This window comes from Cajanus cajan, chromosome 10 (assembly GCF_000230855.2).
Source record: "Cajanus cajan strain Asha chromosome 10, NIPB_CcT2T_4, whole genome shotgun sequence".
Lineage (NCBI taxonomy): Eukaryota > Viridiplantae > Streptophyta > Magnoliopsida > Fabales > Fabaceae > Cajanus > Cajanus cajan.
In genome coordinates this window covers 51,031,262-51,096,927 of record NC_138526.1, presented here as the reverse complement: position 1 = coordinate 51,096,927, position 65,666 = coordinate 51,031,262, and the positions used below count along the sequence as shown (strand labels likewise).

The window sequence follows — 65,666 nt, the reverse complement described above, 5'->3', positions numbered from 1 at the left end:
AAAAATATAATTTTTTTATATTAGTCTAATGAGGTACTGTTTTGTTAAATAAATTATAAATCATGCAACTTTATCTCATCTAAAAATAAACGTTATTTTTAATATATACACCGCGATAAATAAAATAACTCATAAAGTTGTATTTTAATTAAAAATTCTAACAATTAACTTGGATGCAATTTTTTTTGAGACTATCATTATGGATATATTTTTTTTATCAATATTTATATATAATTTTTTAAAAAAAATTTGTGTATATAATTTTTAAACTATTATATTTTTATAAGTTATAATCATTTCTAATTCACTCCAAACATTCTCTTTTAATTATTTACTCTATTTTTTTTATTTTTTAAATATAGAAAAAATATCTTTTATACACTAGTTATTTATAAAAATTATAAAATAAAAAATACTTCCAATATTATTAAACCGAACATCAATAATATATTTGGACTGTCAATAAAAACTCATATAGAATATTACTGCACAAACTTGAATGCCAAGATGTTTTACTCATTTGTACAAAAGGATCTCCTTGGATAATTGAGATGATATGATTTTGTTGTTGTAAAAAAAACTCAAGTAAGGCAAACAATTTATTGCTTAAAAAAATTAATACAAAAAAATATAAAAAAAATTATTTAGTTGATGAATAACAAGTTGACACTAAGATAATAACAAAGTTTTATAAAGTCTTACAAAAATTACTGATAAATTATTATTTAAAAAGTTTAGGTTATTTTATTTTTCTAGAGTTTTTTTATTAACTTTAAAAAATATTCTCTTATCAAAAAATTTATAATTTTCATTTTTAAAATTAAATTTTAACACACAAACACACATATATATATATATATAATAGTTAAGAATATTTTTGTATCATAATAAAAAATATTTATCATGATGTAAAATATAATTTATATATTAAAATTTGTTATAAATTTTAGTTATATAAAATTGTTATTTATCTCATATATTACACAAATTAAAATATTAGTATATATATATATATTAAAGTTTAATTATACTTTTCATGTAAAAAAACTACATTATTAACTAATTAAAAAATTAATGATTATATGATTTTTACAATAACTATAATAAAAATCAATTAACTTGTTACACGTGAAAATCTATACTTACACAAAAAAGAAAAATCTTTATATTAATTTTACATATCTTATTTGTAATGTATGCATCTCCATTGCTAATCGCTAGTGCAAATTTTTTACTGGAATAATATTTTTTTTTAAAAAAATTACAAGAATGATCACTGTGCAGGATTATTTACCAAGATAGAACTATTTACTGTTCAAGCTCAGAATTCGGTTCCCGGGAACCGAATTCTGAGCATCAAAATGTAATTTTTTTTGTTTTTTCAACTCAGAATTCGGTTCCCGGGGAACCGAATTCTAAGTTGGTTTTAATTTTTTTTTTTTCGTGTCTGGGGCAAATGTGGGCTGATGTGGGAAGCGGAACGGCCCGTTCCAAAAGCAGAACGGGCCGTTCTGCTTAAAGAAACAGAGTGCAAATTCTGAATGTGAAACGGCCCGTTCTGCTTAAAGAATTTGCACTCTGTTTCTTTAAGCAGAACGGCCCGTTCTGCTTTTGGAACGGGCCGTTCCGCTTCCCACATCAGCCCAAATTTGCCCCATACACGAAAAAAAAAAAAAAAATTAAAACCAACTCAGAATTCGGTTCCCCGGAAACTGAATTCTGAGTTGAAAAAATAAAAAAAATTACATTTTGATGCTTAGAATTCGGTTCCCCGGGAACCGAATTCTGAGCTTGAACAGTAAATGGTTCTATCTTGGTAAATAATCCTGCACAGTGATCATTCTTGTAATTTAAAAAAAAAAAAATATTATTCCAGTAAAAAATTCTCGCTTGTGCTGTATCTTAATAATAATTAATTATACTTACTAACAACTCTTATTAAAATTGGTGGAAAAAAATAACTCTCATTATAATATGTTGATATAACTTAAATAATTGTTTAAAAATAATAACAACTTTTTAAATAAGAAACAAAAAAAAAATTATGTTTGAGTCTTTCAATGAACACTACAAAAGAACGACAAACTACTTTATAATTTTTCTTTCCCCAACAACATCATTTACATTTGGAGATGACTACTGCATAATAGCATGGAGATGACTGCTGCATAATAGCATGGAGGGAACTAGAAAAAATTTATTAGAGTGAGAAAAATTTTATGACATGATAAATAAAAATAATAAAATATTAGTTTAATAAATATAATAACTTAATATATTTTTAATTTTATAAAATGAGTAAGTTTTGATTTCGAACTTTATATTTTTACTTTGTTGCTTGTTGAGTTGTCATATTTTTTATTTTTGAAAAAAAGTTTTGGTGAATGAAAAAGGAAAAATGTTTATAAATTAATTTTAGTTTTGATTTTTAAGTGATGTGAGACTTTTATAAGAACAAAACTTCTAGTCAAGACTAAAGAACAAGAGTGACATGAACTTTCTTTTTAACGTCAATATTTTAGTCACAAATATATTGACATCGTTAAGTCATTATGTCTAAGATATTGTTTACTTTGACACTCAACATAATTCTATTATTGAAAAAACATTTTGATAAGTTGAGTTCAAAAAATATTTATAAATTATTTTTAATTTAATTTAGTAAGATTTTTATACATATTTAAACATAAAATAACATGTAAAAAGTTTTTAAATTTAAAATAATTGAAACAATCTCTCAACACAAATGGTATTATTTTTTTAAAATTAAAAAACATATTATAACTTTAATATATGTGGTTGGATAGTTATGCAAGATGGGTGACCAAATTTATTTATTTTTTTAATTTGTTGTAGACTGAAAGGAGGAGGTGGGGAGGGGACAAATTATATTTGTTTCATATGTATAGGCATAATATAATATATATGCATAAAACAAGATCACTAGTATTAGTCGTTTCAATTTGAAAATTATGAAAATAAAAACTAGTTATTATCATCCAAGAAAAATTATTAGGCATTTTGATATTTAATATTTTAGATGCATTAAAATAATTGTATGAGTTTCATTTAATTTTTTTATTCATATTAAAATATTATTTATTATATATTTAACTAAATTAAAATTTATTTAATTTATAAGTCATATAAAATGAAATACAAATAAAAAATTATAAAAATATGTATTACTTATAAGATTTGGCTATTGAATTAAAAATTGTAAAAATGTAGTGTAGATTGTTTAGAAGTAATGAGATATAATGAGTCTCATTTAAAATAAAATAAAATTTTGATAAATTACTTAAAATAACTAGCATGAGGTGTTTCAATTTTTTAAAGCAAATAAATTTGTCTATCAGTTATAACTTATAAACAGTTAAAATTGAGCCTTTAAATAAACTTTTGTTCTCCAAAAATGATTTTTTTTTCAATAATCACGTATATAGTGTGAAATTAGCTGAATGAATGTTGGTAATAACTTTCATTAATTAAAATAAATTAATCTATTGTGATATTGAACATTCACATTGGGCAGATAGATAGCTTCCTTGTTTAGGTTATTTTGGGAGCAAAATAAAAACAAAAGGAAAGGACAAATGAAGAAAGGTGGGAGGTTCTAAAAGTAACTTACCAACATCCACAAATTTACATTTTGTGTGGGTCCAATTAACCACGTAATCATGACTATGGGCCCACAAAGGATAATGACAAGGTCAAATTTTATTAGGAAAATGCTGCACTCTCTGAAAGAACACCTTGAAATTTTTTCCGAATTATAAAAAAATTAATTTAAAAAATAAAATATTAAATTAAAAAATTATTTTATAATTAATTTAGTAAAAGATAATAATATTTTAATAATTCGGATGATAATTCAGAATATGTTTCGGCTTACAGTAGTACAAATGACATTTGGATTTAGAATTTGGTGTAAAAATTCTGAGATTCCGATTTAGAATTTTGACGTAAAAATTCTAATAATCTATTTAATGGTTTTCTCGTATGGTTTTTTTTTTATAATTAATTAATTAATTTATTTATTTATAATTTTTAATAAATTTTAACAATTAAAAAAGTATGCATTAAAGAGTGTATTGATATTACTCCTTGATACTTAAATTAATAAACATGAATTTGATTTTGTGGTATAAGTAAAAAATACTTAATTTGAAGAATTCATTCCAATTTTTTAATTAGATATCCTCTATTTAATTATGTATATTTTTCTTTTTATCTCTTTGGAATTTATATTTCAAACACTTTTCACATGTAATAATTTTTTCTTAATTCAATCATCTTAAATTATCCTCATTATTTATATGTTTTATCTTTTTTCCCCTTATATATCCCTTATCATAATTTTTTATGTTTAAAATTTTTACATATCTTTTAAAAATTATTGAATATTAATATGTCAAGTCTAACAAAATACTCTCATTTAATATCATGAAATATGTAGAATAAAAATAATTATAATTATGGAATAGAAATGTTAGTTGTCAAATAAAGGTATACATGAAAATAAAAAAGGTAATTAATATTCTCTATATACCTATATATAAGCATATATGAAATCAATTTCATACATATTAAGAAGGTTCTTTAAATGTATTTTTTTTTTTACAATTTCACATAAAATATACACCACATTTTCTAAAATATCATTAATCATATTTATGGTAGATAATGCTCTTATTTATTATCATAAGAATATTTTTAGTTAAAAAATATTAAATAAAGTTAACTTCAATAAAATTTACTTATATTTTAATAAAAAAATTAAGTAATTTTTTTTTACTTATATATAAGTTTAGAGGAGTATCAGTTATAATATGTAACATAAAAAAATTAAAATAAAAAAAATCTAAAACATAAAAAAATCATTTTCTTTTGCATTTTTATTTATCTTAAAAATAAATAATTTTAAAAAAATTATCAATAATTGAAAATAATCTTATATCATATGTTAAATTATTTATTATAAATTTAAAATATAAATAAACATGGTTTTTATTTATTTATAAAAGAAATGGAGTTAATATATTGTAAAGTGGTTTGAAGAAAGGGCAGTGGTGAAAAACATATACCATCATCACCTACCTTCATGATTTTGCGGGTCCGTTTCTGTCCCACCCGTGTTTCAAATCTTGGACCAGAGTTTTGCCCTACAAAAATCGAGGAAATAAAAAATGCATTTTTAATCGGAAAGAAATAAAGAAAATACAGATTTTTTTTTTCCTTTTATAAAAGATTAATGGAAAAAAGCACTTCATGATAATTTCTTTTAAATACACATATATCAATAGAGGTGGTGTATAATTATAGATAATTTCAAAAATAAATTTTTTATAAAAAAGATATTTATACCTTTATAAGTTATTATCATACAATTTATATTATTTTTATAAAAAAATATTTTTTTTACAAATAATGTGTATACCAAAATAAAGAATTTACTTTATATATAAAAATACAGATACTATCATAAATTTGCTTTTTACACTCAAAATATGCATAAATAAACTAAGTATTGGACACTTACAAAAGAGAGAAGAGAAACATATAAATAAAATAAATAGTAAAATATTATAAGAAAATATTGATAAAGAGAATAATAGCCAATAGGTGTTACTGTGTTGTTTTCTTAAAAAAGTGTTACTGTGTTAAAGAGGTATATAAAATAACGGGATGTCTAAATATTACCGCTTTTTATTTTATGTATTACAAAAGAAAAATGCTGTATTCTCCGAAAATAAAAGTTGAAAAACGTTCTAAATATTTAAAAAATTATTTATTTTTTAATATTAAGAGCGTTTTTCAGCCTGCATTTTCGGAGGCTGTAACAATGCTCATTACAAAATTGTAGTACTAGTGAATACGATTTACAAATACAAAAGTCAAACTAAAAATAAAATTATTAAGACATTAAGTAAAATTAAAAATAAAAGTATACAATTAAAAAAATATTTTACATAAAAGTAATATTGAGAGACTATTCTTTAGCGAAAATATTTTTAATGTTAAATAAAAAATACTTTTAAAAGTTGTTATTACTCTTATATTTTTTAGTTTCTTAATTGTTTATTCCTTTAAATTTATCCTTTTCCATATTTTTATATTAAATATTAATATTTTACAAAAAAATTGTCAAATAATTAACAATAATCTTATATAAAAAAATAAATTATTTACTATAAATCTAAAACATATGTTCAAAATATTTATTTTTGTACATTTAAATTATAATATAATATATATTTAATAATATATATATATATATATAATTTTAGTAAAATAGAAAACAAATAATTATATTATGCATTGTACGTACTAAACTACAAATTCTAATTTATATACACAGAAAATTATTGCCTTCAGAAGTCAAAAGCCACTACAGTCCATAAAAAAGTGTCATAATTCATAATAAAAAAAGAGAGATTAAATTGGAATTATAGAAAGAGACAAATGACTAAATTAATAATAAAAGATAAAATTAAACTAATATTTTGAATAAAAATAAAATACAAAATGAATTATTTTTATACATTTTACTTTTTTCTCAAATATTATTAATTTTGACACATTATATGAAATTAATAAACATACAAATAATATTTCTTAATACAAATTATTTAATTTCAAAATATTATTTATTTAATTTATTAAAATTTTTGGTATTAATTTACAACTTAATATCAATCACTTATCACTCCTTCCGTCTTTCAGTGATCGTAATTTACGCATTTGAAAAATGTATTTTTTTTTTCATTTTAAATATAATATTAACTATATCATTACTTAATTTATCTTTTCATAAATTATTTAATCATTATAATTAAAACAATATATTTATTAATAAAATGATTTATTTTAGTAAAATTATATAAAAGTAATATATTTATTATATAAAAACCTTAAAATGGCTGTTGAGAGTTAGACTGGGAAATAGTATTTTATTTAAAAATTTAGTGAAATGATGGAGGAAATATGACGTAACTATTGTGTTGCAGATTGGATCGAGATCTTGGTTTTAACAATGCGTCCACGTGTAATAAAAATGAAATAAATTATGACACTGACACCTCGGCTCACGTTAGCAAGAAGCACCTTCTATCTCTGTGGAACTTCTGATGATGCTTTGCCTATTCACAGTCTCTTTGCAATTCCACACTTTTCATTTCCCCCAAATTCCTCTCTTAGGTAATTAACACTCTTCATTTCATCCTATTGCTTTTATCTCATGAAATTCATTGGGAATTGGACTTTCATGTTTCAATTATTTGTCCTAAATTCATTTTATTCCATGCATACAAGAAAGATATTTGTGAATTAATCCAGGACCATGCAATTCGTTTCAATTGGAATAGAATATATTATACACAAAGAGGGTTGTTGATTTGTTTGTTGGTTAAGGGAGATAGCGATAGTACTAGTTGTTCTTTAGCTTTATTTTCTTTGCAAATTCTGTTTCTGAATGGATGGCATTGAGGATGATGCGAGGTATCCCCCTAACCCCTATCGTATCATCACTCACCACCGAGGTTATGGTTATCAAAATTCTCCATATTCCCCCCCTGTTGATGCTGAATATGCCCAACATGATAGTGATCAAAATGAAGAACGAGAGAAGTTAGAAGGGGAAGATGAGGTTTACCAAAGTAACAGCCTTCAGATTCCCCAAAAGGATCCTGATGAAGAAGATGGCATGGATGGGGGTGGTGATGAAAATCATGATGACCATTATGATTATAACCATGATGATGATGATGATGATGAGGAGGAGGAGGAGGAGGAGGAGGAGGAGGGGGAAAATAAGCAGATTAGTTATGATGCCACCAAAATTGAAGATGATTTAGAGTCGCACCCTAAAAAGCAAAAGCTGAAGAGTTTGATTTTGGCCTATGAACTCGCGCCTCGAGTGCCAGCACCATCCGAAGCTCCCTCAGTTCCTAAACCATCTTCTGGGGGTAGGAATTCACTTACTGACTGGACTGAGCAGGAGACATTTGTTCTTCTTGATGCATGGGGTGATAAGTTTCTACAACATGGAAGGAAGAGTCTTAGATGTGACGAATGGCAAGAAGTTGCAAAAATGGTGTCACAAGTTTCAAAAATTGAAAGGACTGAGACTCAGTGTAGAAATCGCCTAGATACATTGAAAAAGAAATACAAGAAGGAGAAGGCTAAATTTCCAGATAGTGATGGTGGAGCTTTCAAATGGGTTTATTTCAAGAGGATGGATGAGCTAATGTCTTCTCCTCCTCAACAAGCTCGTCTCTCTTGTGGTTTGGACTCAGGAGAGTATGTTTTTATGAACCCTGGAGTTTATTTGAACCATGCAAATGGGTTGGATGAAATGAGGGATAGTCCTGAGAATACTGAATCCACTGGTGAAGAAGGTTCTGATGGACCTCAAGCCAAGAAAAGAAGGAAAGGAAGGGGAAGTGGTGAAGCTTCTTCCTTCAGGTTACTTGCTGATTCCATTCAAAAAATCAGTAAGATATATGAGAAGATAGAAAATAATAAAAGGCAGCAGATGATGGAACTGGAAAAGATGAGGATGGATTTCCATAGGGAATTGGAAACACAGAAGAGGCAGATTTTAGAGAATTTGCAGTGCGAGATTTCAAAACTAGAGCAGAGAAATGATCAGAACGATGATTCTTCTGAGAATGGTACGTGAAGTCTTGTGCATTGTAGTTCCCATTGTTGTGTAAGATACAATGTAGACACTAGACTGCTAGTTGTACCATATTTGAGGCATTTTGCCCCCTTCTTGCCAGCAATGTTCCATTTTACTAGTATTAGAACTGGATAACCCAACCATGTTGTTGTTCCGTGCATGTTCAGAATTGTGCTCAATGCCTGTTTAGTCTATTTATGAATAATGTTAGATGATATGAATTACTTCTTACCAAATGAGTTGAAATTTATTTTATTTTTGGTTTTTGTTTATATTTAAAAAACACAGATCACTCATGCATGGTTATTTAACATGTGATTGGTCACAGTTCATTTGGTAACGACTTCTGTGGAAAATCTGGTTCATATATATTCGTTCCCAATTTGTTGCCAAGTTTACACCAAGTTTAGATAGATAATGTTTCTGTAGTTTTGGTAATCTCCGTGGGGCTCTTGTCAAACCCTCCATCACTGTAATGGTCATGTGCAAGGGGGTCAAATTCCCGTTTAATTTGAAAGTCACCAACAATCTATTGGCCATAGAGGAAGGATTCTATGTTCTGATAATTTCTTATGTTTCTTACATCTTTCTGTCACATGACATCAAATCACTCTTCCATACCCCATAATTCGAATTCAAATTGAAAAAAAATGTTTTCTTTTTTCACTTTTTTAAGATGGAGAAGTAAATTGATATATCTAGTTCAAGGTTTGACTTGAAGTAACTTTCGGACCCAAAAAAAAGGATTTAAAGTAACGTTAATGCAAAACAAAGAATTATCATCTTTAAATTTCAACCTATCCAACCGAGAGCACATGCCAAACCTATCCATGGTTTGACATATGCTGATATGCATACAGATACCTTTTAGTTGAGGGAGCATCCTTAGGACAGGGAAAAGACAGCTACTATCAAATGATAAAGAAGAGTGATAAATTAACTTAAAACATCGACAAAAGCTTTTGTCCACCATTTCTTCAATAGATGTGTGATATATGTTAATTTAGGACCCTATAAAAGGTGGGATGAGAACATGACTTGCAAAGAAGAATAATTGATTTGGCCTAGTGACAAGGACCCCCTAACTTATATTGTCTGTTTAGATTGAAACCCCTAAACGGAGAGCTTTTGTCTCCTCCCTCCTAATAACATACAAAGAAAAGCACGTTCTGAAATGTATAATTGACATTTAGACAAGCTTACTCTGGAGGATTATTATATAGGTAGTTCAGAATACTTTTGGACCACCGGCAGTGTCAATAAGCATTGCCATGAGATATATGGTAAATTTAGACTAAATTATTCTTAGTCTCATTTTTTTTTTAATTTAATTGGTAATTTCTCGTATTGTTATTTGTTAGTCCAAATTAGAGAGAAAGAGTAATATTGCATTACTTTTTTAAAATTAATAGATCAAATTGAATATTTTAATAATGAAACGACCAAACTAAATCAGTTAAAAAAATAGAGTAAAAGAGTAATTTAGCCTATTTTATGATTAATAAGATGTTAATAAGCATAAACTTTTTTCTTTATTAATTGTTATCCAATCTATTCTGTAAATTTTGGTTTTCACCAGTTGATTATCTCTGTCACTGTGTGAGGTGTTTTCATGGATTCCTCTGATTGACAATGTACACAATAGTGGTAACCAAAATGTAAACTACTTTCCTTTTCCATATCCTCCATCCCTATTAATAGTGAACACAAAGGGAAAATAATCCTAGTGTTTTAATTTGTAGTCCATATCCAAGAGGACGAGGGAAGAAAAGGACCAACGCCTTACTCTGGAAAATACAAAGTTGGTGTTGCGTGCTTGGAAGCTTTAAACACCTGAATTTCTGGTGTGTTGAAAAAATGTCTTCGCTACCTATCTTTTACTTATCGAAACCCTGGACTCAACTTTGCTTACGTGCTTTTCTCATCTTTTGGTAAGGCAGACTTGGAATGTAATTTTATAAAGTTTAACTCTTTACATGTAAATTTTCAAAAGCTTAAAAATAAATTTTAAAATATTAATTTTGGTGAACCAGTGATGGTCCCAAAAATACAGCTATATCTGCAGTATTCGACAAAAATCATTTCCCGAGTTATTTTGTAAACATTAAACACAATGAGGCTGAGAGTCAGAAAACGCCTCGAATTTGTGCATGTTCCTATTCTTGAGGTAAAGAATATAATAAATTTTGATAATCGAAACAAATAATCTGTCTCGTAGCATATTTCTAAGCTCTAAATATGAATTTGATACTCTGCAATCATAAATGTATTAACAAGTCTCATTGACTACATGAAGCCTTTCCTCAATGGCTCAATATTAAAACAAACCAAAAATGATGTAGAAGCTGAAAAACTGTGGCAGAAACAGAAAGGATACTTATAATGATAGTTGCACGAGTACAGGTAGAAATTTTGCAAAGTTTGAGCTAATAAAAAAGTTAAGCGGAATTTAATTGTTCTTCAATCGCCCATAAAACGGATGTGTAAATAAACAGTGATTCCGTTTGTATCATTACTCAAATTAAAAGGATATGTAAATAACCTGATGTACAATTACTCAAAATAAAGAGTTATACTTTTCACGCAACAATTTCCTATAACACTTTTTATAATATTACTTCTTTTTTTTTCTCTATTTCTCTTCATTACATCGTTCATCTTATCTTATATTTCTTTCTCTTCCCTTTTCATCTATCATAGTTGTAAAATAAATTGCAAGGCGTTAATGTAAAATAAAATGAGCTCTGTGACGCATCCGACATAGCTTGAAGGGCTGGATGATTAATTAATATCATCAAACTTTTCCTTATTCATATTGAGATCAACTGCATTTTTCATGGTTTCTAAACAATAATATATGGGACATTTATTTATATGTAGTTTCTGAAACAGATTATACAGAAAATTGGTTTTTTCCATAGTTTGTTCATAAACCTCACCTACAAAAAAATTCGGTTCCTTCCTCCAAAAGCATTAATGCAATTCAAGGGTATTGATTAATAAGCATTGACAGGGTCACTCAAAAAGGTAATACCAGACGGTTCTCATTAGTTACTCTCCAATTTTACAGTCATCAACCTTACCGACTGCCTCAAGTATTGAAGAGTAGGTGATGAGGTCATACTGGAATCCTTCTGAACTCATTTCTCGCATTAGTTTTGCAGCCTCTTCAAACATACCTGCTCGGCTAAGACAACCTAGAATGGTGTTGTAAGAAACTGCATCTGGCTTAGTAGTAGAGTGCTTCATTTTTGTAAACATTTCCAAAGCACGCTTTGGGCCACCTGTTCTAGCCAAGCCATTTAGGATAATGTTATGAGAATTTATGTCTGGAGTGCAACCATTTTCTTCCATGGTTCTAAACAAGGAGAAAGCTTCATCCACCTTTTCTGCCCTTACCATTCCAGTCATGAGAGCATTATAAGCATAAACATCAGGGGTGCATCCAAGTTTTTTCATCTCATTAAAAAGGTTGATAGCTTCGTTGAGTCGTCCACATTTTCCAAAATGCTTGATCATTACAGCATACACTCGAGCACTAGAGCATCCACAGTTCTCTTTCAATTCCTGGAATAGCTCATTTGCAACCTCATAGCGTTTTGCTACTCCAAGGCTATTGATCAGGCTGCAGTAGGCAGCAGGACAAGGTGGAAAGCCTTTTTCATCCATCTCCTCTAGAAGCAACAAAGCCTTTTCAACTCGATTTGTTTTGCAGAAACCATCAATGAGAATTGAATAAGTAAATGAGCTGGGGACTATTCCCTCTTTTTTCATCCTCTCATACCAAGAGGAAGCTTCAGAAGGCGGAGCTTTAGCCTCAAATAAAGATTTAATAATGGTATTATATGTCACAACATTAGGTTCACAGTTCAGCAATTTCATTTCATCAAAAAGCTTAATAGCGTCTTTTAAGCGATCTGATCTTCCCAAAATGTTAATCAAATTATTCATCAGAACGACATCAGGTTTACAACCATCTTTCAACATATTCTTGTATATTATGTATGCTTCTTCAACCCTCCCAGATTTCCCCAGTCCCCTTATCAACTCTGTATAAGTAAAGACAGTTGGGAGACACCGCCGCGCTCTCATCTCTTTCACTAGGCCCAAAGCTTCTTCAACCCTACCCAACTTAAAATGTATTCCCATTAAGGTTGTATAAATTTTTGCGGTCGGCTGCAATCCATTCTCCTTCATCTCATGAAATAATCTAATAGCAGAGTCATCACGATTCAGTTTTGCAAATGCTGAAATGAGTGCACTATATGTAACAGTGTCAGGTAAACAATGGCCTTCACAGCACATTTCATTATACAGCTCATGGACTTTCTCATGATGCCCTTCTTGCATCAGCATCAAGATGACAGAGTTGTAAGTGCCTGCAGTAGGTCTGCACTTGCGACCCTTAACCTGATAAAAGACAGATAATGCCCTGTTGACCATCTTAGACTTGCCCAAGATTTTCACAATTTCAGACAATTCAGCAGGGCCCATAGGGCATGAACCTTTAACCATGTCTTGTATTGTCTTCCACAATTCACCAAACATCCTGTGTTCATCCAAGCAGCGTATCAAGGCCATATAAGTGGTTGAATCATGCTCAAAATTCCTCCTCTTCCCAGCCCACCTAAAAAACTGAATCTTAACATTAACCTCAACATCTATCTTTAGAATCTCGCGAACCAAGCGAGCATCGACCTTCAGCTTCAGCACTTCCAAGGCCTTTTCTGCATCAGGTCCCCATTTAAATATTTTCAAGATCCTAATGAACCTTTCATCCAATGTCCGAGAATAAGGGTTCTTCCTCAACGCATATCCTCCTTTCATGGGAATGTCATGGTGGTTTCCTTCATGGGAATTAGGCAACCGAAACATTTGGACAATCTCATTTTCTGTTAGTTTAATTTAAACAACACAATCAGATAAGTTGCATTGCGTGCGTAAATGCAAATCAAACAAATTCATATAAATAATAATGATAAAAGTGGAAATTAAAGTCATTAAAATTGATGAGTGAAACCTGTTTGTTTTAATCTCTGAGAGAAAGGAGGAAAAGTTGATATCCTCCTCGTCGTTGCAGCAAGCATTGTTGGATTCGCCAGGTGAATTGAAAAAACCTTGCTTAAGTGCAACTGAACATAACCATTTTTTGTCACTCTCTCATTTTATTGATATTAACTACAACTTAAAGTAACAAAGCATGAACTGCAAAATTCAACAGATGTCGTAGATTTGGAACTCCACGACAACGAAGCAAACCTATTTATTAATTGATGGTATTCGCAACGCAACGAAACGAAACTTTCTCTTTCTTTTTTCAGTTTTCACATTTGACACCGTCGACCTCGCAAATAAAGCCAACCTAACTGGGCTTATGAATTTCATCAGCTGGGCTGGGCTGGGCTTCTTATAAGATTTATGAAAGAAAATAGTTTTATCATATCAAATTAACAAACAAAAAAATATGATTTTTATTTTAGTTTAAATAACTTCTTTTTTAATAATTTTCTACTCATCCAACAATTTATCCCTTAAACATGTGGTGAGAAGTTCAATCCCATCAATGCATTTCAAAAAAACATTTGTTAAGAAAATTCAATTCTTTAAATAAATTTCAATATTCTGAAATTAGTTTATAAAATAAATATTGCTCCTATTTAGTTTATTTTATATCTTTTTTTATTTTTCATAAATATCTACAATAAAAGACAATTCTACTTAAGGTGTGATTGAATAATAAATGAAGTGGCTCTCATAAAAGATTCAAACTGTGTTGGTACCTTTTAAAAGACTAATTGTGTGTTTAGATGAATGTTTGTAAAAGTAATTTTAAATGAAATTTATGTTATAAACTGATTTAGTTAACTAGATAAAATATAAACAACATAAAATTCACGTGAGACTAAAATATAAACAAATTTTAATTAACTTTTTATGATATTTAATGATATCATTTTTAAAATACTATTCATTTGATTAAAATTTTAATAATTTTTAATATCAAATTCTAATAAAAGACATTATTTTTTTAATATGATTAATAAAATCAAATAATATTAGTTAATTTTTCTAAATAAATGCTATTAGTTTTCTGATATTTCAGTCTAGATAAAATTCAACATATTTATAATGACAATATGTAATTAAATAACTTTGTAAAAGAAATAATAAGTATGTTTAAATTAAATTCGTAAATAATCATGAAATTAAATTTATTATTTAAACACATTTTTCTCTCTCTCTTATTCCCTAAAAATTAGAAAGAAAAATTTAATAAGTCTCATCAAAATCGTTCTTTCTTTTATATTGTTATGAGTATAATGACAAAGAAGAAGATAATACTCACATGACTACTAGTTAGGAAGTTAATGGCATGCTAGATCAAATATTACTGTTTATAATTTCTTTTTGTAAGTCAAAACCATGTAAAGAACTGAGCTTCGAAGCCACAGAAAGAACACAAACTTCTTTCTTCTATATTTTCTGACAGGAGAGGAAGGTTTCTTTATTTCTCTAAAATTTCTTTACCAAATACAAGGTAATTCGTTGGTCACCGATTACTTCGTCGCGGTAGACTTTCCAAATGAACTCGCCAATATTAATAAAAGAAACATATGCTATATATATCTTAATTTAAAAAATCACACTTGAATAAATAGCATAACACTGCAGCAGCTAATAGACTTGATATTTCACACAATTATTTCATAGTTACAAAACTTTATATTAGAAAGAAATTAAAATAAACTGAAAATACTTCCGTGATGGTAGCATCTTAACGCCAAATATAATTAAATGATAATATACAACAAAGCTTTATATCAGAAGGAAATCTAAATAAACTGAAAATATTCCCATTATAATATCCATCTTAACGCCAAAAATAATCAGTACATTGCACAACTACTTTGTACCCACACCGGATAATACTCATTATTTAAATTTTTGGTTGAAAACCTTTTTTTATCAGAAGTGCAACATAAATGCCTAATTTCACTGTATGCATGGATTATTAACGACTGATACACCGTAGGCTTACTTCTAAACCCCATTGCAAAATGATAAAACCACAATATGGGGCATTAACACGAGATGGAACAAGATGGAAAAGTATAATGCCTCGCAAAAGGAATATCTGAGCATTTAACTCAAGAAAACAAGTATTGTAATTCCACTTGTAGAAATAGAAAATAGAAAATGGTACACAAATAATCTAAACCTAGAAACGTAGCTTTGAAAGGAAAAAAAAAAAATCTGGATCACAAGGACCATAATTCACCCATTACCTATTTTTCCAGCAAGAATCTCGGCATAACTCATCCATCCATATCTATTTTTGCAACCACAGTTCATGTTATACAAAACATAAGAGACCAGGCAAAATCAACAACAAAAATTATGCAGATCCGGTGTTCTCTGATTTGTCAGTCTCCATTGGTTCAGCAGATGCTGGTGGTGGCGCTGGATTACCATTGTCCCCAGCATTTTCATTAGTGCTAGCATTAGGATTCTCTTGAGATGGTGGTTGTTGCTGCTCACCACCCTGAGGAGGTGGGGTTGCTGGCGCTTCTGGAGTGGTTGGCTTTGGTGCTGGCTTTGGTTTTGTCATAATAGGCTTACAGAACCTATGTTGAAATAGATGGAACAATGAGCAAGGATAAACAAGCCATTCAGCCAAAAGTGCAACCTAAATCAAAGATCAGAACAAATACCTGTCAACAGCTTCAGCTTTCTTTCTTATGTCAGCTGACAAAAGTACAGGAGTGGTATATTTTGGAAGTGAGTCCTGTTGCTGTTTCTTCTCCCTGAGCCAGTTCTCTGCTTCCACACACTCATTTAAGACCTGAAAACATAAAATGGAGAACACTTTCAGATCAAATGGCAACAAAGGGAAAAATAAACAGTGGGAAAATTGGCAATGACCAATTACCTTCTGTTTCTCGTTGATGTCAATGTGATCGAATTTGGGATCATTTGACATTGCAGCTTCTCTGTAACTATTTATGCAATATTTGAGCTGATCAATTACTGTACCCCTCTCCATGTATTCTTTGTATCGCTCTTCAATTGGATCACCTTGCTGCAATCGTGCATATATCCATTAAGAATACAAAAACTAAAACTGAAATATATCCTTTTTGCCCATGTTTATGCATAGTACCACAAAAAACAACACATATTGCCTCCGTAATCATTCAATCTTTGAAAAGTTTTATCTATGGGGACAAAAGTATTCTCTACAACAACCAAGCCTTAAATTTCTAACCTTCTGGAGCTCTTCTAGTTTGGCAATGTATACACCTTTAGTTTCATCTTCACCATCCTCATATAGCCAGTCTTCCACCTCCTGAAGTTTAGCAGTTAATGCTTCCCTGTCTGAATCAGTGACAAACTCTTGGTATTTGTCATTAAGCTGAAACGATAGCAAGAAATTAGTTATAATAATAATCAAATATTTGACCTAAAATAACAAGAAAACCATGACAATCCTCACCTTATTTCTCATGTCATAAACATAAGCCTCTACTGCATTTTTCTTGTCTTTTGTTTCCTCCATCACTCGATCTTGCAAAGCCATTTCAAATTCCCTCTCTACAGCTTTCTGGACATCCACGGTTACCATTGCTCCATAAACTAACTCTGCAACAGGAATGTTTATTTTCTTCACCTTCTTCTTTGGAGCCTCAACCTGTTATCAGTCAAGTCAGTCAAATTACAAACTATTCAACAGACCAAGCTTGACATCTTAATTGACTCACAAAATCCAACAAGCACATAATATTAAACACGTGATCATACTTTACAATACATTTATAAGGGGAGGATTTGAATCACCCTTGGTTTATTTTCTTGTTTTCAAAATTTTATTATCATCTCATTGACAAAAATTGGAAAATAGGAACAACATAAATACAAGTTGGCCTTATTGTAATTATAATGGAAAAATCAAAATATAAATGGCGAGCACAAAACAAACTAAACAAGCTGATGCCTTAAAATAAGGGGGAAAAATCAATTAAATACATATTCATGACAATTAAACACAAGGAGATACCACAACAAACCTAAACAATGAGGCTACATTTACTAGTTTTCAGACAAGTGTGTAAATAATTTAAGCTGTCAAACCACTGTAGTTGAATAAGGTTTAAATTGTGAATTGTAAGACCTATTTTTTTGGAATCATGAATCGAATTGTCAGATTTATGATCAATAATAAAACAAACATGCAATTAACAAAGATGTATTAAAACACAATCACGATCAGAGTTCTATTAAAAATTGTTACAATAAAATAATATTAAAATTATAATAAATATTCTGTCATTGACATTATTATATATAATACATTAAAACTTATAATAAATATTCTGCTATTACTTTTAATATATATTAATTACATATTAGTATTTGAAACACTAACCAAATTTATCTATTTCGTTTTATAATAGATTTTATGAAAAAGATATTGAAAATAAACAATTATTGATCAAATATTTTTTATTTGATATTAGACAAACCTTAAATATCATATCAATATTTAAAACTGAAGGTCAACAATGGTATGTGTTACAATTAAAAAAAAACAAAAGTTCTTTATAAAACACTGACGTTGGAATTAGGGTTGGGAATACCCACTTAAGCAAAAACACACCCACAAACAGAAGTCGTGGGACGCAACTTGTCCACTTCAATGCCATTTTCTGTGATTTAGGCCGTGAGATGCATTGCTTCAGATGCAATAGCCAGGCACATCGGAGGAGCAGAGTGCCACAACTCCTACCGGCCTCACAGAAGCTACTCATTTTGAACCAGAATTCTACCGGCCATGGAGGAGCGGAGGATTGTGACTCTGACTGGCCTCTCAAAAACTACCCTTTTCGAACCAGAATCGCCCAATTCAGATACAAATTACGACTCATGCAATTCAAGAACAAAAACGATACGCAGCACAATTCGCATCGTTTTCCTTCTGTATTGAATCGAATCACATGAATCATATTGAGATTCATGCAATACTAACTACTATGTGTCACACTATCATCTTAGTCATCAAAATCTACTAGTTATAATCTAAGATCTTAAAAAAAAAACATTAATTGCAATAACCTAGCAACACTATCTAATTCATGTGCATACCACTCATAACAATGTTAAGATATCATAACAAGTTCTAAATAACAAAAATAGAAAAATCATATTATAAAATTAATCAATGACCACAAAAACATTCCACCTATGTGCTTAAATTTTCCTTTCACAATTTACCTTGGTATCAGTATCCATTTGCACAGGCTTATCTCCTGTCTCAGGGATACCATTTTCGGCCCCAGGGGCTTCAGCAGTTGCTTTGGCATTAGCATCTTGCATGTTAACATCATTGTCATTGGTGCTAGGAGGTGCGGCAGCATCAGCAGGAGCTTGATCAGTTTCCATCATGGTATTTTCTGCTGCAGATTCTTTGGAAACTGGAACCTCAATCTCTTCCTCTTCCACGAGCTTAAGGAAAATAAGAAAATAAGTAAGAGCATAGATTCTATAGTTTATTTCAATTACACCACAGGTATAACAGAATAATAAAAACAATCACCAAGCCCAAAGAGACTTACAGTTGCAGATTCGACTGATACAACTCCATGCAAATTCAACCGAACTTTGACTTTAATTTTTGCCTTTTCATTATGTGAAGATTGGAAAGGGCCAATCTGCATACATTTAAGTACAACCGACAGTCAAATGAGTGCCAAAAAAAAGTACCATGTGCATGTGTGCTCTCAGACACGGGTAAATGAAAACTGACTTACAGTATAGGTGCTGATCTTTGCAGGTGTTTGCAAACCACTCACATCATCATATTGAACATCAATAGAAAAGGTTCCTGACCTGTAGAATGTCAGTGCCTTGACACTTGGTATGGGATTGCCCTTGGCAAATACAAGGGTACTTTGCTTATTATCTGGTCCACTTTCCTGTGTATCAGGACTGGAACCTTTCCACGAGAGAGAAATTGAGAAAGGAAAGCTTTCATTGACCTTTGCAACAATTCACCAAAACAAAATAGTAATTAACATGCACAATTTACAATGAAACTCAAATAAAGAGATACCAGAGAGGCAGAGACAGGTAATTCAAAGCACATAACATATACCCAAAAAAACAAAATAAATGCTGAAATCCAGGATTCTTAAATATCTGAACAGTATTTATATTGAACAAGTTTAAAACAGAGTGTAATACAGTGGGGAAATTTTTTACCTGAAATTCCCGCACTTTAAAAGTTGGACTGAGAATTGCACATTGCAATGCACAACCCCTGGCAACACATTCACTTGCATTCATTGTCCGCCTAGGCTCTTTTTTGAAGAACTCAGTCAATATTTTGTTAATAGCTGGTACACGAGAACCAGAACCAACCACCTCAACCATGTGCACATCCTCAACGGTAAGACCTGCCTCTGCAAGTGCCTTCTCCAAAGGTCCCTTCACTCGTTCCAATATTGGAAGACTTAGTTGCTCAAACTCATCACGCTTGATAAAGCCTCTAACGTCCTTCTCATCCATTAAGCACTCAATGTTCAAAGGTGCCTCTGGATTAGCACTAAGCACTTTCTTCAGCTTCTCACAAGCAGCCCTCAACCTTATACAAGCCCTAGCATTCTGGAATACATCAATCTTGTACTCTTCCTTAAACTTTGCAGCAAAATGATTGAAAAGAACCTCGTCAAAGTCCCTCCCACCTAGGGACCTATCATATGAATGGGCCAGCACTTTCAGCTGACCCTTTTTATATCCAGCAACGCACACTTGCATGCTAGCGTGTCCAATATCAACAAAGGCAACATTTAGCTGATCATTTTCAGGAAGATCCGTCTTATAAATTCCATAAGCCAATGCAGTTGCTGTCGTTTCATGAAACAGGCGCAGTGGGTGCAAACCTGCAATAGTGGCAGCATCCAAGACTGCTCTTCTCTGAAGATCAGTAAAATAAACTGGAATTCCAATGCAGCAATCAACAACAGCAGCATTCAGATTTTTCTGAGCTATTTCTTTAAGGTTTGATAGCATCATTCCGAATACTTGGGTAGGTGTAAATGTTTTAGTTTCACCCAAGTACCGGGCATGAATTAATGGATATCCATCGGGTCCTTCAGTTACAACAAAAGGCAATGACTTCAGATCTCGCTGTAATTCAGGATCAGCAAATTGTCTACCAATTAACCTCTTTATCTGTGAGATCGAGTTCTTTGGGTTCATCATAGTAGACGAAGCCCCAGCTGTCCCAAGGAACCGTTGTTTGTCACCAAAGCATACAACTGCAGGAGTTTCACGCTTGGACTCATCATTGAGCACGACATCAATCCCCCTTTGCCTCGCAACAGCAACAATGCAGCTCTCGTTACCAAAATCAAAACCAACCACGCTCATCTTCGGTTGATCTCAGTCAAAAAGAATATCTAAAAAAGAAACAAAATATGTCAGGTTCATTTCTGACACAGACTTTAATTTGCATAGATTTTAATAATGTCACAAATAATGACTTGAAAAAAAAATGGAAGCCACAAGTAGAAACATCAATTTTGCAATGCCTTGAAGCTCAACTGAACTATCAAATACAACAGTTATTCAACTAAATTCAACCCTGATAACATAACACTCAGGACTAGTAAAAAGACCTAAAAACGAAATCTAAACATCTTCTTTAATTAAAAAAAAAAATGCCGTGTATAGTCCATATAAATCCAGCATCAGAGTCTAGAAATCAAATTTTCCAATCATTTCTATGAAGACTGTATTTCAGCCTAAATATATAGCTAAGACTTCCTAATAAGCACGAGCAAGTAAAAGAATTGAAGACAAAATGTATAACACCAAAAACACACAGATCTATGATGAGAAGGAGCAAAGACTACATAAATCTAAAGAAAGAAGAAATAGGGTTTACCAGAAAAAGCGATCGAAGAAGGAGGAAAGGGTTTAGGGGTTCTGGAACAATCTGAAAGGTTGAAGAGGCGCAGCGTATTAACGGACTAGTGAAGAGAGAGACCTTAATAAAGAGCTAGACCCTTGAGTTTGCTTTGCCTGGGGGCCGAAATACAATTTTAGATTTCTTTTATAATTTCTTTTGTGACCTTTTTACTTGTTAAATTGCCAGTTTTGAACCAGTTTTCAAGGAAACAAAAGATAGGTCCCAGAGATGTCTGGAGAATCCTCCCAAGTTCTAGAAACATCTATCACTTATACTTGGATCTCGAGTAGGGAACCCCCACTGTCTTGTTGTTTCGTTTTTTTTTTTTTTTTCTGAGACTAGAAAGTTGGGCTTGTTGTGGATCTAAGTTGAAACATAAACTCTACTTATTATGGGCTTCTCCATCCTTTTGTTTTGTTTCTGTGATTTCTACTAAATCAAATGTAAAATAATAAGAAGGAAAAAAATGTGTTTTTAATCATTATTATTTAGATCAAGCATGGACAATGTATTTTTTATGTCGATTAATATAGTCTTCAGAAAGTTGCGTAGATTTAGTATCATCTAACTTAAAAAATATATGATGAATTCTTGTAAAAATAAATAAATTCACATAAATTTTAAATTTTGAAAACTAAAGTATAAAACTACAAATATATGATCAAAGTATGAAAACTACAAACATATTTTTTTTAATAATAATAAGTGGAAATTTTGTGCACATGGACTTTTTTTATTTAATTTGTATGTATCAAACCAGATATTAAAGAGTTACAACAATTGGTGTACATTTATGCACTATTTTAGTAACATATATTTTTATAAAATCTAACACTGTTTCAGTTCATTTTCAAATAAGAAAATGATACATTTTTTTATAAAAAAAATAATTCAAAAAATATATATGAGAGTAAAGTAAATTCTAAAACAAATAATTCACAAAATTTTTAAAACCAAAAATATAATTTAGTATGTTAGTTATTATGGTTTTTTTAATAAATATTTTCTATATTTTTCATTAGAGATTCTTAATGACATAAAATTACTATTAAACTCACTAGAAATTAAACTAGTATATAGGCATGGCAATCTAACCCGCCCTCGTGGGTACCCGCCCGAGCCCGTCCCGATTTGGATGGGGAAAACTCGTGTTTATCGAGTTCGGGTTTGGGTTCAGGTTTTCCCCGATTGATAAAATCGGGGGCGGGGGCGGGGGCGGGGGCGGGGATGTTAATACCCACTCCGCCCCCGCCCCCATACCCACCCCCGCCCCCGCCCCGCTTAATAATATAATTAAAAAATTATTTTTATATATATATAAACCAAAATTATAAATATTTATATGTAAAAATTTATATTATTTTACTTTTCTTTTATTTTTTTTAAATTTTTAATATTTATTTAAAAGAAAAAAGAAGAAAAAAAATAGGAGCGGGGGCGGGGGCGGGGCGGGGAAACTCGAACCCCGCCGGGGGTGGGGATGGGGACCCAGATTTTATCCCCGACGAGTATCGGGGACGGTGGCGGGAACAGTTTAAATTTGTGGGGGCGGGAGCGGAGAACGTAAAACTCGCCCCCGTCCCGCTCCGTTGCCATGCCTACTAGTATACATATGAAACTATACGTAGATTCTACTTAAGTGTGGAAAATGAGTAAATACATGAAAATTTGTTCAATTTTCAAGTTTTCTCATTATAATATTTCATATATTTTCTATTGATAAAAAACTATCATACACATATAATTTGCATTTAAATATAATAATATTATTTTTTAATTATAAAAAATTACAATAATAATAATGAAAATCAAACTTAAATTATTACTTATTTAGCCTAATCCTATCATGGATAAATCATAATAGTTGTATTTCAATGGTTAGATGTATATTATTAACACTAACATACAAAAGATGTTTCATGTCTTATTATTTCCGTATATTTTGTTAAAAAAAAATTAAAGTTGATATGAGAACATAATTAATAGAGTGTAATAGAATCGAGGTAATTAATTAAATAGTATAATAAGTATTAAATGAATCTTTCTTTAAAAATTAAAAAGTTAAAATGGTTAATTGTTAACAAAGTGTATAAAAAAGATATCACCTGTATAGTTTATACATTAACTATCGAAAAAAACACCCTATTTCCATTTAAATATGTACACAATAGTGAAATAGTGAATAATAATTATATTTAATAACAATTTTAAGAATAAAATTTGGATTTTTTTTTAATTTTTATTATGATGTCTTTTCTTTATTCTTACTTGTGAAAGTGAGACATTTATGTGTTATAAAAGAATGAAAAAAATAGAATAATAAAATTTAGAAAATGTGTGATTAACTTTAGAATAGTGAAATAGTTAAATAAATAAATTAAAATGTAAAAAAATAGTTTAATTAATTAATTAATAGATAAAAGAGTAAAAAATAATACATAAACATCAAAATAAAAAAAAATATTTATTAATATTATAGATTATGCATTGAAAGAGTTGAAATTATAAAAAAATAATATTCAGATAAAAACAGGAAAACCCTTATATATATAGGTAGAGGTATCTTTTTGATATTAGTTGTTTTTTTCTTAAATAATTTTAAAATCCTAATTAATTGAAATAGTGTAAAGGCACTTCAGTACGACATCGTTCAGCTGGTCTTGGTTGTCTTGGCGGGAAAATTATCTGAGTCTGATTGGTCAGTGGCTTCTCATTAGGGTTCATTCGTGTTAAAAGTTCAAACAAACTTTGCCAAGAACTGATAATCCTGACAGTATTGAGAAAAAACGAAGAAATGCCTACGTACAAGATCAGGGGAATCGACGTAGATTTCCCGTTTGAAGCCTATGATTCCCAGATTGTTTACATGGACAAAGTAATTCAATCACTTCAGGAGGTAACAATTTTTAATCTTTTTTTATTTAGCTTTCTACATGTATTTTCTCTTAGAGACAATAATGTTAGAGATTCAGCCCAGTATTAAATTTAAGCAAAATTTTTAACCTTGGTTCACCATGTTGGACTTATTCCTTTGAGACCCAACTTTCTTCAGTAACAATTTAGAATCTACGTCAGTGAGTTGTATTCTCTTTTCAAATGCACAAACTCGATATAGAGTTGTTTCAAACTTCAATCGTCAATTAGTTAGAGTTGCAGATGCCACAATGTTTGTGTTCTTGACATTGCAATTATAATCTTGCTTTTGGATCAACAGAAAGTGATACCACAACATTATTAAGTAATTTGATGATGACGTGATTCTGTCCTAGATGAATATTTCTTCACTAAGCTAGGAAGTACAGCATGTGAGGTATGTATATGATACAATAAATTTAAATATGATTCACACGTAGACATTAATATAACAAATTTCAAAATTTATAGGACACAGCACAATTAAGATACAATATATAAAATTGGTATGAAGTTAAAATAAAAAAAATATAATTCACAAGAGAGAATTCATGTTTAAAAGATGAGTACAAATTATAAATCATTGTAAATATAACAAAATGCAAAAAATTATCTAATTATTGCAGTGTTCTAATCAGTATTGGTATAAAAAAATTTTAAAAAAAAAAAGTATAAAAATTATAAAAATACAATTAAAAATATTTAAAGTGTCTATGCCATATTTGACATGGTTATGTATCTAGCACAGTTATGACCACACTGCCAGTATTTAGAATTACAAGTGTTTGTGCATTTCAGATTTGAAGTCATTATCTATGGTTGTTTACTTTGGTTTTGTTTTCGAATGCTCAATGTCCTTATTATTGTCCTCGGAAACAAAGATTCAACTATAACATCTATTTTTTATTGGTTGTTTACCATTTAAGTTGTTAATGATTATTAGTGATATTCAATGTATTGTGCTATGGATATTCATTGTGCACTTCTGTATATGTTTTGGCATGAAAGAAATGTAATGCACTATTGGAGAGTCCCACAGGAACTGGGAAAACACTATGTCTTCTCTGTGCTACCTTAGCATGGCGGAAAAGTTTGGGTAGTTTCACAACTGGTGTGAGCTTGCAGACTGGTGACAAGTCAGAGGATAAAAATGAGATTTCACTGTCACAATCTGAGTTGTCAGGATTTTCTACAATTGTATATGCTTCACGCACTCACAGCCAGATCCGTCAAGTAATTCAAGAATTGAAAAGAACTTCTTACAGGTCATTTTATATTTTCTGGAAGATCCTTTTTATACTGAAGTTTGCAGATGATTGATCTATCATCTCACTGATTATTGGCTTGTCAGTGTTCATTGTAATTGATATTTGATATTGTCAATGCCATGTAAATTTACCATCCACTTGCACTTCCTCTGAGTTTTTGTTTCCTATCAAGTTTGTAATTGTGATCCAGAGACAGAAAATGAATTTTGCAGACTGTCCTGGTTGATATTTACTGTCCACTAGACTTATGCTGAACCAAACCAATATTATAGTCTGAAGTTTTTATGATGATAGTATCTTGGGCCTAAGCTTACCTGATATTTATCAGTATGCAGGCCTAAGATGGTAGTCCTGGGATCTCGGGAGCAACTTTGCATTCATGATGAAGTGAAGTTACTTCAGGGTAAAACACAATCAAATGCTTGCCGAGTACTCTGTCGAAGGCGTGGGAAGCGCCACTGTAGCCATTTTCAACAAGTTACTGGTAATTTTGTAAATAATGTTCTATACATACAATATGAGTGTTTGTATTTTACATGTGGACCTTGTTTGTCATTATGCATTTAAGTGTATAACTCATACTTAACAATTGACATGCATTTTATTTCAATGGATGAATGCTCTCATATATTATCCATGATCACTAGCCCCATAATTATGAAATAACAATTTGATGTTGTTATTATTATTATTATTATTATTATGATACTGCACTTGTAGCTTTGGTGTGCTATTTGTGGCTAGTCATTTCATACAAACAACTAGAACCTTACTAATCCAAAAATGATGAATTTTGGGATGAAAAAATTGATAGGTGTTGGAAAGTGGGCTTAATTGCAATCAACCTTAACCTGCCTTAATTGTGGTCTATCACAGTTGTTCGTCGATGTCTCAGAGAGAGCTACTCAAAAAGGAGGTGATCAGAAAAGCATTGTAGTTTTGTGGGGTTGAATTAGGAGTTAGGACCTAGGCCCACATTCTAAGATGGTATCATACTCCATCTTAGATCTATTGTTGGGTCACTCGCATTGCCACACTTCAGGCTCAAGCCTTAGGTGTGAGGGGGTGTGTTGGTAAACTGCCTTAATTGCGGTCACCTAGCCCACCCTAATTGCAGCCTATCAAAGTTGGTTGCTAGTATCTTGGATAGGGTTTGATATGAAGGGGTTGACAAGAAAGGTTGAGTGAAGCATTGTAGTGTGTAGTTGTCGGGACATTGACTCCTAGGGGGTTGAGATCCCACATCAGTTAAAGATAAAGCCTAAGTAGTGCTTAAAGCATGGGCAATCTTTATCTATGAGCTGGTTTCATGGGGTTGAATTAGGCTCTAAGTCCAAATTCTAAGAGCATTATAATCAGCACAAATGCAATTCTTTGTACGATTAGAGAGAAACATTTCATGGGTCAAAAGTTTGAACTATGAGCTTAGATTGCCAGGAAAGTCTTTCTACTTGTATTGTTTTATGAGTGTGCGACGTTATTCTTTATGTCATGGTTTTACGAGAAACAGTTCTCTATTTTATTAAACCATTTGATCATGCTACTGTATGATGTGCAACCTACATTATAGCTTTGTTATTGATACCATAGATTCCATATCCTTGCTCCAAATTAATCTGTTTATGCAAATTGCAAAACATCCTCTTATAGATGTAAAACGATTTTTTTTTTTTTGTGGAGACTGTTATAGCTTCATGTGGATTCTAATCAATAATTTTGTCCTTCATGGACTATTGAATTATATCTCTGAAATTCAAATCATGTCATGTGTGTCTGTAAGAATAAGTTATAATGCTTATGGAAGTTACTGAATACTGAAAGCTGCAGATCATTTATGAATTATTTGTCAAATGTTAATTCAAATTATTGCAATTTAATTTTGATCTATTGATGTGTTATCATTATGACTTAGACTATGTTGAGAATGTTACTGAAATTCTGTTGCAGATTACTTGAAGAACAATCCCCATCTTGGAGAAGAACCTGTAGATATTGAGGATTTGGTCAATATTGGTAGAAGATTTGGGCCGTATGTTTTCTCAGCTTTGCTGGCTGTAACGTTAATATAACATCTTCATGAGCAAATTTAATACATATATTCTTTGTCTCCATGCTCCTTTTCTTCTCTCTCTTTCTCCAAGTGAGAATTTCTACTTTACTTTGTCTCTGCATATTTCAGGTGTCCTTATTATTTATCAAAGGAGCTCCACAAGGTTGTTGATATAGTATTTGCTCCATACAACTATCTTATAGATCGTGGGTATAGAAAATCTTTGCAAGTTTCATGGAGCAATAGTATACTCATATTTGATGAAGCTCACAACCTGGTAAAAAACGTTTCGCAAATTTGTGATTAGAAATTAAGATTTACTGCATAGACCATAGTTCCATGAACTGTCAACTTCTCTATGCTATATTTAATGTTGCCCTTTTCATTACTCTGCTGTATGTATTATTGAAATTTATTTATGTTATTCAAGTGTACTTGTTACTAATTTCAGTCTGTTATGTGTTATGGAAATTTATTCAAGCGATTTAATTTGCTTGTTGTTACTTGCAGGAAGGCATATGTGCTGATGCAGCTTCCTTTGACTTGCCTTCTTGGCTTCTAACTGCTTGCATTTCTGAGTCAGAAAAATGTATTGACCTTTCAATAGAAAGAAGAGATAAATCAAATGATAAATCACAAAATCCAGATGATTTTGCTATCCTTAGAGGTGAATGCCTATCCAAAGGCCAATTTCTCCGTGACAATATCATTATGCATGTTTTTACTCACTTTGACAACATCATTGAGGAAATGTTATCTAATATAAAACATGTTTGTGTTTACTGGATTTTCTGGCAAGGCAGCCAATTGTGTACACATGCGTTCTCTCTCTTTTTCTTTCTAGATTCTGGTCTGTGTGCTCTTAAAATAGTATGCCATATATTTTCTTTCTTGCAGCACTTCTTCTAAAACTTGAAAAGCGTATTGCTGAGGTGCCTATTGAATCTAAGGAGTTGGGGTACACCAAACCTGGGCCTTATATTTATGAAATGCTGGCTGATCTTAACATCACACACAAAACTGCTTCTAAGCTTGTCAATATAATCGCAGTAGCTTCAACCCTTCTTGAAGAACACAATCAGCAGAAATCAACTGGCACGGTCTGCAGGTTGGATAGAATCAGTGAAATTCTTGAAATTGTGTTCAGGGATGGAAGAACAGCCCATGCTAAATATTATCGTGTAAGCAGTGGTCTCCTACTTTATCCAAGTTACAACTCTTGAATGTGTATTTTTTCTTTTCTTATGCCATAATATCATACTCTGAGCTTTATTTCCCTTTACATAAAAGGTTCATGTGCGGGAGGTTGAGGCTAGGGGTGGCAATGGCTCTAAAGGTATTTTGAGACTTATTCGAATGAACAAGATTTCTCAATATATTGAAATAAAATTTTCAACAGATGCTCCATTAATTTTTCCCTTCCTTTATTATATGAATTACTCAATACTCAATTTTCACACATGTACTATACGTTTAAAACTTAGAAGATTTATCTAATACGTCAAGGGATGATTGATAATTTCTTTGGTACTTGTTTAGTGTATTGTTTATGGTTCTTTTGTGATAGTTTCATATGTAAATTTGCTTCATAAAATCATTTGTTGTCAGTCCCTGTTTTTACAAATTATTGCTAAGCTTTTTAGATTTAGAAAACTGATGTTTTCATTTTTATACAATATATATTTTCATGTCAAGAGTTTTGGTTAAAAAGATATGGTTGTTTCTAAGAGTTTTGGTTAATCTTCTCTTGAATACATTAAAGCACTTGGGCCTCTGGCTCATGTTTTTTGGGGTTGGGATGTGAACAGGATTTAGGAGTTAGCTTGAGGTGGAAATGTTTCATGTTGAACTTTAGTCTTCTTGTAAATGAAGATATTCCTTTCATTATACAGAATTATAGACAATCTAATTTGTTTCCATTAAACCTGTACAGTGTTTTGTAACTTTAGATGTTCATGTCCCTTGCATTCTCAGTTATACTTGTTTTGATGCTGCAGGCAAGGTGTTAAGGACACTCAGCTGGTGGTGCTTTAATCCAGGAATAGCCATGGAAGACTTTTCTAGATATGGGGTTAGATCTATTATATTGACTTCGGGCACATTATCCCCTATGGAATCTTTTGCCAAGGAACTGAAATTGTAAGTTCCTTTTCATGCTAATTGTGTTTTCATCCAACAAAATCTCGGATGTCAAAAACTAATAGAGTTGATTCTGGTCATTTCAGAGACTTCCCCATTCGGCTGGAAAATCCACATGTAATAACCCCAAATCAGATATGGGCTGGAGTTGTGTCAGTCGGTCCTTCAGGGCGTACTTTTAACTCCTCTTACCGCACTCGTGATTCAATAGAGTACAGGCAGGAGCTTGGAAATGCAATAGGTATTTGACCTACTTATGGCTATATTGAGTTTGGCAAGATGAAGCTTATGAAATATTTGCCTCACCATTTTGATAGTGAAAGCCTTATTAGTGACTGGAGCATTACATTCTTGTTACAGCTTGATCCTACTTTTATATGTTAGCGTGTTTCAGATTTTGAAGTGCTTTTAGATAGACAATTTTAAACATATTTAGGTTTTACATGTTTTAACACAATTTTTGATAGTTTGCAGTATGTGACTCATTTCTAGAATGGTATGAGGTATAATCGATATTGTTAAACATGAGTTAACAGATTTTAAGTTGTAAGATTTGATAATTTATGCTCTTATTTAACTATTGTCTTGGAGAAAGATGTGGGTGTTTTAGGCAAATGAGCATGGGTTTACTTACATATGCTTGAGAGGCAAAAATAATTGAGACTGAGCATAATGAGACATAAGGGGGGATACATAATGAAGATTTCAAGAAGTTACAATTATATGATATATAATAATCTACATTCATCACTACATTTGTGTGGGTATAAATTCATAAAAACTGAAGAAAACTCTATATTTCACACTATAAAAATTCAACAGCCTTCAGAATTTGGAAAAGAGTGGCTTACATACATTTTCAGAATTTGAAGAAAAGCTGTTACTGATTGTGCATAATTTCATTTTTATGTTGTATTGCAGTAAATTTGGCTCGAATTGTTCCTGATGGACTTCTTGTATTCTTCCCATCTTATTACCTTTTGGATCAATGCACAGGCTGCTGGAAAAGTGTGGTAAGATTTATACTGACCTACTGAAAAGGTAAATTTGTTTGGTCACGCTCATGATAAATTGTGTTGTGGTTGGTTATTTTCAGAGTAATGAAAATTCAACATCAATATGGGACAGAATTTGCAAACACAAGAAACCTGTTATAGAACCTAGGGACTCTTCAGCGTTTCCCATGTCAATTAAGGTAACCCTTTTATTTAACATAGTGAAAGCACATTCTTCCATAATTAGCATTTGGATGCATCATATCCTAAGATAGAAATGACCTTTATATTTCTTTTGACAGGACTACATGACTAAGTTGAATGACACCTCTGTCTCTGGAGCAGTTTTTTTTGCTGTTTGTCGTGGGAAGGTATGCCTCAATCATGAATGTTGATAAACAGCCTTCTGATGTGTGTTCTCACAGGCATTCATATTATAGTATAGTATGTTATACAAAATACTGGAATTCATAGTCGTACCTGTACTGGTATGATACAGCTATACGGTAGGACCATAAGGGGATATGGCAAATTGGCAATATATTTGAGGATTCTAGGATTAAAGAACATGTCTATTACATAAAAATATTTAGTTATATATTTAATTTAGGGAGAAGGATTTATAAGAGATGAAGCATTATCCTAGAAATTTTACTACAAAGCAAATCTATAGCATAATGCATTTGTGCCATGGTTATTTTAACAGGTAAGTGAAGGATTAGATTTTGCTGATCATGCTGGAAGAGCTGTGGTAATTACTGGTTTGCCATTTGCCACAAGCAATGATCCTAAGGTTTGATTACCTTTTCTCATTCTTACCTTGAAAATTTGCATGTTATTGCATATTTACATTCATTAAGCACTGTAACACTAAATAATTCTGTTGTCATTGTCTATTAGTTATGTATGTACATATCATGTTATAAAAATGCACTCATTGAGTTTAATTACTACCAGGTTCGACTAAAACGTGAATACTTAGATCAACAATCTCGGCCACAGGGAGAACTGCTCAAGGTTATGCTGGTTTACTTGACATAAATTTTGTACATTTATATATATATATATATATATATATATTAATTATTTGGCCGGAACTTAAACAGATTTTAACCGGAGATGAGTGGTATAACCAACAAGCCTCCCGGGCTGTGAATCAAGCTGTTGGACGTGTAATTCGCCATCGCTATGACTACGGTGCAATTATTTTCTGTGACGAAAGGTGTTAACCTCAAGTTATTTTGGTTTAAATTTCCTCAATACATATCTCAGTACTACTAGCAAAGTAACATAAGTTTTTATTAATAATTCTTATTCTCTCTCCTAATTGTTATTTTTCAAGGAAAATTATTGACCCAGTTTTTATTTTATATTTTATTTATTTATTATCATATGGATAATTTATAAGTCAGTTCTTTTGGTCCTAACAAATTTCTATAGATGTTTTTTTGGGTGTTGGTGTCTCAAGCTATAAACTTTGTGAAGTATTCAAGTAAATTGGTTAGTGTCATGATAATATGATATGATCATATGAACTACTCTTCCCTTTACTAAAACTATTTGAAATAAAAATCTCATAGATACATTAGTAAACAAAAGCCAACTAATACACATACAGCCTTTTATGACACGGCCTTAGTAATTATTCTTTTGGCCTTTGTTGCTTTTCAATTTTTGTTGAGGATTATTCTTAGTATTGGAGTTATTACAGGTTTTCACAACCACATCGCCAGTCCCAAGTCTCGCGTTGGATACAGCCTCACATTAAGGTGCCATTTTTTCACTGAAATTGCCCTTTTATATACATATTTTTTATACTAATAGGTTTTCAATATTGCAGTGTTTCTCAAGATTTGGAGAAGTCGTTTTCACTCTTAGTCGATTTTTCCGGGATGTAGGAACTCAGGGTCCTACTAAGGTGTCATTATTAGAAGCTGAAAGTGAGGGTTAGTGTCTTCTAGTACTACGTTCTGTTGGCTGTCATGTCTTAGCGTGTGGACTTGTGTCCCTACCTTAATTTTTGACTGCTACACTGAAATACTGTAAATTTGTTTCTTTTGAGCTAAATGGGTATTGGTTTCTATCTACTTTTTATGAATTGGCAGTTGAATTTTAGTATATCATATTTTGATATTTCATAAAGATGGAGTATTTTTTATTAAAGCCAGAGTGAAGGTAATGACATCCTGGGAAGGAGGAAAATACCAGTTGCTTACAATGTGATTTTGTGTACTGGAGTTACACGATCAAATGGGCTTTGCCTAATTCAAAATCAACTAACTGAATAATACTGAAATTGTTTGGTAACTCATTCCATGAAGTCGGTTTCCTTTTTGCAATATGTTTCTCATTCCTGTGTTTGAACACAACTTTTTAGTCATGCAGCCTTCAATGCAAATTTAATTTCTTTGCAAGAGTAGCTTCCCTTTCTTTATATTCTTTTTGCTTTCTTTTTCTACTAATATGATTTAACTAGGTTCTTACTGATACAGGAAATCTGGGGAAAGTACCATCATCAGAGCTGCAGATGGACAAATTTTACATGGAAAAACTTTTGTCACCTCCGGTAACCCCTTGATTATACCCTGTAAAGTTGTTTATTTTTTTAATCATATAATTCTATTGTTTGGCTCTCCAGTTTGTTAATGATTGTACATGCAGACTGCACCGATGGTTCAAAATTTCTCTTTGAAAGCTTCATCATTGCTTGATACTAAAAAAGGCTGTATATCACACCTGGGGGAAATAGTGCCTGCCAATCGCTCATCTCTTTCTTCTGAAAATGGCAAGACTGTACACTGTGAAAGCTCAAGAGATATAAGTGGCAAGGTTTTGCTTGGAGGGAAGACTCTTCTATCACAAAAACGTGATATGGTTGATTTGACTGACTGTTGTCAACTGGGTGAAAAATCAAAGGATACACCAATACCACCTTGTTCTGCCAAGAAGCGGAGATTCGTGACAGGAGAGTATGACTTAAAGCAATATTTTGGAAATTCTAATGAGCATTCATCGTCTGGTACAAATTTATTGAATCATATTGCTCTCATTTCGGTTTGTAATCATGTCAATCATTGATAAATGAGTATATTTATAATATAGGTAGTCAAAATGCTCAACGAGGTGTAGATCTGCAACATAAAGACGGTGTGGCCTCCAACAGTCTTGAGTTGATCAGACAAAAGAGCATTCTTCCTGCTGATTCTGCGCCTTCTGTTGGTGATGAAACCCAAGGATCAGCATTTCTTGCTCAGGTAAAGTCATTATATGTGATGCATGGATCTGCATATAGCATCTGAAGTAGGGAATGCATTAAGTGGCAATAACTTGAAGTGAAACCAACTAAATTTAATGATTAAAGCCAACGTGCAAGAAAATCCAACAAACTATGTAATGATATACATGAGCTATACAGACTTGATCAGATATGGTCTTAATGTTGACACAAGTTCTCATAATTTAAACTGGAAATTTCTAGTTCCAATTTATTTGCTGTTAGTTGTACAAATATGCTGGGTCAGTTCGCATTAAATTTTAACAGTGTTTTCATAATTATTGTAATTTATCCTTAAGGTTTATACTTGGGCTTGGATTATATTGTGGGGTAACATGGTGTTGAACGATCTTCCTTTCTTGTCAAATTCATCGATATTGATGACAGCTTGAGTGTAAGGATACTTTGTTTCAATTGTGCCGTACAGGTTCGAGATAAGCTTAGTGCTGCAGAATATATAGACTTTGTGGGTTATATGAAAGCACTCAAGACCAAAGCAATGAAAATTAGCGAAGTATTACAGTGTATTTCTAGAATGTTCTCTGGACCTGAAAGGCTACCTCTCCTTAAAAGGTATTCATTGAAGTTAAAATATTTTAAGCCACCTTTCTGGTTATGAAGTGTTGTACTTGTTACCATTCATCCCCAATTAATATGTTGTTGAAAGTTCTTGATGTATCATGTATCCTTGAAATTAAGTGCAAGTCATAAAACATTATTACCAAGTGTAATCGTAATGCATGAGTCAAATCATTTGATATTCTAACTGCAAAGTGTAATGCCGGGTATCTGAAAGAAAGTGACTAATTCCCGCACTTGATATGGCCACTTAGACTCACTTCCTTGCATGAGGCCTTTTACATGAAGGAAATTTTTTTCAAGCGTTTGATCATATTTAAATTTCTGATATTGAATCATCTGCTGACCTTCATACTGTGTTCAACAGGTTCAAGGATTACATCCCAGCAAAATATCATTCATTGTATGAGCACTACGTAGAAGAAAAAAGTTAACCATGTCAAGATTACTTGAAGGTGCCTGCTTGCGACTGTCATATGATAATTCTTCAGCTAAAACCAGGTGATCCCTTAACCTCTTTCTTGGATTTTTGTTATTAAAGACATGGAAAGGTGTGAATATTAGTACATGGCATGAGTTGTAACAAGACTAGGGATGAGCACAGACATGAGACATAAAGCAATATAAATTAGAGATTGGTATTTCATCACTCTTAATTTAGTAGAGAAACTGATCTCATAAATGTCTGCTTCAGGAGTATTGACTTCAAAAAGATCATTCTTTTGGCGCATGTGTACTTTGTGGCATTGAATTTGACATAAACATGTTGGAATGAGCATTCTTGATATTTGATGTTGGCCTGGGTGGATTAGCAGATGAATATTTGGGAATCAGTTCATCAAAAGAACGGTCAATGGATTATTTACAAGGACCTCTAGGGAACCAGGCTCCTTGGAATGGGTCCTCAGGTTACCCGTCTATTATAATATATCTAACTTTAATCAAATACTTTAGATAAATAGTGTTTCTCTTGGCAACCGATTTTGATGATGCATCTTTTGGATGTTCTGCACCCTGAAGAAATACATAGCTTTTTTTATTTATTTATTTTTATCATTATTATTGCTTAGTATTCGTGGATTTATCTGTACATAGGTGTACATGCAGCTGATTCTTTAGTAGTTGCACACATAATAATTTACCATATATTTTTACTTCAAATCGTTAGTAACGTAGATTGAGTTCCTTTGACAATCAATGGCAAAAAATACAAACAATATGTTAAAAATGCATTTATCATTTATCAGATGATTTTATTAGCTATTTAGAATCAGTTTGGTATCTTACAAAGAGTTCAGCTTCTCTTCAACAAAAATGTGCAGTATTTGGTGCGGTAAACCATCTATTGACCCATGTAAGTATATAATCAAGCAACTTACTACACTAAATTCAATTAACTGTGCTGTATTTAGTGTGGAAAAGTAAATTTCAAAGCAAGGTTGATTCAATGCGGCAAGATGCATATTTATTTACTTATATGGGTAAATAAAGTAGGTTAAAGAAACTAGCCTATTAAGTCAATTCCTTTTTAATTTACCACCCATTCTTTCAAATGGCCACTTGATAACTGCAGGAAGCTAATACAGATGAAACACTAGTTGAACAATTTAAATATTTAATTCTACTTAAGGTTTTATCGGTAAAAACACTTAACAAAATCTTTGTAGTTTAAAATGTTTGTAAGTAAATCCTTACACATTAACCTCGTTATAACTTTGCTTATTTATTAACTTAATTGTACTTTTAGTCCTTTAGTTATTGTATCGTATGATTTTGGTCTTTCAACTTTTCTGTCGTTTAGGGTTCACGATGAAATTCTCCTAATTTATCATATAATAATGTAGGTTGATGATTTAAGTGGACAAGGAATTTTCGGTGTTGAAAGTGGGAATTGACCCTTCCTTCTAAAGTAAAACCACTAGGGACTTGATTTGATATATAAATAAAAAATATTTTATATATTTCTTAAACAACAGAGCAAAATTACATATATGTTCACTAATATAAATTAAATAATATTAACATTAATACTGATAAATATAAATTAATAATGTGTATTTGTCAGCATGACGGTGATGAGATCAACGAGAGCACAAAGTATTTATAATATTATTCCTTATTTACTAGTAATAAATATATGTATAATTTGATTCTTAATATATATTATCAATTCATATTTATTAGTATTAATTTTAATATTATTTAATTTAGTAGTAAATATATGCAATTCTAGTTTCATGTTTAAGTAATATTATATATAATAAAAATCTTTTATTTATATATCAAATAGAATCATCAGTATAGTAGTCCTAGTGTTGTGGTGGTTTTTAAGGATATTTTCATTTTCAACATACTTAAAGTATCAAAACGGCCCTAGTGTAGGGATTTAATTATAAACTTTTTAAATCATGAGAATTTTTTAAAGTACTTTTAATTATATGGACTTTATTAAAAATTCTATAAAACTATAGAAATCTAAAATAAGAAGAAAAATTGGCAACCACATGTCTATTTATGCAAGTGTGCGAGTGTCCACCTATATATTTCTAATTGCTTTTCCAACTGGGTCACTAAGGTCAGGATTGAATTTACCTGTCCCAATTGTCTCTTTATCTAACTATACTATAAACACAATTTCCTAATTTCTAATCTTATTAATATAGCATATGCCATTTGTGTTATCAAGTAAGGCCAAAATAATTGATAGACATGTGAATTTCTTAAGTCTGCTAATATAATAGAGGTTCAATATATATATATATATATATATATATATATATATATATATATATATATTATTATTTTGTTGAGAGACAAATTCATCTTTGGTTTTAACATCACCAGCTTATATACAAGCAGGAAATACTTTCCAAGTATAATACCGGGGACTGGGAGGAACATATGCTTGAGCGATAAACAAAGTGCTCATTGCTGTTAATAAAATATTCAAAATCATATGCTACAGCTTACTGCACGTGATGCCTGGGGAAAAAGTAGAAACAGCTCAAAATTCAAGCACATAATAACTACTCATAAGAGTCATAACACTTGATGGTTATCAAGTCTGGAGGACCCAAATACTAACGTTACGTTAGATAATCTTTGACATGTAATAAGTATTATTAATTGAGATGATGAAAATAGTCTGAGACTATCTAATAATTTCTCGGGACCTAATGGTTCGAACGCTATGCGGCGTTGGTTGAGAGTTCCGACGCATGACGGTGATGAGATCGACGAAAGCACTGAGAATGAACTTGTGGGAGTTCTTGTGATTGAGGTTTAGATAACAGAACAAGAGGTCCTCCATGAAATCCCAATCAACGAGGCTTCCATGGTGGTTGACCATTTCCTGCATGGAGCGCCTGAAGTCGTGGCAGGGGTTGGTGGAGTGCGTCAAGAGAGCGATGCTATTATCCGGAAGAGCTTGATCCTTCTCACAACTATTCCAAGACGAAGAAACTTGGGTCGATATAGTTGAGTTGGATCCACTTGTTAATGTGTTGTCCTCTGCCAGTGACCCTGAGAACCCTCTCTTCACCAACAATCTGGTGGACCCTCCAATGTGACGTGGCGTTTCCAAGCATGACTCATCGTACAAAATCGAACCTTGCTTTGGACCTTCCTCTTCCAAGACCCGTTTGGTGTCTTCGGTTTCTTCGTCGTCTTTAAGGTAGAGGGACCTGAAATTCTCCAAAAGAAAACGGTCAATGTCTGCTAAGGTGGCTGCATCGTCCTTGATGATGTTGTTGTCGTCGTTGTCGGAAACATGAACATGAACATGAACATGTTCACGTTCACGTTCACGTTCGTTTCTGCCACTGTATATGGCAAAGGAAGGTGTCCTAGGATTCTTGCAGCCAGAGAGAATATTCCAGCTCTTAGAAGAGGGTAGTTGGATTTGAGGGCGAGGACGAGGGCTCTTTATTTTGAAGAAGTAATCTCGAAGCCTTTTGGGCATGGTTGTTATTGCTACTAGCTAATGGAAATTGTGAATCATGTAATGGGTGGAGAAGAAAATGAGGATTCAAGGGATGGGGTGAGAGTGGTTTATTTATATACGAATAAAAGGGGACATGTATGCATGTGTGACACGAAAATGTGTTTGACTATGTCCTTATTTAAATAAATTTTGTTTGGGGAGAATTTGGTGAAACGCACGGACTTGGTTGGGTTGGAATCATGCTTCTTGCCAAATCCAATTGAAAACTAATTTCGGACGCTCATTTCTTGGCCATAATCATGATCTTTTCACCATTTGTGTCCACTTTGAATTTTGCAATGTGTGAATGATATTGTGGTGATTGTCACTTTCTGGAGTGAGGGTAGTGGTAAGAATAAGTATAATATTTATTTTTGAAAGCAAAAGATGATTTTTGGATGGTGTGAATAGAGAGAGAGAAGTCATACTCCACCTTATAATTAATATGTTTAGGAATTAGGAGGCAGTTTAAATCTGCTTAATTGTGTAACATTAAATTTTAAGAACAACTCACAAGCATTGATGGTGAAATTAGTAACATAACAATAACGTTTATGACTCTTAATTCTTCTTAAAATTTTAATGCTGTTAGTTCGAGGTTAAAATTACATTAAATATATATAACGTCAATTATCAACATGATGACAGATATTATAAAATTTTAAAAATATATATATATATAATCAATCAGTATAATTTTATCTTTAAAATAGGAGTAAAGATGAGTTATATCTCTTAAAATGTCAATATCCTTATTTATAAGAATCATTTTTAAATTTCTAATATAATTAAATTTTAATATTATTTCTTTCTTATTTATTACAAGTGTATAAAATACTTAAGGATGTAAAGATAAAGATATAATTAAAAATAAAAACTAAAATAGTTATACGTTTTCATTAAAAAATATATATAACAAAGTGATATATTCAATTGAAGGACGGAAATCAATGAACCACAACTATTTATCATGAACATGATATATGCATGATATATGCAATGTTCTAAAATTGATAACCACGAATTAATATACATTTGTGAAAACATATGCATTGACATATGTGAGTTTGCATTATAATCACTTAAACAAGATATATGTTCAACTAAAAGAAATAATTAGTAAATAATCACTAAAGATAGTTAGTCAAGTTATTTAATAAAAATTATTCATTTTTAAGGTTAGTGAATATTTTGCACTAGTAATAGAATGACCCAAAAAAAATTTTTTTTAATAGAAGTTAGTCATTTATAAAGACAATAAATACTGATTAAATAATACAAAGACACTCTAAAAGTGAATGAGTGTAACAACAAGATGGTAACTCAAAAAGTGTGCATGCAAAAAATAAATAAATAAAAAAACTAAACTTATGATGATACACACCTTACATAAATTAGGCATTTGTAATAATAAAATCTCTACTGTCAATATTTAATTATACTTTTAAGTTATGTTAAATTAAACTTATCAAATTATAAACTTAATCTACTTCATAAAAAATCAATACAATCCATCATAATTTTATAAGTAAGTTACGTTACTTTTCTCAAATAGAAATAAGAATATTACATTACTATTTTCTCTTATGTTAAAATATATAACTTATTTTATTTAAGTTTTAACATTATTAATGTAAATTGCACTCCCGTAAGTATTATACTTTTCATCCTTCATATATTAAAACATTAATTAAATTACATTTTATCATATTATATTAATTAATGAAAAAGAAATACTTTGCGTCTTTATAAATTTTATTTAAAAATAACTAAAAATAGAAATAATAAAAATTATAACGTATAAATAAAGTAAAATAATATATATTAAGAATGGGTAAAATAATCTTAAAAACCAAAGATAATTACAAATATATGAATAGTTTATATATTTTAATAAGATCTAAACATATAACAGTTTAAAGAACTAATATTTTAGCCTCTCATTTTGCAAGTTAAATATTTTTTTATTATATGGTAAATATTTATTACATATATCTAAATTGTATAACAAATTATATACAGATAAATGCTATATTTAAATAAATAAACTATGTTTAACTGGTATTTAAAAAATTAAATATGTTTAATTCTTTAATATTAAATGTTCTGATAATATTAAAAAAATTATTTATCAATAGTTTATATATTTTAATAACATCCAATTATATAATAATTTAAGAATTATTATTTTAGTTTGTGCATTTTATAAGTTAAATATTTATCACATATATCTAAAATTTATAATAATTATATACAAATAAATATTATATTTAAATAATTAAATTATATTTAAAATTTATACAAATAGATATTTTAAATATGTAAATTATATTTCAGATTAAAGATAAATAATTTATAGTGACAAAAGATTATTTTTATTTTAAAAATATTAAATTTTATTTCATAAATAAATAATTGAATTATATAAAAAGGATAAAAAAAAACTCTAAAAATGTTTCGATCAAAAAATAGTTTGTGCATTTGGATTGAAGAATTTGGAGTAATTCATTTTTTTATAAAGAATTTCAAATACATTGGGATAAAATATTTTGTTTAGATAGAGAATTTACAAAGAATTTGAAATTCAATCATTTGTGAAAATTTTTAGAATAGTATAATTTTAAGTTCTCCCAAAAAAAGTAAAAATTTAAATTTTTTTCATTCTATTTCTTACTTATCTCACCTACAAATCATTTTTCTCTCCTATTAAATATTCAAAAATATTTTTTAAATTATTAAATATTATCTAATATTAATTTTTAAAATCATTAAGTATTTAAAAATTGGCAAATATTTATATTTATAAAATTTAATCTTAAAATTTTAATATATATATATATATATATATAAAATCAATTTTATCTATGGTAAAAATTAAATTATTATGTCTAAATTAAGAATTTAAAATTTATAAAATTTGAATTGACTTATCCAAATAAAATATTTAAATAATGATAAAAATTGAAATTAAAGTAATTTAAATATTAAAATTTTAAAATTTTTAAAATTCCTCGTTTAATCAGTTGTTGATTTGAAACTGGTGCCTTATTCAATGAATTAAAACTCAGATTCACTATCAACTACGTATTGATCGAGAATTTATAATAAAAATAATAATTTAATGACATCTTAATAATTATTTTAGCTATTATTTAAAATATTAAATTTGTTTAAGTATTTAATATTAAATGTTTTGAGAATAATAAATGTTTTATTTATTGATAGTTTATATATTTTAATACGATCTAATTATACAATAATTTTAAAAAGTAGTATTTTATCTTATACATATTTCAGGTTACATGTTTATTATATATCTAAAATTTATAATAAATTATATACAAATAAATATTATATTTCAATATATAAATGTATATTTAAACATTTAAATTATATTTTAAATTTAAAATAAATAATTTTTACTGATATAATATTATTTTTATTTATTAATAATTTATTTTAATAAAATTATATTTTAATTCATAAATAAATAATTAAATTTGATAAAAAGTTAAAAATTCTTTAAAACTCACTCATCAAAATAATAGTCTCTAAAAATATAATAATTACTGTCATTTAATATAAAGGTGTTGATATATTTATAATAAAAAAATATTTAATTCAATTGGTCGAGTAAGTTGCATATCTTTTAATATCAAATTCGGTTTTTGTATAAAAAAGTATGTATTAATAATTTTAATTATAAAATATTACTTTTTATAATTAAATTATATAAATAAATAAAAATTGGCCCGAAACATGTGAAGCTGAATGAGGATCTGGGTTGGGCGATCCTAACAGAAGAGCAAAAATCATATATCAATTAGGACATCTCCAATAGAAGTAATTCATTTAAGTTGCTTCATGTATTAAAAAATGAAATAAGTGGTCCTAGGTATATCATGTCAACATTAAACAATTCAAACACAAATTTACTAAGAAACTTTAAGAAATTTAACTTTTAGAATTTTTTCTCTAATTATTTATGAACCAAATTTAAATTTTTATTAAAAAAGATAATTGCACTACAATAAAATAAAATAAATTACGAAAAAAATTTATAATAAGTAGATATTAAAAATAAAATAAAACAATAATAAATACATAAACATTATACGAAATTAATTTTCATCATTATTATTTTCGAGACGTTTGCAAATATGTTCAATAAGATATGCTTGAAATCTGGTAAGGAACAGTTGCTTGAGGAAGCAACTCTCTCTCTTTTTCAAACAACTCATGTTACCACATCAAAATCTTTCAATAACAAAAAACTAAGATTTAAATTACTTCATGAGACAAGCAACTGTGAAATTCCTTAATTCTTGGATGGAGAATCATATTCAATTACATCACATCACAGAAACTATACATAATTAGCCACAAACATCACTACTTCTTTAACATTAATTATTAGAAAAATATTGGAGATTCCGACTAAATTCACTAAATCGTGTTCCAAATTATTAAAAAAATAATTTAAATAATAAAATATTAAATTAAATAATTATTTTATAATAAATTTATTAAAAATATTAATATTTTAATTATTCGGAGGATGATTCGGAACCTCGTTCGAAAACTATAGCAATTCTCTAATTGTTATCCTTGTTTCTCATTGAGGGATGTCAATACTCAAGACTTCACCATATATGTTAGCAGTTTTTACTAGTAAATCCGCATGACCAGTAAAATGTGCGTGGAAATAACTGTATTTAAAAAAATTGGAATACTAAAAGTTACAAACATTTTTTATGAACTAATTGATGTTACTAAATTGTTTTGGTCAACCTAAATGCAATTTAAAATAATAAAATATAAAAATTCAGTTTGCATAATTACCAAAATAAGTTCCTATTTATGTTACATTTTTTGTTAAATTTGACAAAAGAATATAAAAATAATAATAATGCCATAAAAATGATAAATGAATATGAGCAGAAATATTTCTTAAAAAAATAGAAAAAGGGTCATAAAATGTCTAGCTACTTTAACCTCCCCAACACTCGGCCGACTTGATTGGCTTGTTTGCAAGTGATTTAGGTTTTTAATTAAGTACAATTAATATTGTTTTTACCAAAGACAATATTATTTTAAAAAAAGATATTTAGACTATTTTTCATTTAGATTTTAATTATTACATTTTTTAAAAACAATTACTTAAATCTTATTTATAGTGGTTAGTCATCAGTTTTTTTTATATAAAAATTTAAATTAAAATAGTTTTTAATTTTATAAATTTAGTAGTTTTTTTAATTATACAAGTTTTTTTTTATTTATAAATTCAAACCCTTTTAATATTTCCTAACTTCTTCGATCAGACTCGTCTTTACAATGAATAAATAATTTCATTTTGGATACCTCACCTCTATTTACACCTGGAGATAGAAAAAAAAAAGAAGAAGAAGGTTAGATAAACTAAATAATATTATCCGATAGAAAGAGAAGTATAGAAAAAATAGTAAATACTAAAAAGTATATAAATATCAATATTATGTCACATCTATGTATGATATATTGATGTTAATTATATATAAAAAATTGTTAACTAAAATGTTTTATGCATAGTTTTAAAAACCGGACCGGTCATCGAACCGGTTAAGGTACTGGGTCAGTGGGTCAAAGGTTGAACCGGTGGGTCACTAGTTGAACCGCATGACTCGATTTTATTTATTTTTATTAAAAAGTATTCATATTAAATATATTTTATACTTATGAAACCAATTAATTTATTAGGGACTAAATTGAAACTAATTAATTAGTTTGGGACCAAATTGAAATCAAAAATAAAAGTGGGACTAAATTGAAACAAAAAATTATTATTGTTGGCAATGGCAATGGCACTACAAAGGGTGGATCCCCAAGAGCTAGAGTTGCAGCCTAAGTGGGTACGTAATATCTTAATTTATATACAAATTGTTTAAATTATAATAATATTTTATTCTAATATTTTATTGCTGCTGGGATGAATCACGGGCGTGATTAGTAATCACTACCGTGATTCTTGCGTTGATTTATAACATGGAATTCACATCATTGAGGCTACTGGGATGAATCACGGGCGTGATTACTAATCACCACCGTGATTCTTGCGTTAATTTATAACATGGAATTCACATCATTGAGGCCGTGAGCATCATGGGCGTGGTCGATAATCACAGTCGTGATACTCTCGCAATTTTATAGCATGATATTCTAAAACACCGCAGGGGTTACTAAAACACCGCAGTTTGTATAAACAACAGAAAATCATAACATAAATTGCTTGTGCTGAAGCAATTTGAAAGAGTTAAACTTTTTCATAGTTTCCAGTGTGGTCGTGTTTTCCTGGGCTTCAAATCAATCGCCAATGCATGCACCTTCTTCTTCTTCCAATACCTTACACTCCTGTGAACCAATCGAGTTCTATCTTCTCTCTTCTCTCTCGCGAAACCCTAAAGCAAAATACCTTCTTCCAAACACGTGAGAAATTAAAGTATCAATTAAATGAAATTATGACTTTTTTAATTTTTTTAATTTTTCCACGTGACAATGATCAATTCACATAGACATCCCACTGCCCATGGTTAATCCACATCGGCATCCAAGTGGCCGCCACGTCAACAAAAGTTAATACCGTTTAAATCATTTGGACAGAAGTCCCAAATTGAAACAATTTTAATTATTGGAAACTAAATTGAAACCAAAAATTAAAGTAGGACTAAATTGAAACTATTAAATATTATAAGGAACGAAAAGAGGTTTTTAACCTTTCTTTTTCTTCCTCATCATCACAAATTTACAAAGTGGTATTTAGCTATATATTTAAAAAATTAAGACACGTGCACATACATATGTAATCACAGGATAAATGATATCGTTTAACATAAATATTGATTATATTTTCATATCCTTGTTTCTTAAAAAAAAATAAAATAAATAGTAAGACCCTTAGATTGCATCAACTCATGAAGCCAATAGTTTTGTGTGTGTGTGTCGGGCAATGTTTTTTTGAGTACCAGAAATGTACATGTTATAGTCTATTAGCAAGTACTACTAAGATACACGATGCCACGCACTCATCTCAGCTCCATGACAAATGGAAAGAACAACAAAGCCTCATACATTAGTGTCAAAACTGTTCCTGCAAAGACATTGGTTACTAAAGATCATGCTCATCTTCCATCTCCAAAATGAAGATTGTGCTAAGACTTTTGCTTTTTAGATTTACTTCCCGACATGATCCTATAATATATGTCTCCGCATTTATATTTTCTTCAGATTTACCCTTCCCAAACTTCTTAGCTTTTTTCTGCGGACGAGCCATTTTGAATCCAAGTGAGATGGTTTATTTAAGAGAAAACACCAAGTTTACAATTTCAACTGGACAAGCCAAAAAAGAAAGTCAAATAAAATTCCGGTAGAAACTTATTACCTTTAAAGAATTTGCCATGTCAGCAACATTATTGTTAGTGTCCTCAGATTTATCCACCAGGTTTGCAGGCTCCTAAAAAGAGTGAAGTTTTACAACACACCATGAAGAAAACTATAAAATAATATGCACGTCATAAATTATTAATAGTTGAGAAAATTGCAAAAGAAAGATTGATATAAACCTTGGGTGGGATAAAGGCCTCTTCTCTTTTTCTTTTGTTTTCAGCAGTTTTTTCAGCCTGCTTCTCCTGCTTCTCTTGCCATATCTTCGCCGATTTCCTTTTGTTACTCAAAAAGTATTCTCCGGTTTCTAATTGTATGTCAATCTGAAATGTCATAAATCACTAAAGACACCTTAAAATTTGTTTGATAAATTAACAACCAAAATATCAGAACACGGTGTTTCAAAAACATGGATATATACAAACTCCTGCCCGGGGCAAACAAAATAAAAAGGCCATATAAGCATACCAGAAAGTCGTTGTGGAATTTGGGTTGTCATTCTCATTTAAAGGTCCAGAAAAGTTCATATATTCATAAATTGCTCGAAGATAATGCACACTAGAGCAAAGTCTGAGGACTTTGTTACGATACAAACCCATAAAAACATACCTAATATACCCACATGGCAACCATATCAATTCCTGAAGATAAACATCAAAATTGAATATCAATCATGTTTCATAATCACCTATGCCTATTGCCTTTATTGATATGAGCACAAGTTAAAGTGGAATCCTCGTAATGTCAGTTACAGACAAAATGCTAGGCTCTTAACTTTAACAATCAATAGCAATTGGTAAATTAAACACTAATCATAACAGATCCAGATAAGTAGAAAATGCAGGTGGGCTCATAGGGTCCTACTTCAATGCAGAAGCAGAAAAGATAATTGTGTTCTTGAGAACCATTGAAATGTAATTCTTTATTCTTCTTTGAGAAACATCAGGTATTAAACAAAAAGGAATTTAAGCATCCATTTGTTAATCACCCAAACGCTATTTTCTAGCCAATTCTTTATGTTGTAGTTGTTGGGAAAATGAGTAGAGGAGACTGAGACTCTATATATTAGTGGAAGAAATCACAAAAAAATCCAGAGATATTAGAGGTTGTCTCACCTTACTGGGCTGTTGAGGTGGAGGGAAAGGAGTGTATGGTTTCTTCTGTTTAGTGTTAACCTTCTTTTGCTTAACATTTTTCCTATAAAAAGATTTGAAGCGTCAATTAAACTGAAGCAGGGAGAGAGTACTTTGTATATACAAATTATCAAATAATTAAAAGGCATACTTCTTGAATTTTGGAAGGAACCTATCCCAGTTCTCTTGGGCAAGCGCTGGATCCTTTTCAAGTTCCTTCTTCATCATAAGAACCTGACTAAGTGAAAAGGAGAAATGAGACATTTTTCTACACACGAAATCTATACCATAAAAGTAAGTTGGATAAAATACAAATTAATTAACCTTAATGTTGTACACAGGATGCATTTTATTCAACATGCATTCTTCGACAATTCTTCTGACTTGTTTCAAGCCTTTGAATGAACCCATAGCAGCAACTGGTTTCCCTGTGGAATTGCATGTAACATTAAAAAGGAATCACTTCATTCTAGACTACACTCATATCATAGTGCAAGTAAATGCAAAGTTTTCACATTCTGAACTATGAAGCAACAGTAAAAATTACCTGGACAAGAATGTAGCAGCCAGTGAGTATTTCAAGAGCCTGCACACCAGTATTGTAGTTGTAGAAAAGTGAGTTATAAAGTTGAAGTTAACAAATGGTGGGTATGTATGTAGTACCACCATACCAAAGCAAGAAAGAAACTACAAAGGGTTCATCCCCATTGCTGAAAAATCCAAATCTTGACAAAATAATACCTTCAAGGTGGAAGAATTGGGACCCACAAGATGCTGTCTTCTTTTTACAAATCGTTCCTGCAGTCAGAAAATCAAGGGAAATCCATACCATTATGCTTAAGTTGAGAACAATATTAAACAAATACAAAAATTATATGGTAGAAAACAAAAACCAATGAGCTGTTTGAAGCATGGATAAGGGGGAGAATAACTTCCATGGCCAATTGGTTTCAGTGTTTCTGGAATGCTAATAAGGAAGGTATCCTGAAAGTGGTAAAGGAATTTCATTGCAATGGGAAGATTCGTGTGTGCTTGGTTCAAATTAGTCTGAGGTGCTGTTTTTGACAATTTTGGTAGAGAACTTGGGGATTCAGTAAAGCAAAACAAAAATAGCATGAAATTGTATTTTTATTACTCAAGTCGGGTTACAGGTTACAAGAGCATGGTAATCCTAAAAGTTATAATCACATTCACAGGAGACAATCGCACACAGTAGCAGCACTACAGCATAGTTGCCTCACATCAGGTGGCCTCTACCATGTGCTGTGTGTTTCTACATTGCAGCAGTTATAGTGGAAGGGTAAAAGTCCATAAATGATTCACTCAAAAGCACCAACACTGCCTGTCAGTGTTCTCCAGCATATTCATTGTTCAGCTTTTGTTATTATTGCCTTTCTAATTTTGCCTTAGACTGAGTGGTTATTTGTTTATTTAGACTATTTCTGACTATTAATTATGAATGCCATTACTTGGTTATTTTTTTTTTTAATGTTTGAGCAATCATACATGTGTGTGTATGTATATATTATAATCATAGCAAACTGGCCATCCAGCTAAAGCAATTTTGCAGTTGACCACTCAAGACTCAACACCAATGTCCAGAAACAATAAATACGGACCAAAGTATTAAAAAGAACTTATAAGCACGTCTGTTTGGGAGGACTTTATGACAGCTCAGATTTGTAGTTGTAGGTTCTGAATCTCTTCAATTCTATAAAATAGGGTTCAGAGACTGTTTGTAACAGAGGATGCACAATTATATTATCAATAATGATATATGAAGTTATGGACACCTTATATTACAAACACCTAGTTAACATCCATCACTTGTATTCCTATCACATTATATAACCAATCGTACCTACATTTTTCCCTCCTTTTCTAACTCAGGGTGTGTTTGGTAGGATGGAAGAAATGCGTAAGAAATAAAGATGAGAGAAGTACAAAAGGGAGAAAGAGAGTGAAAATAAGGGTGTTTTGGTTTAAGAGAAACAAGGAAGAGAGAAATGCAAAAAATAAAAAATAATAATTTTAAATAAAATAATTAAATAATTGATTAAAGTTTTTATCTAATTGATTAAATAAATAAAAATTAGATCAAAATTGCACCTGATTAGACCACCATTAATACATGCTTATCGGTGAAAACAACAAAAACAATGGATTAGTGATTCATTTCAATAGATTGTTTTCCAAACGTACAGTACCCTAAACTAGCATTTCTCTTGCACAAATAATCAATCTATTATGAACCCGAACCTTTCAAATCCAGACACTCAACCCAAATACAGGACACGCAGAAGCATTGATAATTGACACCCAACAATCTAAGAAAAGCCAGAGGCAATGCAGTAAAACATCTGCAATCTGATCGGAGAATACCTTATTGCGAACCATGCCGCTGATTTTGATAATGTCACATTGTATTTCATCGTCGAGTATTTTTATCGCCTGAAAACAACCAAACCAACAACCAACCGTCCTTATAAGTTAAACAAAACAACGAAAATGAATTCATGAACTCTTTCTGAATATATATATACACACCTGAGGAGCAGGAACACTCCGTGACAAAAGCTTGATGAGATCCCTAGCTTTGATGATGATATAGGGATCCCTAGTCTTTCTGGTGGTTGAAACGGTCATGGAACCCTCGACCTGCGAACGAAGGTGAAATTAAGGTTTACGATTGAAAAAAAAATGAGGAAGGGAAAGAAAAGTGAGTCAGCTAATTACCAAATTGAGTTCGCACGCGACGCCGAATTGTTTGAGAGAGGATTTGACCATCGGCCATGCTTCTTGGAGGTACTTTTCGCGGTACTGAGGGAAGAGAGTGGAGAAGGAGCTTACTTCGAGCAGGCCGCCTTCGTTTCAGGAAGGGTCGAACTTGTCGATTTTCCAGTGGTCGATATTGGGGTTGTCGTCCCATGGCTTGGGCTTGTCGTGCTTCCCCTTTCGCTTCTCCTTCGACGCCACAGCTTCGTTTGCCGCGCGGACCTTTGGTATGAAGGGATTCATTTGAGGTTGAGGTTGCCTCCTTCCAAGGTCAGGGGATGCTACTGCAAGGGCTTACATTGATACTTCTTATAATTTAATTAGAGAGAAATTACTATTTTATTATAGAAGTTAGGGTGGAGAACGAATAGCCTATAAATTGAAATTTTCTAATGATAAGGTTTTCAATTATAAAAAATTGATCCAGCCACAAACAGCGAGGAAATATCAGTTTAGAAGCATATAATGTTACCTGAAGGCTGAAGCTAAAGGAGGAAAAATCAGCGAGTTCACTTTCTGGCGACGACGCCTGCTACTCGGAATTCCACGCAAGGCCGATGAAGAGTGAAGACGGCGAGAGTGAAGAGCGGGTTCGAAAAGAAGTGCCCCTAGGCTCCTGGCTTGTGGCGCTGACGAGTGTGGGTGTGTGAGAAATGAGAATGAGTTTATGGGTTGGTGGGCGAGTCCGGCTCACCACGGGTTTAATCCGGGTGAGCCGGGTTGTTAGTGAGCCGGGTTTAAAATTGGTCTACACTGAAATTTTCAAAATTTTTTTAGCCTAACCCGACTCGAACCTGTGATGGGCCGGGTTAGCTTATCAGGCTGAGCCCATTTTCACAGCTCTAATTTTATTATGTGTAATACAAATATGAAATGTTATTATTTAAATAAATAAACATTTTAAATTTATGATCAATAATTTATACTATAGTGTAAATTTAATTTTTATTTATTTATTTAATAATTAGTAATTAAAGTCATATATAAGTATTATTTTCTATATTAATAATAATGAAAAATTATGTCATTATTAATAAATAATATAAATTAAAATGTATTACATTTTAAAAAATTTATATCTATATATTTTTAAAGAGATTTATTTATTATTTTAAAGTTTTTAAATAAATTTAAAAGTAATTTGTTAAAAAAATATTTACTTACTACAAGATTTTATTTAGTATCACGTCTAAATAATAAACACGAATATTAATGTTATGAAAATACAATTTTTACTTTTTATAGAAGGTTAAAAATATTTTAATAAATGTCAACTGTATTTTTATAATATACATTTTACAGGAACCAACTACTTTCATATCAATTTCAAGTTTCCGACGGCTACTTTGTAACTTCATCAAATACATATATGAGAGTAGATGATATTCAATTTGACTTACACATAGCATTATGCGATGTCACTGTTTACTTCTACAGTCTATAAGTCCGTAAATTGCCAGCTTGTTTCTCAAGGGTTGACAGCGTGACACAATCTTGATCAAGCTCTCTAAATAGTACTGTAAATAGGGAGAAAGTGCCCCCAAACAAATTAAGTAAGCCCGGCCCGCCGCTTAAAACTTAAACATGAAGCTAATCGACAAGAATCCATTTACTGTTATGACAAATCATGATCACAAGCGGGTATATAACATTGTCACCGACTCACCAAACCAAAAAATAAACTATAATTAATTTGGGTGGGGGGGCATAACCGGTACTGAGACAACGATAAAGAGTGTTTTCATTTACAATTGATATCAAATTTGGGAGGCCTGCGAAAAGCCGGCTAGAGCAGCACGCTTTTGTAGTGCCTTCAACCGATTTGCTTCCATACGAGCTCTCTGCTCTTCTGTTATCTCAGCTTTGACAGATTGGCTGAATCCATTATTTTGGACTTCCTCTGATGTCTTTTCAATTGCCATACTTTCTGAAGCCATACTAGTGCCAACCACATTGTCCATCGACTCAGAAGGTTCCTGTAATAAAAGGGGAAGGTAATACTGTCGTTATGCTTTGACATAAGCTCCTTGTTTACTATTTCTCTCACAATTTGGTTTAATTGAAAAGCTACGAATAACATTAACAAGCTACTTGCAACTATTTTATTAAATTTACAAAGTTCTTAGAGATAATGGTATCTGCCTTCATACAGAGGCACAAGTATGAATAAACCATAGACTTGGGAAGGAAAGATAAAATGCATATACACCAGGTGTTTGAGTGATCTCTGTTTAAATTACACGAAAGAACAGTTTAATTCAATGGTACAAAAAAATAGTTAAATTCAATTTGTTTGAGCTAATATTCAATTTAGTTCAATTTATGAGAACTACTTTTAAATTCAGTATAATTTTTATAAATTTAGTTCGGTTCAATTCATTTTGCCCACCCCAACTACTATTGCATTCTTACATCAATCTTACTTTTTTCCTTTTTCTATTATTTTTTTACTCCTGCATGCCACTGGATAAGGATGACTGAACTTGGCTTAACCTTTTTTCCCGGATAATTTAAATTACTAACAAATCTGTGAGAATCAGTATCCTTAAAAGATAATTTTACATATTTCGTCCTGATTGATTTAGATAAATATTGATAGTGCTTTCACAATTACATAAAACATATTACATAATGATAAATGACTTTTATTTGAAGTAAATTAAACTTACTTGAGTAGCTTTATCACAAATATCATTAAGCATGTCTTCCTGAATGTCATTGACATTTTCAGATTCAGTAAACATGTCTCTCTCTTGATGATTTGCTCCTCCATCTTCTGCAGATACAGCGAATCCTAAAGCACAGATTTACAAAAGATACATCAGCCATAAATAAAACCTAACTTATTAATTCTTTTGAGCAATCATCATCGCAATGTCCCAGTAAATTATATTGAATCAGAGCTGGCTACCCCACTTAAAATGAGTTCAGTCGAAGTATGTCAAAATTAATAGTCGACCTAGATTTGGTCAATTTGCTACAAGGTTCAAATTGTTGAACATAATATCCTGCCTGCGTCTTATCAAATAAAAGATATGCATATACTAGAAGAAAGTTAAAAGAAGGAAATCCTCGGTAAAAATTATTTGTCAACAACTCAACACAGGTGGCTAAGAAAGGAAAATTAAAATAAATTTCTCTGTAAGCTAAAATTAGCTTATACAAAGAGTTAAAAATAAGATTTTTGAAAAACTAACTAAATAGAACTTCTACAAATTAATTTATGTTAATTTTAATCTATAAAATAAAAATAAATAAATAAATAAATAAATAACTTAATTTTTTCTTCATATTTTTCTCTTCTAAAAGTGCTTTTAAAGAAGTTTATCCAAATAGGACTTAAGTCATTAAGCTGTACTCGTTAAACATAATTTAAACACTATCAGCTATTTGAGTTGATAACGTTCATCTGTTCCTAACTGAAAATAACATGCAATACATAATATACATTCTGTGTCCTATTAGATGTTCTCTGAAATTATAACCACAGATCCATTACAGTAACGAGACTAATGTATGTTGAGACCTTGGTAGTAAAGTGTAAGGTAGATACCATGTTCATCAGATGGAAGGTCATGTATAACTGGTGGTTCACGCAGTTTTGTTGGATCCCCACCACTGGCAACTCTTTCTCTTAGTTCTCCAAGGCATGTCTGATGAAAGCACGGAAAAAAAAAGGTAGCAGACAGTCATTAAGAATCTATTTTTGCGTAGAATGAAAGACTGAAAGTATGGATGCATCATTCTTGCAAGCATATCTGTACATGCGATGGACACAGCCTCTCAACAAATATAAACACATAGGGAGAGACTGCACTGTGTATGAGAAGCAGCAAAGGAAATGAAGAACTTCATATTCTTATTTCGTGTATGTATCAGCTGAATTCAGAAACACCAAATGATTGAAAATATTTTTATGAGAAACTGTTCTGGAAAATAGATGTGTTCATAGATCAAAGAAGTCTCATTCTCTTGGACAAATTAAACTAATATATACATATTCAACAACAAAGAACTGTACCAATGATGATTTATTCCTTTTGATAGGCTTTGGTGGTAACTGATCTCTTCAGTCACTATAAGTTATAACAACAATACTTTTAACATTAGGCTCTTTGATGGCTATGGGATTCTTGTCAATACACAGATCTCACTGAATCTACTAGATTACACTACAGTTTCTAGAAGCGCTGTGTTTAACATAGAACGAAGTCAGTCAAAATATTTTACCAATCACTGAGCTGAAAGTATCATCATGCTCGTAAAAATTTACAATAATCCAAAATTCTCACTAAAATAACATAGTAGACTTGCCAACAAACAAAATAATGAACAATTGTACTTTGAGTGCTTTTAACGTCATTCTTTAATCAAATTAAAATTTCACCTTGATATACTTTTATGAACATATTACCAAAATGAAACTCTAATTTTAATTGAAGGAGAACATCAAAAGCACTAAGAAACAACATCTATAAGTATTGTCCCAAAACAATTCACCATGTGATCTCAAAAAATTTGGAGTATAATATAAGACGATAAGATAATTATGTAGAGTTTAACAAGTAAATTGATTGAAATCAATTTTCTAAAATAAAACCGTATCTAGCTCTGTTTCTATCATTCTTTAAATAAATTCAAACAAATGCTGAATGTGTAAAGTTTGAGGGAAAAAAGTTGCATTGCATTGGGGAGAAAGAGAAAGAATACCTTAACACGCCTGGTAGCAGCGACTTTCTCGACTTTGTGAATAAACTGATTGAAAGAGTAATAAGGGATCAATCGAGAGTGCCATTCGGCGTACAACTGAAGCAGATTGCCCAAATCACGAACCTAAGGCGCATAAGAGAAGAAAAGTTGATAAAATTAAGAGCAGAAACACTAACCCTACACGTAAGAGAAAAAGAGAGTGAGGTACCTCGTGGCCACGACCACGGTACTTGAACTCGCGAGGGAAATAGCGGAGCACGTAGCCGAGGCCGTGGTCAGAGAGAAGAAGTTCGGGAGTGAGTTTGGGCTTTGTTCGGGGGAGCTTCTTGGGCTTTTCGGCGGCGGATCTGGGCTTCAAGGAAGAGGAAGGAGGGTTGGAATTGGGAGTGGTATTAGGGTTTGGATTGGGATCGGAGGGAGCGAAAGGGCAGTCACGTGACCAGTGACCGGGTCTGCCGCACTTGTAACACCCTGTGGCTGTTCCTGTTCCTGTTCCTTTTCCTTTTCCCTCCATTCTTCTCACTTCACTCTTGCAATTGCATTGCACTACCTGTGTGCCATTTTACTCCTTTATTTTCGCGCCAAATGGTGGAAACTGCTCAATCCATTGAAACACAACCTGCTTGGGCCTTGGGCCTTGGGCCTTGGGTTGGGTCAAACCATGTTTGGGCCATTCTTGACACAACTCTTTTTCTAAAATAATTTGATTTTTTTATGTTGTTATTATTATTTTTTTACCTCACTCATTTGTCCTTGTTTATGACATTTATCGTGAGGGGTTGTGTACTGTCCAATATTAACGCTGACGACCACTGTTATAAGTCTCTTTCCACTTAAGTACTCTAGATTCAGGAACTGTGTCTGGACTTTTACTGAGCTCTACCATTGGTCAACGCCCTTCTAGCACTTGGTCAGCCAACAAATAACTTCAACTTATAACCTTGAGTTAAGAACAATATAGATGACATCGAGATTTGCGGGATTAAAGAGTTAGTACTCCTCCACTGCATAATGCATTAAGATTTGAGAGTCAAATAGGTCCTGACAATATAATCATTTTTCTTTAACTTTAAAATGTCTAAAGAAAAAAAAAAAGAATACAAAAACAATGAAATAATATATAGTGTCAGTGGCATAACAATGACGTACCTTAGAAAGTCATCCGCGATTAGAAAGTTTTGTTGATTTTTCTCAAACTGTTAAATTTCCACTGCCATAGCATTTAAGCATGCCAATAACAACCTGAATGTGTGGTTCAAGTAACCAAGAGGTAGCTCAAGTTAGGTCCTATTTCCACCATGTCAGGAATCATGTTAGTTCTGGTGGAGCTGCCAACTATAGTCACATGTGATGTGACCCAAAATGACAAGGTTAATTTGCTGTCACATATTTATGCTAGTGTTTTTTGCTTGGCACCTAATTTTACGGGGCTGCAATTAGAAGCAAAGCAGAAATTCTTCGGAAGCATGACATGACTCCAAAGTGTTGTAAATTAAAAGAGCGTTCAAGTTCAAGTGAAGTTCTGTCTCTACTTTGGACCCTTATGAACGGCTGCTCTGTGGAGTGTAGATATTAATAATTGCACTGCTCAGTTTGGTCCGAAATATGTGTAGCAAGGTATGAAAGCACAAGGACAATCATTCAATTCCATGAGCCCCGCTTTACAGGTATGATGCCTTTCATGGTGAATTGCTGATACAAAAGGGATGGTGATTTAGGACTAGAAAAAAATACTCCAAGGACTATTGCTATTTCTATTTATGTTTGCGTGAAGATAACAACACTATAACACATTGTTATTAGTTAAAATTTATCAAAAAAGAAACAAACTATATGCATGTAATTTCAATATTAAAAGTAAGAATATATGTTCTATGCCTAACTTAATTTGTGGTATTTAATTTAAACTAACGAGATGAAAGGTCTTAATAAGCGTCGTAGGATACCACAACCCATGTTCACTTCACATGGTTACTGCTTTTCTACTAAGCCAGACATAGTGATCCAGAAAGATCAGGAAGTACAGGATCTTTATACAGTTCCATAATAATCAACCAAAGAAAGGTTTTGTGCAAGATAGACGTGATATTCTATTTTGTCTTTGTCTTCAAGCTCAGACCACAGGTAAGAAATAAATGAATTTCTAACAATAAAGACTATAGTCCTCAACCTCAACCACAATGGCACAATCCTTGTAAGATGAAAAACAAACAATTTAATAGTATGAAGCTACAAACTGAAAAGAACATAATATATCCATTTGAAGGTTAAAGTGCTTCTTAATTATCAATTATAATTACTGGCAATGTAATATTGTTATATTATTCTTAAGCAAAATAGAACAAATACTAAAACTCTAAATATAAACTTCTGATTTCCTGTTTAATTATATTTAAATGCAGTTGACAGCAACAACCTAACTCAAAAATGGCCTATCAAACAGTTTGACCCAGAAAGTTTATCAACTATACCGTGAAGAGGAAAAGCAAATGACTGAGAAAAAGAAGTGAAAAAGCATCTTAAGAGCATCACTTTTATAACATCTGAGTGCACCTTTTAGTTTCACATCCATAATTCACCATTAAATAAGAATCACATTAAAATCTATGAAAAATAACTAAATATTGCTTCTACCGGTCCACATCTAACTAAAATTGACGTCGTCAATTTAAACATGCTCTTAATCGAGGAGATTAACAAGATGTCCAAAACTATGTGCAACCACATCATATTCATAGGAAAACTGAAATTGAATACAGAAAAACTGAAAATTACACCATGTTGCTCTCATCATTTATCACAACTGCACATCATTTCACTCTTCTCAAAGAACTTGGAGGGTACTGCAAATCGAGCTGAGAATGAGCGAGAAATATTATCAGGGTCGGTGGCAAAGCCATCATCGAAGTTCTGTGAGTATGAGCTGGGATCGTATTGGACATGAACTAACCTCCTCTTTTCCCTCTTGATCTTCCTCCAAAACGTTCTCCAGCTTGGTATCTTCAATTTTGTCATCAAATTATCGACACACACAATGGGATTGGGAGTGCAGAAGATTCTCACATAACTTGACCAACTTCTGCTGTTTGTGTTATATTGACAATTTTCAAGGTTCATGGTATAGAACTGAGAAAACTTTAGGTGCATGCTCAGAGACAACGTGTACAATGAGCCCCTGCACCACCTCAAGGCTGTTATAAAACTTAAATTAGGAGTTTTATTTTGCTTGGTATTCCTAGAGTAATAATAATGATTTTAATTATGGGTGGCATATGAAGATGCAAACGTTTTTTTCTTTTCTGCTATAAATAAATGTAACATTTCACTTGAAAGATGAATGAGAACACAGAGAGTTTATTTGCTCCCAATTTTATGTCTTATTTGTGATTAACAAATTCGCATCAGAGCTTGTGTGCGTGAGGTGAGTGTGTGAGTGGACCTGCAAAAGTGTTGCAGTGTACCCAGCCCGAGAGAAAAGTGTCAAAAAGTCTTGTGAGGTGTGTGAGTGGAGCGTATACACTCAAGAGAGATGGCAGGTTTAACTAATGGCATTCCACTACCCAAGTTGACTAAAGATGTCAACTACGACAACTGGAAGGTGCAGATGAAGGCCCTTCACGGCTCCCAAGATAACTGGGATGTGGTTGAGAATGGGCACGAGGAACCGGTGACCACCGAGGGGTATTCAAATGCCCAACTGAATGCATTGAAGGTTGTCCGAGCAAAGGACAAGGCAGCACTGTATTTGCTGTACCGAGCTGTTGACGAGTCGGGTTTTGAGAAGATAGCTAATGCTAAGTCTTCAAAAGAGGCATGGGATATACTCGAGAAGGCAAAGAAGGGAGATGAACGCGTGAAGCAAGTTCGGCTTCAAACCCTTAGGGGCGAACTGGAAAACATGAGAATGAAGGAGTCCGAAGGAGTATCCGAGTTCATTACTCGGGTGGAAACCGTAGTGAACAAACTGAATCGGAATGGAGAGAATCTTCCCTCAAGCCGAGTTGTGGAGAAGATCTTAAGGTCATTGACAGATGACTTCGAGAATATAGTGTGTGCAATCGAAGAGTCCAAGGACTTGTCAACGCTCACTGTCGAAGAGCTTGCTGGGTCTTTGGAGGCGCATGAGCAGAGAAGAAAGAAAAAGAAGGGGGAATCCCTTGAACAAGCTCTCCAGGTGAAGGCGACAATAAAGGAGGAAAAGGTGCTCTATGCTCAGAGTACTAGAGGCCGAGGAAGAGGAGGACGAGATAATGAGTATGTCGGCCAACAGGCTCGGCGTGGCCGAGGTCAGGCTCGGCGTGGCCGAGGTCAGGCTCGGCGTGGCCGAGGTCAGGCTCGGGGAGGCCGAGGTCAAACCTGGGGTGGCCGATCAAACATAAATAACAATATTGAATGTTATAACTGTGGAAAGTATGGACATGTTGCCAAGGATTGTTACTCGATAAAATGCTACAATTGTGGAAATCTGGGTCATATTTCCAAAGATTGTAGGTCCGAGAAGAAAAAGGAGGAACCAATGAATTTCCTTGCCGAGGAAGAAGATGAAGGATTGCTGCTGGTGACAACCATTTCAGAAACAGAGATCAAACCGAGCTGTTCTTCCGAGATCAAACCGAGCTGTTCTGATAAATCAATTTGGTACTTGGATACCAGCGCAAGTAACCACATGTGTGGTGACAAGCGTTTATTCAAAACACTTTCAAAGGAGGAGTTCGGATCTGTTTCTTTCGGTGATGCATCAAAAGTAGCCGTCAAAGGCTGAGGAACGATCTGGTATCAACAGAGAAATGGGAAAATCGGAGAGATCATAGATGTATACTACGTACCTGATCTCAAAAGCAACATACTGAGCATGAGACAGTTAATGGAGAAAGGGTACTCGGTTCTGATGAAGGACCAAGAACTACAACTGAAGGATAAACTCGGAAGACTCATTGCTCAGGTAGAAATGAAGAGAAATCGCATGTACAAAATTGAGCTGAAAATAGTACAAGATAAATGCATGCAACTTGATTTGGAGGATGAGGCCATGAAGTGGCATCTACAGTTCAGTCATCTTCACTTTGGGGGGTTGGCCGAGCTGGTGAAAAAGGAGATGGTGTTTGGACTGCCTAAAATGGAATTTGAAAAGAGGTTTTGTGAAGAATGTGTGATCGGGAAGCAAGCGAGGACTTCTTTCCCAAGGAGTTCTAAGTACCGAGCAAAGGAGCAACTCGAACTGATCCATACCGATTTGAGTGGGCCAATAACTCCAAAATCATTCAGTGGTAAGAAATATTTCGTCTCTTTCATTGATGATTTCTCAAGAAAGACGTGGGTTTATTTTTTGAAGGAGAAGTTAGAAGTGTTTGAAACTTTCAAGAAATTCAAAGTGATGGTGGAGAAAGAAACAAGTAAAGTCATCAAAGCAGTCCGATCTGACAAAGGAGGTGAATCCACTTCTGTTGAGTTCAACAAATACTGCGAGGAACATGGGATCAAGCGTTTCTTGACTGCCCCATATTCTCCGCAGCAAAACGGTGTAGCGGAACGAAAGAACCGAAATATTCTTGATATGGTTCGATCTATGTTAAAAGGGAAGAATATGCCGAAGAAGTTTTGGGCAGAGGCGGTGCAGTGTGCAGTCTATGTGCAAAATAGGTGTCCACATGCAAAGCTAGGAGAAAAGACGCCTCAGGAGATCTGGAGTGGCATGAAGCCGAGTGTTTCTCATCTGAGGGTGTTCGGTAGCGTGGCCTATGGGCAAGTACCAAGACAGCACATGACAAAATTAGAAGATCGGAGCAAGAAGTACATATTTATTGGATATGATGAAAAATCCAAAGCATACAAGTTGTTTGATCCTGATAACAAAAAGGTGGTGGTGAGCCGAGATGTTCACGTGGAGGAAACAAAGCAATGGTGTTGGAGTAACTCGGCTGAAGTAGAAACTAGCTCGGACATTGTTGTGCCTTCAACAACAACTACCACCGAGTTCTCAGATGAAGAATCCGAGCCACAACAACCCAAGATGAGAAGTCTGCAGGAAATATATGACACTACAAGTGAAGTTCATGTTGTATGTCTTCTGGCCGACACTGAAGACTTGAGTTTTAAGAAAGTTGTCCAAGATGAGAAGTGGAGAACAACCATGGATGAGGAGTTTGGGGCGATTGAACGTAACAAAACTTGGGAACTGACCAACCTTCCTGAAGGAGCTTGACCCATTGGAGTAAAATGGGTGAACAAAAAGAAGATGAATGCTGAGGGAGAGGTTGACCGTTATAAAGCTCGGCTTGTTGTGAAGGGCTATAGACAAAAGGAAAGAATTGACTATGATGAAGTATTTGCTCCTGTCACGAGAATGGAGTCAATCCGACTTCTGATCTCGTTAGCTGCTCAGAAACAATGGCCAATTCTACAGATGGATGTGAATTCAGCTTTTCTAAATGGAGTGCTGAAGGAGGAGGTGTACGTCGAGCAACCACTCGGATACATGAAGAGAGGGGATGAAAAGAAGGTGCTGAGATTAAGAAAAGCCCTCTACGGGCTGAAGCAGGCTCCTCGTGCCTAGAATGAAAGAATTGATGGGTATTTCAAGAAAAACGGGTATGAACAATGTTCGTACGAGCATGCCTTGTACATAAAGAAATCAGAAAAGGATATGATGGTAGTTGCTCTCTATGTCGACGACCTCATATTCACTGGAAGCAATGCAAAACTGATTAAGGAGTTCAAGGAGATAATGAAGAAAGAATTCGAGATGACAGACTTAGGCCTGATGAAATATTTTCTTGGCCTAGAAGTGAAGCAATCGGATGAAGGGATTTTTATATCCCAAGAAAGGTATGCGCTTGAAATCTTAAAGAAGTTTAAAATGGAGGATTGCAACCCGGTTTCTACTCCAATGGAACCAGGCAGGAAACTCTCAAAGTTTGATGGAGGAGAACGAGCTAATTCTGGGAGATTTCGAAGCTTAGTCGGAAGTCTGAGATACCTTACAAGCATGAGACCCGACTTAATGTTGAGTGTTGGGATAACGAGCAGATTCATGGAGGATCCAAGCTACACACATTGGAAGGCCTTGAAGAGAATTCTGAGATATGTTCGAGGAAGCCTATCACTTGGTCTTTTCTACTCAAAATTGGATGACTACCGATTAGTGGGTTACTCTGATAGCGATTGGTGTGGAGATGTTGATGATCAGAAAAGTACTTCGGGTTATGTATTCCTACTCGGGAATACGGCTTTTACTTGGCTTTCAAAGAAGCAGCCCATTGTAACTCTGTCGACCTGCGAGGCCGAGTACGTGGCGGCCTCTTGGAGCGTATGCTATGCAGTTTGGCTTTCAAATTTACTAAGGCATATGGGAGTGATCCGAGATGAAGGGATTGTGATCCGAGTTGATAACAAGTCGACGATCGAGTTGGCAAAGAACCCGGTTAATCACGGAAGGAGCAAGCATATCGACGTCCGATTTCATTTCATCCGAGAACAGATCAGAGAAGGAAAGGTCGAGTTGGAGCATGTCGAAAGCCGAGCTCAAGCTGCGAACATATTTACCAAGCCACTGCCAACTACACTGCTGGAGAATTGTAAAAGGCTGATTGGAATGAGAGATGGGAAAAGTATTTAAGTTTAAGGGGGAGATTTGTTATAAAACTTAAATTAGGAGTTTTATTTTGCTTGGTATTCCTAGAGTAATATTAATGATTTTAATTATGGGTGGCATATGAAGATGTGCAAACATTTTTTTCTTTTCTGCTATAAATAAATGTAACATTTCACTTGAAAGATGAATGAGAACACAGAGAGTTTATTTGCTCCCAATTTTATGTCTTATTTGTGATTAACAAAGGCGACCTTAAAAAGGAAAAAGATGAAAATAATGCAAGAGATTTTCAAAATTAACGAAATTTGTTTCCCTTCATAAAATTGAGTGTTTATTCATGAAAAATTATGAGATATGATTCATTACCAATTCATTGAGAGTCAACAAATAAAAATACAACCCTTCACCAAAAGTTATGAGATTGTCTTTCTAAAAGGATGTATCTTCATTCTTTACTAAATTACATGAAATAATCTATAAATAGATATATAACATGCAAATAGAAAATAAGAAACAAATAATGAAATAACTAGATTTTTTTTTATTCAAATCATTTCGTATATTATTTAGTGCGTTTTCATATATATATATAAAAAAAACTCTATTGTGATGTTTTGTAGAGATATAATTTTCAAGAAGAGTATGATATTGTTATGATATAAAAATTCAAATACATCTTTATATTAATATAATATTATTTACTTTAAATTTAAACTTATAATTTTTTTTGTCATCATTCAAAAAGTATTATTTTATTAAAATATATATTTTATAAATCTTTATTTTATTATTATTTTAAATGATATGAGATTTTAATTATATCTATTGTATTTGATGAAATGTGTCCTTTGACATTAAATTAGATTTAAAAATAATTATGTTAACTTAGTAGTTGGGTGGGGAGAGGTTGAGATAATTAGAAGCATGAGGACCTAGGTTTAATCCTTATTGTGACCATCTTTGTAATTTTTTCTATTTTTACCAAAAAAAAAAAAATTTAAAAATAATTATATTGAAATGCATGTGCGTCCTTATTTTTGGTAGAAGGCGAGAGAATTGAAAAGAAAATATGGGTCTGTATTTCTCATACGTAAGGGACTATCTCCTAAACAACTAAAAGTTGCCACTTCCACTAGTTACTGACCATAGTAAATAAAGCAGCACCTTAACTTAAGTCCCTAACCAACAGAGTTATTGTTATTGTTTGGGAAAAATAGAAAGAGATAACCCAAGTTAGCTCTGATTAAAAACGTTACAAGAAAAGAATTCTGAGGAAGAGCGGAAAAGAAATAGAATTAAAATGTAAGTATCTTGTTACAAAATCAGAATGTATGGATTGTAAGCATAATTTATGAGTTGATCTTTACCCACTGTTACAATGAAATCAGAGTCTATGTAACTTGAATACAGACGGTTGGGGGGTATCATCGATCAACAATAGTACTTAATCTTTTAGGGCCTACAACACTAATTACTAATACTTACATTGGTGCTTCCCATTCCACCTATCTAAATTCGAGTCTTGAGTCTTGAGCAGACCCTGAGTGGCATCACTGAAGTGAAATCATAATTAAACAGATTTAGTATGATATAATCGAAAATACGAAGAAATTGAATTGTGGCACATGGATTCCATTCCAAATATTTATTGATGAAGCAAGCTTACCCCGTAGAGACAATGTTGACGAACAATTGTTTGGTTTAGTACACTGAGCAAAACCTCACATGATAGTTTTGCCTGTGGGAATAATAAGGGATATATTATGTATTTCCTTCAGAAAAGAGCATGAGCAGAGAGTGATTTACTAACCTTCATGGGGAAGTGAAAGAAGAAGAGACCCAATTGGCCCCGAGCCTGGCTAATTGTTTCAAAGGGTACAGTACCTTTAGCCAGGTCCTCCAGCAACATCACCAGCTCAGGAAGCACACTGATCCCAGCAAATTCCACGTCAGCGTCCACGTAGGAAGACCCCCTGGCCCTCACGTGCACCTGCCTGGACATCACGTGCCCCAGCATCTTCCCCCTGTAGGCGACTGCCACGTTGACTGCCCCGAAGTCCATGGAGTAGACGTCAGCGTTGTGCACCCTCAGTGTCAGGATCATGGAAATGTCTAGGGTGATGGGCGGCACAGGGTGCACCTTGATACGCCTCAGCCTCAGCCCCACGATCTTCATATCAGGATCCGACGGCCACATGATGTAGAGGCTCGTCGCCAACGCAAGGACACCCACCGCGCAGGTTATCACAAAACGCCGCGACAAAACGACGTGGTTTTCACGAGGCTTGCGCAGGAGGAGAGTGTGGAACGAAGCTTTGGAGAATCGCATGGTGTCTCTGTGTAACTCGGTCGCATTGATTTCATGAAGATGATATTTGTGTTTGAAACTGAAACATATGATTACTGTTTTTGGTGTGGTCCATGGGAAATTGGCCTGTGCTTTCCTATTTTGTCTGTCTTTCTCTTTGTCCTCATTGCTTCCTCCAAAACTTCAAGCCATCAACTTTGCTTATGCTTCAAACACAAGTTAACATGGATTTGCTTTTTTTTTTTTTAACCTCTCTAGCTAAAGCAAACTTCTTTTCAGCTCCTCCTTGTACAGAAATTCTATTCATGTAAAACTTTTATGGAATATTTTTACAATGCAGAGAAAATAATGGCTCAACTTTATGTTAGTACAAGCTTCATTTTGATTTTTTGAACAAGGTTTCAGGTGAAATCTTGCAAATTGTTTGTTTATCACTTTGTATTTTCATAAGATTTTCAGGCATATTATAAGTGAAAATGCTTATATAAAAAACTGTTTAGTTATATTTTTAGAAATGCTTTTTCAAATTTAAAATAATTAAGATAGCAAATCAATAGAAATAAAAATTACAAGTGTTATAAAAAAATAATTTCACATTTCTACGAGAATATTACTATCACTTTTTCATCCATTATAGCGAGAATAAAAACTTTTTGAAAGAAGTTTATTTCTTGGAATGGTATTATATATTGGAGAATCATATTCTCAATTCTCAAGAATAATATGAACCAATAATGTTATTCTTGGAAATATTTTAAAATAAGTTTAGTTAGAATTCAATATTCTTAAGAATATTTTAAATTTTAAAATAATTAAAATAAAAATTATAGTTGAATTAGATAATTACGTTTCCATAAAATATAACTTTCGTACCCTCACCATG

The 65,666-nt window shown here is 32.2% G+C and overlaps 9 protein-coding genes across 12 annotated transcripts; 3 read left to right on the top strand and 6 right to left on the bottom strand.

The window, feature by feature from the left end:
- Positions 1–7,082: 7,082 nt before the first annotated feature.
- On the top strand, positions 7,083–10,790 carry LOC109815240 (uncharacterized). The gene is made up of 2 exons (XM_020379896.3): positions 7,083–8,675; positions 10,426–10,790. The coding sequence occupies exons 1-2, from the start codon at positions 7,475–7,477 to the stop codon at positions 10,518–10,520; spliced, it is 1,296 nt and encodes a 431-aa protein (XP_020235485.1). The 5' UTR covers positions 7,083–7,474; the 3' UTR covers positions 10,521–10,790.
- Positions 10,791–11,461: 671 nt separating this feature from the next.
- Positions 11,462–14,300, bottom strand: LOC109815239 (Pentatricopeptide repeat (PPR-like) superfamily protein). Of its 2 annotated transcripts, XM_083065656.1 has the most exons (3): positions 13,943–14,300; positions 13,704–13,815; positions 11,462–13,575 (listed from the first exon to the last, which is right to left on the bottom strand). In XM_083065656.1, exons 2-3 carry the CDS (start codon positions 13,768–13,770, stop codon positions 11,735–11,737), a joined length of 1,908 nt encoding a protein of 635 aa, XP_082921782.1. In that variant the 5' UTR covers positions 13,771–13,815; positions 13,943–14,300; the 3' UTR covers positions 11,462–11,734. The 2 variants fall into 2 exon arrangements, with proteins under 2 accessions (XP_082921782.1, XP_020235484.1); XM_020379895.3 differs by having other exon boundaries at positions 13,704–14,298.
- Positions 14,301–15,799: 1,499 nt separating this feature from the next.
- On the bottom strand, positions 15,800–21,814 carry LOC109815230 (heat shock 70 kDa protein 15). Its single transcript, XM_029274745.2, has 10 exons — positions 21,627–21,814; positions 19,940–21,138; positions 19,489–19,716; positions 19,294–19,389; positions 18,953–19,183; positions 17,178–17,372; positions 16,950–17,096; positions 16,614–16,763; positions 16,396–16,526; positions 15,800–16,308 (listed from the first exon to the last, which is right to left on the bottom strand). Exons 2-10 carry the CDS (start codon positions 21,107–21,109, stop codon positions 16,080–16,082), a joined length of 2,577 nt encoding a protein of 858 aa, XP_029130578.1. The 5' UTR covers positions 21,110–21,138; positions 21,627–21,814; the 3' UTR covers positions 15,800–16,079.
- Positions 21,815–24,310: 2,496 nt separating this feature from the next.
- Positions 24,311–35,940, top strand: LOC109815238 (RAD3-like DNA-binding helicase protein). 3 transcript variants are annotated; one of them, XM_020379893.3, is made up of 24 exons: positions 24,311–24,546; positions 25,572–25,828; positions 26,167–26,315; positions 27,779–27,860; positions 28,011–28,158; positions 28,392–28,548; positions 28,779–29,062; positions 29,172–29,217; positions 29,879–30,020; positions 30,107–30,261; positions 30,942–31,033; positions 31,117–31,215; positions 31,318–31,386; positions 31,722–31,808; positions 31,973–32,032; positions 32,122–32,237; positions 32,727–32,784; positions 32,856–32,961; positions 33,508–33,581; positions 33,677–34,034; positions 34,118–34,269; positions 34,717–34,862; positions 35,236–35,369; positions 35,563–35,940. In XM_020379893.3, the coding sequence occupies exons 1-23, from the start codon at positions 24,445–24,447 to the stop codon at positions 35,300–35,302; spliced, it is 3,006 nt and encodes a 1,001-aa protein (XP_020235482.1). In that variant the 5' UTR covers positions 24,311–24,444; the 3' UTR covers positions 35,303–35,369; positions 35,563–35,940. The 3 variants fall into 3 exon arrangements, with proteins under 3 accessions (XP_020235482.1, XP_082921478.1, XP_082921479.1); XM_083065352.1 differs by having other exon boundaries at positions 24,322–24,546; positions 25,603–25,828; XM_083065353.1 differs by having other exon boundaries at positions 24,322–24,546; positions 25,603–25,828; positions 26,160–26,315.
- Positions 35,941–37,773: 1,833 nt separating this feature from the next.
- LOC109815237 (transcription repressor OFP14) lies at positions 37,774–38,944 on the bottom strand. The gene has a single exon (XM_020379892.3). The coding sequence runs from the start codon at positions 38,827–38,829 to the stop codon at positions 38,020–38,022; it is 810 nt and encodes a 269-aa protein (XP_020235481.1). The 5' UTR covers positions 38,830–38,944; the 3' UTR covers positions 37,774–38,019.
- Positions 38,945–45,686: 6,742 nt separating this feature from the next.
- LOC109815250 (KRR1 small subunit processome component) lies at positions 45,687–50,819 on the bottom strand. Its single transcript, XM_083065926.1, is given in 13 exon segments — positions 45,687–46,069; positions 46,072–46,141; positions 46,265–46,336; positions 46,446–46,589; positions 47,382–47,463; positions 47,551–47,633; positions 47,724–47,829; positions 47,948–47,985; positions 48,141–48,197; positions 49,782–49,850; positions 49,947–50,057; positions 50,136–50,458; positions 50,647–50,819. Coding segments are annotated over 12 exon segments (1,149 nt in total). The 5' UTR covers positions 50,418–50,458; positions 50,647–50,819; the 3' UTR covers positions 45,687–46,034.
- A 940-nt stretch (positions 50,820–51,759) lies between these two features.
- LOC145949334 (uncharacterized) lies at positions 51,760–56,606 on the bottom strand. Its single transcript, XM_083065925.1, has 6 exons — positions 56,034–56,606; positions 55,093–55,888; positions 54,885–55,007; positions 53,728–53,827; positions 52,844–52,968; positions 51,760–52,150 (listed from the first exon to the last, which is right to left on the bottom strand). Exons 2-6 carry the CDS (start codon positions 55,396–55,398, stop codon positions 51,932–51,934), a joined length of 873 nt encoding a protein of 290 aa, XP_082922051.1. The 5' UTR covers positions 55,399–55,888; positions 56,034–56,606; the 3' UTR covers positions 51,760–51,931.
- Positions 56,607–58,782: 2,176 nt separating this feature from the next.
- Positions 58,783–59,646, top strand: LOC145952538 (uncharacterized). Its single transcript, XM_083064923.1, has one exon. It carries the CDS (start codon positions 58,783–58,785, stop codon positions 59,644–59,646), a length of 864 nt encoding a protein of 287 aa, XP_082921049.1.
- Positions 59,647–63,741: 4,095 nt separating this feature from the next.
- Positions 63,742–65,091, bottom strand: LOC109815260 (uncharacterized). The gene is made up of 3 exons (XM_020379921.3): positions 64,286–65,091; positions 64,142–64,213; positions 63,742–64,028 (listed from the first exon to the last, which is right to left on the bottom strand). Exons 1-3 carry the CDS (start codon positions 64,802–64,804, stop codon positions 64,026–64,028), a joined length of 594 nt encoding a protein of 197 aa, XP_020235510.1. The 5' UTR covers positions 64,805–65,091; the 3' UTR covers positions 63,742–64,025.
- Between the last annotated feature and the right edge of the window lie 575 nt (positions 65,092–65,666).

Coding starts and splice junctions, on each gene's coding strand:
- LOC109815240 (XM_020379896.3), top strand. CDS start 7,475: ATGGATGGCATTGAGGATGATGCGAGGTATCCCCCTAACCCCTATCGT. Junction 8,676..10,425: donor CGATGATTCTTCTGAGAATG/GTACGTGAAGTC, acceptor TTTAATTTGTAG/TCCATATCCAAGAGGACGAG.
- LOC109815239 (XM_083065656.1), bottom strand. CDS start 13,770: ATGCTTGCTGCAACGACGAGGAGGATATCAACTTTTCCTCCTTTCTCT. Junction 13,576..13,703: donor TCAGAGATTAAAACAAACAG/GTTTCACTCATC, acceptor TTAAACTAACAG/AAAATGAGATTGTCCAAATG.
- LOC109815230 (XM_029274745.2), bottom strand. CDS start 21,109: ATGAGCGTGGTTGGTTTTGATTTTGGTAACGAGAGCTGCATTGTTGCT. Junction 17,373..18,952: donor AAATGGATACTGATACCAAG/GTAAATTGTGAA, acceptor GACTGATAACAG/GTTGAGGCTCCAAAGAAGAA. Junction 16,764..16,949: donor AACTAGAAGAGCTCCAGAAG/GTTAGAAATTTA, acceptor GCACGATTGCAG/CAAGGTGATCCAATTGAAGA.
- LOC109815238 (XM_020379893.3), top strand. CDS start 24,445: ATGCCTACGTACAAGATCAGGGGAATCGACGTAGATTTCCCGTTTGAA. Junction 24,547..25,571: donor TAATTCAATCACTTCAGGAG/GTAACAATTTTT, acceptor TTGGCATGAAAG/AAATGTAATGCACTATTGGA. Junction 31,809..31,972: donor CCACAAGCAATGATCCTAAG/GTTTGATTACCT, acceptor AATTACTACCAG/GTTCGACTAAAACGTGAATA.
- LOC109815237 (XM_020379892.3), bottom strand. CDS start 38,829: ATGCCCAAAAGGCTTCGAGATTACTTCTTCAAAATAAAGAGCCCTCGT.
- LOC145949334 (XM_083065925.1), bottom strand. CDS start 55,398: ATGGAGGGAAAAGGAAAAGGAACAGGAACAGGAACAGCCACAGGGTGT. Junction 53,828..54,884: donor CTGCTACCAGGCGTGTTAAG/GTATTCTTTCTC, acceptor TGCTTTCATCAG/ACATGCCTTGGAGAACTAAG. Junction 52,151..52,843: donor TTTGTGATAAAGCTACTCAA/GTAAGTTTAATT, acceptor CTTTTATTACAG/GAACCTTCTGAGTCGATGGA.
- LOC145952538 (XM_083064923.1), top strand. CDS start 58,783: ATGAGAATGAAGGAGTCCGAAGGAGTATCCGAGTTCATTACTCGGGTG.
- LOC109815260 (XM_020379921.3), bottom strand. CDS start 64,804: ATGCGATTCTCCAAAGCTTCGTTCCACACTCTCCTCCTGCGCAAGCCT. Junction 64,214..64,285: donor TCTTTCACTTCCCCATGAAG/GTTAGTAAATCA, acceptor TTATTCCCACAG/GCAAAACTATCATGTGAGGT.